The sequence below is a fragment of the Adiantum capillus-veneris genome, chromosome 21, assembly GCF_014529385.1.
Source record: "Adiantum capillus-veneris isolate H3 chromosome 21, ASM1452938v2, whole genome shotgun sequence".
NCBI classification, from domain to species: Eukaryota; Viridiplantae; Streptophyta; class Polypodiopsida; order Polypodiales; family Pteridaceae; genus Adiantum; species Adiantum capillus-veneris.
In genome coordinates this window covers 124,516,847-124,588,935 of record NC_140951.1, presented here as the reverse complement: position 1 = coordinate 124,588,935, position 72,089 = coordinate 124,516,847, and the positions used below count along the sequence as shown (strand labels likewise).

The window sequence follows — 72,089 nt, the reverse complement described above, 5'->3', positions numbered from 1 at the left end:
AGAGAGGTTGTTTCTCCACTGTGCTATGCTGGAAGTTACTGTCATCATCTTTCCATATGAGAACAACCATCACTGGAGTCTCATATGCCTTGATGTTGACCAACCAGCAGTGTGGGTGTTCAATTCAATAAAAGGAACCCACCCTGAAATTAGGCTGTAAGTGTTTTGTATCAGAAAGTGTTTCTTATAGATATCCATGTAAATTTGAAGCCTCATGCTAACATCTTGACGCTGCTTTGTGCAGTTGTATAAAGAGGTTGTTGCTTGCCTATGGCAAGCTATGTGGAAGGTATGAACTATACAAGGCCCCAATCAAAGATGTACATGTCCCAAATCAAACCGATGGAAATTCTTGCGACTGGAGATGTCTTCTCCATGCAGAATATGTCCTGCAAAGCTACTTTGCATTAAAACCTTTCATGACTAAGGTAACCATTTGGCAATGCATTCAGTCAGTTTTGGTTTAGTTTATAAAAGAATTCTCACCATGTGGTCTTTCAATTTTGCAGAGTGCTTTAAAAAACTACACATATGATTATTTGCAAAGATATCGTGTAAGTTTAATACAACACCTGCTTACTATGTCTAGCCACAGAGAGCTTGAAGATAGCGGCTTGGATGACCACACTATTGATATGACAATACATGACGTGCCACCACGACAAACCCCTGCATCCGATACAGTGGAATCACAACGGGCCGAGGGGGTCATATCAACAGAAGATGAAAGATCCGAGGATGAGGAAAGGTCAAATGAGCATATGGAAGGTGCTAGTGTACAACTAGAGGAGATGAAAGAGCCAAGTCAGTCAGTGGAGGAGCCAAAAGAGCCTATGGATGAAACCCAAGATGAGGAAAGCAGGCCTATAGATGAGCAAAAGGATATGGATGAGGAAAGCAGGCCTAGGGATGAGCAAACTGATATGGATCAGGCAAGGATGTATGAGGCAAGCCAGTCAACCGAGGGAGAGGAAAAGACCTTGGAGGAAACCTTGAATGAGGCAGAAAGAGCCATGGGGGAGACCCCTAATGAAGATGTGAATGATGACTATGAAGATGTGAATGATGAAGCTAAAGTAGAGGAGAGCAACAACGACATCAACACTACAGAGACCCAATATGGACCCTTGCTACCTGTAGATACGGTTGTTTCGGTAATGTCTATTCAAGTATGGAAAAATATGTTCAGCTTCTAACTACTTATATGTACTTGTCAACTTTTACAGAGGTTGATTATCTTGGACATCAATGGATTGCTACTAATGCGCGTGCCTCTCGGTGACACAGAACCCTTTGAGGATTTGCAAACGTTTCGGATGGGAACTTGTCGAGTCGTGGTTTGTCCAGGAACCAAGGAATTTATTCAATTTCTTTTTCCGCGCTTCAGAGTTTCCATATGGTCTTCAATGCAAAGCCAAAACTTGTCGCCACTAGTTACAATAGTTTGCAGTGTATGCGGCGCTCACACGTCAGATTTTGCCTTTTTGTATGATCAAAGAAAATGCGTTACCGTTGAGGGCCACTACCACCCTAAAAAACCACACTTACCTCTTTTGTACGAATCGTTTAGCCAAATCAGTGTACCCTTTGATGCAACTAATACACTACTGATTGATGATACTCCTGAAAAGGGAGAACTAAATCCATCGGGAACAACTATTTCACCACCTTCTTTCGAGGGGCATTCCTTCGATTTTTACCTTGAAGACATTCTGATTCCATACTTACAGAAATTGTATCTCAGTCCATTGTTCACGGACTAGTTTGTACTTTCTAATGAATTAAGATGACTCTTCTATCATGTATTTGTCTTGTCTAACATTGAGAGAGAGAGAGAGAGAGAGAGAGAGAGAGAGAGAGAGAGAGAGAGAGATTTGACATGGTAAAGAAATGTATTTCAAGCACACTTTTTCACAGGGCACAATTGACAAATGAGCTCAATAAACTTCATGTATTGAAAGTCATTTGTATACACTTGGGTTCACAAGAATATCTGTTACATTGACACTACTTCAACCCGACCATCCAACTCTTTGAACAAAATATCTTTTTCCCTTTGCCGCATCACCTTATGGCCAGCTAGGAAAAAGGAAAAATCTGATAGGTCCCTGTGCATTGACTCTTCAATTATGTCATGCCGCAAATGTTCAAGACTTCATAGCTCCCTTATTGTAACCACCAACAGTAGGCCATGCTCTTTATCAATCACTTCCACATCCACAGCAGGATTATCTTCCAAACCTGCAGAAACTTGGTCCATAGGAATGTACTTACCATTGAGCATTTGTGATCGCATATACCAAAACGAGAGTAACAGTGATTGGCTTGCAATCATGTACTTGAAAACTAGAGTATCAAGCGCGACCTCGCACCATAAACCAATCTCTTCCTTTACATACCATCCTTTGTCAAGAAGTTTGTCACAGGATGACTGCTGAAATGACTTGCACATGAACATAGTTTTCGTAACACGGATGTTGTAGCTATGAAACAACTCTATGAAGAGTGCAACAGGACAAAAGTTTGCAATTCTAACCAGTTTGGTGGGAATAGAGCTACGTAGAGCCCTCTGTATATCCTTGTAGAGCTTACTTCGCATTGCCTCCACCATTGTTTCCTCGGGAACTAGCCAGTCCACAGTGTTCCAATCGGTTGGTAGAGGCACTTTCACCAACATGTCATTCTTATTCCCTGAGCTGAGTTGGTAGAAGTGGTCATAAAAAAATATTCCCTCATCAGCTAGGCTTTTGCTGCTCCTCCCTGAATATTGTAGAGAACCAATGTGGGCATGAACAACATGGAAGAGGCCTATTATGCACTCCACAGGCTCCCATTGCTCATAAGAAGAGGGATAAACATCTGCAATATATATAAGAAGAGTTAAACTAAGAGTATCAATAAGTAAAAATGACAAATCTAATGTAATTGAGCTGTAAAGAATGGAGACATTGCTCATAAGAAGCAGGAGAAACATTGCAAAATATATAAGAAAAGTTATAATGAGAGTATCAGTAAGTTCACATGTCAAGAGTACTTACAATTACAACCTGGTTGATGTATATCTGATACATTTCCACCATTTGCTATCACCTCTGGATGGGTAAACACATGCTGAACAAGAACTTCCTTTACAAATCTTTTGCCGATTTCAACTTTGAGATCCAACACTCTGGCCTTCCATGCTGAGCGGTAAACGTTGATACCACTAGATCTCTTGGGTCTTCTTGGTTGCATGAGGACCCATGAACCTTTTTTTATCCTTTGTTCAACCCATTGGTTCTCTGCACTTATTGAAGTTGATATTGTAATTGAGGATATGCTACTACTTGGCCTTCTAGGCAAAGTGCAGCTGTTGGTTGTTGGTGTGAGAGACAGTAAACACCTGGAGCTTCTTGGGCAAGAAGACGTGGAAGCCATAGATCTCAGAGAAAAGCTTTAGTGGAGGGAGATTCACTTTGACAGAATTCTAATGGAGGGAAAGTGTTTTAGAATTCCAATATCTTGTGCGGGCTTAATGGTCACCCTCCAGTACGTTAATGACCATAAGAGAATATCAGAAGTGGGACCACATGCAAGCACCTAAAATCTCGGTAAAAGGAAGGAAATTACGATGCTACAATCCTAGATTCGTGACAGTTTTATGCTATTTTCCTATTTTTTGAGTCTTTCCATGTACTTTCCTACGTAACGTAGCCTTCGTGCTCATTGGACAAGGTGTCGAGCCCGGGAAGGGGTGTGAAACAGGGAAGCCGTTTGAAGCTGAAAACTTATCCGGGCAAGAGGATGGTGCTGAGGTTGGAGAGCGACAATCCGATTGGTCGATTGAGGCACACCATCCGCAACAGGTACATCCAATGGATTGAGGGCAACGGATGGGGCTTCTCTAGTTATCTCTCTTATCTTTCTACTTAGTTATCTCTCATCGCTCTTGCAGGTGAATGAGCCATACATTGAGGTGAAGCGCGATCGAGAAAGCAAGGTTATATGTTATTGTCGTGCTTCAGAGACATATCCAAACAGGAAGTGAGCCTTTGAAAATCGAATGGATATGGTGCCGCACCTTCAATTTGTACATGGTATCCATGTGGACATTCCAAAAGATTTAGGGGGGCGGCCTAAGGTTTTATGTAGGCCAAGCAATGCCCCTCAATGTGTCTTATGACAATGTGAGAAGCATTTCAACGATATTAAGGTTAGAGTGAAGAATGCTCGCAAAAAAAACAGAAAGGATCTTGAGGAAAGAGCTTCTCTTTGCTGGGACAAAGTGCAGGACAAAGAGGACCTCTCTTATGACATATGGTTCCAGGGCTACATGGAAGTTGAGATGAAGCGATGGGAAGATGGCATGCCACACTGCGTTTCTTTGATGAGAGACAAGATGAAGCAGGGCTACAAGGCTTTGGTATGTACGCTTGCATTGTCTTTACTGTAAATATTTCTATGGTTAGGCAATAGATAACTCCATTTGCGTGTCATAGATGAGAGCGCCGAGCGAAGGGCATGCCAATGAGATTGTCGAAAAAAACAAAGATATGCATGAGAATGAAACTCCTGTGAGTCTTTCGCTTTTTGCATTATTGCATGCGTGGTGTTATATTTTGTGACCATATGCGTAATATGGTCTTCCACCGTAGGACCCAGATCATGAGAGTGGAGAGGTTGGAGAACCAAGCGCTCCTCATAAGTTGAGAACTAGGAGGGGGTCTTCTACTCCTAAGGGTACCGATCAAATGCGTCAGGTTAGTTTATATTTTTTACTCTTGTTGAAGTTGACTTCTATTAGAGAGCTATGATTTAATGACTTTTTTTAATGAAGCCTAACTTAGGAGCGTCAAATGTGATACACTCTCCCATAAACATCACGTCTCTGGATAGTAGCACCTCAAGAGCAATCTTCATCGATGTGGATCCCCAAAAGATCAAGCGATGAACGTGTTGATGCGGTCGTTGACAGGTACATCTTTCATGCATAGATTTTGTGTTCTTACTCAAAAAGACAAGTCATGAATAAGCGTAATTTATTTTTGTGTAGCTTACAAGAGGGGTTAGTTTGTCACATTCATTCAAAAAGGTTTGATCTTAATGTGGACTACCCCATGGAGAATGTGGGTGATCTCTTGAAAAGTGAAGCTTCTAGCAATTTAATGAATCTGTATTTAATGTGAGTATAAATTCGTTGTGAAATTGTGTATTATGCAAGTGTTTGTAGTTCTATATTAAGGTTCGCAATCCGTGAATGTATGCAAGGTGGAAGGAGATTACTCTTGCACCTGAAATCTTGGAGCAGATTCACTTTGTTCATAGTTTGTGGTATGCCTTTGCATTGAAAAATTCAAAGGCCAATGCCAAGAGATTCACTAATTATTTTGGAAGGAAGGATCTTGGAACTACTATGCTCTCCTTCTTTCCCATTGTTCATGAGTATGTATTTTATTCAGCTACTAGGGAGTACCATTTTTATCTCATGAGTATGTTTTGGACTACAAGTGCTAATTGGAGCTTTTGTAGATCCCATTGGACTCTCTTTGTGTTTTACAATGCACATATCCGACGTCTGAGTGGGTTAAGTCCAAACCAATCATCGATTCTCTTTTTTGAATCCATGAGTATGGGCCTAATGACAAAGTTCTTCTAGGAGTTTTGGAGGTAGTGTGCTTTTGTAGTGAGACGTTTTATAACTTTTTTGATATACTTTAGTGAAGCTTGTTTATGTATTGATTGTTAGGGTTTTGCAAAATTTCTCTCGATTTTGTTCCCATCTTGACGGAGCTAGAAGATCCGGAACATCTTTGCTACTACGATTCCATCGAGGTATGCACCATGCTAGTTTGAGTTAAATTATCAAAGATTTTGACGATGATTTGGGTTTGGCTTAAATATTGAATTGTACTTTTGGTCTTAGATGCCAAAACAACCTAATGGTACAGATTGTGGGTATTACACAATGACTGTGATGTCAAAGTTTATCGAAGGCGCACTTATCCAAAAGAAACCACAAAAATGGGTATGTGTTTTTAAACCATTTACATATATTGCAAATTACAATGTTGGTGTGTTTCGATTCGTAACTTGTTTTTCTCTTTTTGCATGTTGCAATTGAATAGATATCCAAAGATTGGTTCTCTCATGGTGATGTGGAAATTCTAAAGGAACGTCTTGGTGAATGGATAAAGTGTCTCGTGCATGGAGTAGCAAGGGAGACTGACTTAGCCAAGATCCGGGATATCTATTTTTTGTGCAAGTTTGTCATGTGTACACCAAGAAAACTTCTTTTCCACTTATGATAGTGGTAGTTTTTCTCAGTTTTGATTCAGTATATGTAAGGACATATGGGTTTAATTTGAATCAATTCTTGGTATTTTCCCAAGCTTTGTTGTTAAGGTATGCCAATACGTGTCGATTGCTTAAGCATTGTTTGGCAAATTTTGCTTGCTTTGGTGTTAATGTTGCATTAGTGTCAAATGCAATTACTTTGGGGTTGATGCTTGATATGTCTCTTGGTGTTAATGTTGCTTTGTGAGAGAGAAAAAATTTAATAGATACGAAGGCTACTCTTGTTATCATGTGTACGTAGCAAAGTATGCTTGAGTGGTTCACACTCCAAGTGGCTCTAAATGTAGCAAAGTTCCCATCACAATTTACCTCACATAATTTACCTCGCGCTCTCACAAAGTATTGGAGCTTCTATACACCAAAATTGGAGTGACGAAACACTAACTAAAATCGCACGTAGAAAATACTAATCCATGAACACAATCTTTGACATCCAAATCTATTTGACACCGTAATCTACTTGACATATAATTTGTTATCTTGTTAGCGAAGTAATTTAGGCTACCTATTGGTACTAAAGGCACAAAATATGGATTTCTTTCTTGGTTTTTGAAGTGACCAAGGGTACCCTAATTTAGTTGTAGGTACCAAAACCACAGAAAAGGGTATGATTTCTGGTTTTTGAAGTAATCTAGGGTACCCTAGATTACCTGTCGAGACCAAAAACACAAAATAGAGGTTGATTGTTGTTTTGATAAGTAATCTAGGGTACCCTAGATTACTTATTGGAAGTAAACTAGGGTACCCTAGATTACTTTAAATAAGTAATCTAGGGTATTGGTGGGAGGTAATCTAAGGTGCCAATGATTTCTTTTGATAGGCAATCTAACATTATCTAAGGCGCCCAAAAGGGTTAGTGAAGTAATCTTGGGTATCCCCGATTACTAGTGGGAAGTAATCTAGGGTACTCCCCACACCAAAAGGACTTTCTCTCTGGTTAGTCAAGTAATATAGTGTACCCTATATTACTTATGGGAAGTAATCTAGGGAACCCTAGTATACCTGTGGGCACTTTCCACACATGAAAAGGTTACTATCTGGTTAGTGAAGTAATCTAGGGTACCCTAGTTTACCTGTGGTCACTTTTCACAAGTAAACTAGGGTACCCTAGATTACTTATTGGAAGTATCTAGGGTACCCTAGTTTACCTGTGGGCACTTTCCACACATGAAAAGGTTACTCTCTGGTTAGTGAAGTAATCTAGGGTACCCTAGTTTACCTGTGGGAACTATCCATAGGTAAACTAGGATACCCTAGTTTACTTATTGAAAATAAACTAGGGTACCCTAGATTACTTATTGGAAGTAAACTAGGGTACCCTAGTTTACCTGTGGGCACTTTCCACACATGAAAATGTTACTCTCTGGTTAGTGAAGTAATCTAGGGTATCCTAGATTACCTAAAGGAAGTAATCTAGGGTACCCTAGATTACCTGTGTGCACTTTCCACACAAAAAAAGGTTGCTCTCTAGTTAGTGAAGTAATCTAGGGTACCCTAGATTACCTGTGGAAAGCAATACAGGGCACCGAGTATTTCTTTTGACATGCAACCTAACACTATCTATGGCACCCAAAAGAGATAGTGATGTAATCAAGGGTATCCTAGATTACTATTGGGAAGTAATCTAGGTTACTCCCCACACCAAAGGGACTTGCTCTCTGGTTAGTCAAGTAATACAGTGTACCCTAGATTACTTATGGGAAGTAATCTAGGGTACCCTAGTTTACCTGTGGGCACTTTCTACACATGAAAAGATTTCTCTCTGGTTAGTGAAATTTAGGGTACCCTAGATTACCTAAAGGAAGTAATCTAGGGTACCCTAGATTACCTGTGTGCACTTTCCACACATCAAAAGATTGCTGTAGTAATCTAGGGTACCCTAGATTACCTGTGTGCACTTTCCACACTAAATAACTTAAAGAGTACTAAATATAAGAGACACATCAAAATTCAAGTTAAGTTTCAATGTAGCATCTGTATGGCTAAATGAATGACCTTTGTGAAGGTATATGATCCCTGAATACAAGCAAGATCCTTGTGCTAGAGGCACATACTCTGATTGTCTCCTCTGTTTCTCTCTTGCATAGAGCTAAGGTACGCTCATCATCTTCTTCATCTGGATAAATACATGAAACAATAGTACAAAAAAAACTAGAGGGTCCATCACAAACGTGGGCCTCTTTTCCCAAAATACATGATTCAGCGAGGTTGTGACAATGCCTTTTTGCCAATGGCAATAATGCATGGCATGTGTGACAAGTAATCACCGAGGGGCTAACCAACAGAATTTTTGAACAACAATGGGGACACCAAATTCTTGGGCTCCCATTGAAGTGCACGCGATGACGACCGTTGATGTTTTCTTCGTAAAATGCTTGTCTGGTGTCGAGGATTTGAGGGTGTTATGACATGATTGTGGTCATGAACAACTTTTGTGCCATGGCCAAGTCGAGTATGCATCACATGCACTTGAATTTGATGAACATCGCCTCGTTCTGGCATTTTGATTTTCTTTGGGCATGCCAATGATCCCAAAGTGTCCCTGATGGATTGAAGTTCGTGCAAAATAATATCCATCTCTTTGTTGCTTTTCTTCGGGAGGTCTTCTTGGATGGACACCATAAAAGTTCTTATTTCTTCCATCATGGTTAACACCTCTTCCAACGGTTGTGGAGTGTTGCATGCTTCATCTTCATTGAAATACCTTGTCATGTCATGGGCATTGTCTACTATTGGGATTATGTCAGTCAAATGGGGAAAGTGATTCTTAACTATCAAGCGGGTTCCATAGATGCTTACATTTCGAGCTCCAGTTTGGACAATCACAATAATTTCCTTGCAACTTAACATAATACCACTGGTTGGCACCATTTGAGCTCTTTATTCTAAATTGCAACGTCAATTCATCAATTACTTGTAGGCTTGTTGGGTCATCTTGAAACCTCTTCATAAGCAATTCTCCTTCTTTTAACTTTGTTGTGTGCTTCTTTGAGGATCCAATAACTCCATATCGCCCTGCATCAGCTGCATATAAAGTGTATAAAATCAATACACCGGCAAATGAGACATTGAGAGAATCATGTAAACGTAGCAATTTTAAAAACAACACATGAAATAGTACCGATTTATTGTTTTTGCTTTAAAAACCTTAGCAAAGTACCACCCATCCTATTTCCTGTCTTGGAATCTCCAACTTGAGCATGTACCAACTCCAAGACCGATCGGTTAATGCGTGCCTCCAAAAGTTTATATTTTATGTATAGCCACAATCGCTCCACCAAATTTGTGGTGTCTACATTACCATGCATAAACAATCTCCCAAACTTTGGCCATCGCTTCCTCCAAATGCAATCTGGAGCGCACCTACCATTTTGTAGATATCAAATTATGTTTGGGTGGTTGTCGTACTTGTGACATAACATCTCATACCGCCCATCAAATTCACCTTCAGTTACACTTTGCATAAGATTGCACAACCCTATGTATATATCCCCACATTGGTCCTTGGGAACCTGACGATAAGGACAATTTATAAGCACATTAACCACAAAAAGACCCACACACAAAATCAAAGAAGTGTGTTATACCTGAGGAAGAATATTTTCAACCCATGCCAACAATAGGACATGACAAGAAACTTGAGTATAATTCCCATGCTCATCTATCCTCCAACAATGTGGATCTTTGTCGATGGCATCAAGCAAGGCTTCTTATTCTTGTTGAGATTTATCAATCACCAATGCAGATGGTCAGATGTTTCCCATTCTTGAGAAAATCAAACGCATCAGGAGATTCAAGGCTATAACTTTGTGTTGAGCACCCAAGTCCGACGTGCATAGCATGAACCAAATGGGAATGCCAACTCCCAATTGATTTGGTAACACTGCTACAAATAAAGGCAAACCATATGCATTTTTCTTGAAGGTACTATCAATGGCCCAAGCATTGTTTTGTGAGAAACGGACACAAATGTCTAGCATCCAATCATCTTGTATAATCAAAATAGATGGTCTATCTTTGGCTTCCTTTTCTTGGGGATTATATGGTTGGACATGGACAACCTACATACACATTTTTTTATGATTCAATGAAGCCATAAAATAGTGAAGATGCTAATATGAAGGTGGATAACATATGCACATGTAACAAAAGGCACCTTATGTTGTTTTTGTAGGGATAGTGCTTCCATAGACATTGCCGTCCGATCATCATCACTAACTCGGTCTACACCCAAAAAATACACCAGTTGTGACATAAAATGCATTTGTTTACTAGAATCGCAATAATGGAGCAAAGCATACCTTTAATCCGCATTCGATATGATAGCATTCTGATCTCTTTGGGTATCATAAAGAACCTATAGATAGTGAGGTCCAACAATGAGGCCTTTTTCATTTGTAATTTCTTCTTTGACATTGACATTTGAGAAACATGACGCGAGCTTCCAACATCAAACAAGTTTCAATGCAGCACTCTATAACCGATGGATGCACTGGTAAAGGATACAAGTCGCTTCTTGATCCGGGTACATGATTTCCATGTTGAGGATAGACAGTTATTGTAACATCATCTAATCCTTCATGTATTTCCACTTGCAGTTTGAATGGACACCCACACCTTCTTGTTGTGCGCAACCTCTTCATCTTGCCTCTTCGCTTACTAAAGCCTCCACGATGACATATGTAGTCCACCTTGACTTTGGAAGATGTGCGCTTTTTTGAAGAGCGTGCCATTCTTAACCTAACCTTGTACTTTACCATGAGATCTGCTAGAACCTTGTCCACATCATTTTTGTTTGTGAAAATTTCAAGAAATTGTACTCTATTGAGATCCAAACCTTGGTGGGAAGAAGATTCAACCCTACTCTTGACACATTGACATTCACACGATGCAAGGAGTGCCTTGATATAAGAACGTGGTATTCCAAAATGTTGCAAATCAATACACCATTGTAATTTCAAGGTGTCCATGGTAGCATTAAGACCTTTATGATGCCCCCTTCCTTCATTGAAATGAGCGGCTAATACTAGGCCCTCCCAATCCTCAATACAAGCAATCTTTAACTTGGGTTCCTGTTTCAAGCAAAGTGCTAATTTCTCACCCTCTACCACCAAGCAAAGCCGGTCTCTGAATCGTCTCCACTTCTTGAGATCATGTACATTGCTTCTCTTGCAACCTTTCAAATCCTCAAGGGTTGTCAGCATCGCATCTTGTAGAGACAAAACCATTACATTGTAAGTTTACCTATCAAAGGAGAAGTACATGGAGGATGTAAAATCAAGAGGATTTGGTCGCCGAACATGTAACCCTTGAGCATCTACTTCATCCGCTTCATCGTTGTCGAAGCTCGATTCTGAATTGCTTGTAACACTGGCACTATCTTCACTTGTCATCATCCAATCCATTGTAGACTAATCAATGATCCTCAAGGAATGGAGCAAAGATAACTCATAGCTCCAATTTGTGGAGACATTAATCAGAGAAATGAGCAAACGGTTGAAAACCCCACTAGCTCCCTTTTTACACAACTGTAAACTAGGAAACCCTAGTTTACTTTTTACACAAAAGTAAACTAGGGTTCCCTAGTTTACAATTGGGTAGCCGCCATGCTTAATGACATTCGTCCATAGGATTTTAATAAGAGCATAAAAATATGTCAGTAATATGTTCCACTGAGTACTTTATGGGTCCCAAAAGCCCCCATATTTAATGCTTAATCGAAAATCTTTGGGTGTGCACTTTTTGCCAAAAAGTAAACCAGGGTTCCCTAGTTTACTTTTGTTCCCTAGTTTACTTTTATGGTGCCCGGAGAAATCAACGGCTATCCACCCTCCATCCCACCCCCAATCAAGCACCGCCCTTGATCCCACCCTGAGGTGCCCGTGCCACTTAGTCCTGAGGGCCGCCATGCAGACTTTATCTCTCTCGCCTACTGGTGAGCAGTACCTGTTGTCTCATAGCCTCTCAAACTAGCACAAGTTTGTTGCCATGAGTCCCTCAAGGGCTGTTAACAATTGCCCTATAAGTCCACCCAATTGCTGAGTCTCTCCCTCGCAATATGCATGCAGCCCACTACACACACAGTTTGACTTTTTGACTCTATCCCACCAACCCTCGCCGTCAAACCTCTTGGCCCTATTTCTCCTATTCATTTGCACCCACGCAAGGTCTTTGTCTCTCTCGTAGTTTCAACCACCTTCTTTTTCTGCTTCACACCGCACTTCTGCCTCTCTCTAATTTCTCTCTATCCTAGCAACATGCTGTCTCCCTCTTCATCTCTACTCTCTCTCTCTCTCTCTCTCTCTCTCTCTCACACACACACACACACACACACACACACACACACACACGCACTCCCATCGATTGGCACAGTCCTTCAGCAGTACAGATTTTTCCTTTCTCCCTCGTCTGCTTGTAGAGTGTCCAAAAGTAAATAAAAAATAAAAATAAAATTCTCCCTCTCTTGCCATACTCCTCTCGTCATTCGGAAACCAACAATTTGTAACTACCTACCCACTTGGCCACGCTTGCAACATGAGGTACCCCTGTAATTCAAAGTTCGTCCAAAGATGAATTGCAGACCTCATCGGAGACACAAGCCCTAGCTTGGGCCAAAGAAGAAGAGAAGGAGGAGGAATGTTGGAGGAGCAGCTTGCCCAGGCCTTGGGAGGCGCTATCCCATGTTGTCCGCATCATTGCAAACGTTTGCATTGGTTAGTTACTAATGTTGAGGCTAGGCGATCCCTATTGTACCCCATTGTCAAAAGAGGAAGAGCCTATAGGGTGTAACAAAGCACACGAGAAAACTTGGCCACAAGCGAGGTTCGGCTCATCTGGCATCTATGTGAAGAAAAAGCGATGCCTGGAAGCCGAACAAGCCCATGCTCAGGGATGATAGCATGGGACACGACTGGGGCATTGTGTTGCCTTGCCACCATAACGTCTCTCTCTCTCTCTTGGTGGCACTATACGCTGCTTGATGCAACCATACAAGCTATCGGGTGCATATTATAACCACTGCTTGCATGGAACTTTTAGGCCATCACTACATGCATGGTTGGCTACCCACTCATTAGCACGAAGACCCACTAAGCACACTTACCGACATCCACAATAGATTGATTTATTTACTTACCTTACTTAGCTTTTCTCAACCCCCATCGTCCCTTAGCATGAAGCCACACCTTATATCCCCCTTCCTTGCAATCACTTCAGGTTTGGCGCCATGCTTAAATCATTTTCCTAACCATACATAGAAAGAGGACAATTTGGACGAATGATTTGCATTTTTTCTTCTTTTTACACTATTTCTCTCAAATTTCAAGCAGAATGATTCCTTTTCCTCCTGCTCCTAAGGGGCATTCTTGACTTTTCAAGCCCCCTAGATTGGGGGCCCTACCCTCAGTCATTGGCCTGACATGTGGGAAAGTGTGTCTTAGCTTACAATCATGCTAGTCAAGGACTCATGCCAAGGGCCACACTGGAGGTAGGTGTGGACAGGGGATCCGTTTAGGGCAAAGGGCCATGGCTCTCCTATATTAGGCTGGCTCGTCCAACTTCTATGCGGAAAAGGTGAAACTAGACACGATTTTATTAAGCTCTTTCTATCATAATACGGTAACAGGACCGACTATGAGCCAACAGGAAGGGCTACGAGCCATCACTTACCATCTCTTTGTAAATGGACAAGCACGATGTTGGAGTGTGCAGTTCTCCAGGGTTGAGTGGGAAAGCACCGGGCCTCTGGCTGTAGACGGGAGCTTAGCAAGCATTCAAAGTAGGATAATAGAGTGCAGGTAGAAGTATCCAATAGGTTAATACACATAGTACTGAAGATTCAAGAGAGTAGAGAGAGAAGATTGCAATTAAGAACAATAAGTATTGATATGATAAAGAGATAAAGCTTCCAAATTCAAGAACTATGGTACAACAGATACACGGTTAGAATTCTAGCTGCGCTTTTACAATCCAGTTGCATACGATCGATTGGTATTCCTTTCGAATTGTAATCCTTGCCTCAGAATTCTTCCCTAGGCTATCTACCTTCCCGTTTCCTCGTGCTTTAGCTTCTCCAATTGCTCCCAGGCAGAAGGACTCCCCTCTGCTCCAGCAGGTTCTCCCTCCCAAAAGCTTGAAGATATTAGCCCTCCCAAAAATCCAACCAAACCTAAAAGATGCCAACCCCTGCTTAGTGCAAAATTACACCTTTTATAGAAGTCCAAAATCTCCCCCCAAAAAAGGAAAAAAATGAATCTTTGTTTGCTCGTGCCCTTATCTTTTAGTTCCTTTTGGAATTTCCCTTTCATTCCTTACACTTGGCTCACTTCACTTTTAGTATCTCCTTGCATGGTGCATCCATTTTCGTCTTTTGTCCGCCCAATTCAGTCGCCCATTTCCTCTTTGCACTTCCCCTTTTGGACGGCCTTGCTCCTTTGATTTGCCCTCTCTCTTGCTCCCCTGGCATCGCCACGAGAACCCTTGGATGGGCTCTTACAATTGCCTTTTAGGCCGCCTTGGTATGTCCTTCTCACTCATTCACCTATTGCGGGACCCCTCCCCTACCCGAGCAATAGTGACCTCGCTATTGGGGGGGGGGCGCCACTTTAAAAAGTCTTAGGCCCATGTGGCCGTGGGAACTGATCCTAACCAGCGGGCCGCCATGTCATCATTATAGCACGCCGCCCACAGGCCAATGAGAACAACCAGCCGCGCCACCGTGATCCTTCAAAATCGCCGCGCTACTGCCCTTGGAGGGCTGAGCCACCATAGTACAGCACTCGTCACGGGCCGCCATTGCTTCACGGAGCAAGAGCTCCCACTCCCACACATCTCCATGAAAGCTTGCAGCACATAATTATATACCACAGGGTTTCGACCCTTGCTATCGCATGTGGATTCGTTCAAGCTGCCATGTGGCGAGCGCTCATGAGCTGCCTCCAAAGACCCTCATTTCCTTGAGAAAAAAAACCCAAAATGAGCCAATTTTTTGTCTCTTTTGTTCTACTTACCAGATGTTTCTTAAGGACCTAGTCGCCGAGCCGTAAAGTTCCACCATGAGGTGCATTCCGGAACTTCGATGCCCACTATTGTTGCCGCTTTTGAGCCCCATCGAGCCCACCTAACCAAGCTAGGATAAGTGAAAAAAAACATATGGGACTACTTTATAGCCAACTGCTACCCCTCTCTAAACTGGTATATCTCAACCAGCCAGACTTTGATTGATGCACCGTAATTTTTAGCTAGTCCCAGTTAGTGTCCACTACCCTTCTAAATCTTGTCAAGCTCGACAAACATATGATGGCACGCTTTGTAAAGTGATCAAACCGGCTCAAAACTGGCCCTTGTCAAAACGTCATAGCTCTGCAACTTTGCCTCTGAGACTATGCATAATTAATTCCTGCTAGCTTCATATAATGCATACCCTGCTCTAGAACCTTGTTGAGGCTCAAAAGATCCAGATTGCACAATTCCCCATGTGGTCGGTGGGCATCAACCTAGCCCCCAGCAAAACTTCAACTAGCCATATTTTGCAATCCATGACTCCTATCTACAATCTGAAAAGACGGGTAGGCTCCATAAAGTGAGCACTACACACGTGTACCTTGACTTCCACTTGGACCACGTGTCCTCTGCTGCTTTGTCCGGCAAGAATCTGCAACACACCGAACCTTCAACCTTTAATATCTTGGTCTCCGTAGCTCTATTTGATAAGCCGTCTGGACCTGTTCCTTCAGCATTCAAGCTCTACATTTCTAAGTAGAAAACCAGCCCTTCTTTATTTCTTCACCTGTCAGCCCACTTAGTCTACTTTGGTCTACAAAAACCCACATAACACATACATTTTTGCTAATCTAATGCCATAAACACTTCTAACATAGTGCATCGAATTGTCAAAGTTCATAGATACAAACAAAACTCTGTTTTTCACCTTGTGCACGCAAAGCGGCACGACATACACCCCCTCTAAACCTGCACATCCTATCGTATGTGCCAATCTCTAGAGGTTGTCCATGCTAACATCTTCATCAAAAATCTCATCTTCATCATTCAAATCCTTATCTTCGTCCACATTGAAGTCTTTATCTGCAAGTTGAATCTCCTCATTCCTTCTTTTATATAGCTTGACACGCTTACCTGCAATTGGAAGCTTCAACTCTGTACCATCCATCTCACATAATTTATAAGTAGCATTAGGAAAAGCATTTTTAACCACATATGGCCAAACCACCGCTCAGCCATCTCTCGCATAGCTCTGTACTGGCTGTCCAAACTGCTATCATAAACAATAACCCAATCCCCTTTTTGAATAGAACAGGGCCTTAGCCTATGCCGCCTGTCAAAAGCCTCCTTATTTCTCCCTTGGAGCTTCTATATCTTCGCTTCTCCGTTCTAGCTGTCGAATCCTTGAAGCAAGAAAATCTTCTCTGCTCATTTCTAAATCCCAAGGCAATATGCTCCATGTAGTCACTACCTCTTCAAGAGGCATAATAGGCTTTTTTCCATACATAAGCTTTGCTGGCATAAAACCTGTAACTGTGTTGTGTGTAGTGCGGTCCGCCCATAAAGCATAAGGAAGTAGCCAAGGCCACTCACCAATCCGGTCTTTACATACCTTAGCCAATGCCTTGACAATGGGCGGATGCCCTCTCTCACTTTCACCATTCCCTTCAAGATTGTGTGCAGTAGTGAGTGTTAATTCTACACCCATACAAGAAAAAGAATCTTTGGCTTCGTCAGCATCCAGCTCTCCTCTATCTGTAGTAATTCTTCCAACACAACCATATCTACATATCACATCTTCTAGCAAAAATTTGCATACCATACTTGTAGCTTTGGTTCGCAAAGTCCTCCCTTCAACCTGGTTCGTCAAATCTTCCCTGGCAAGCACGATGTATCTCATTTTCCATAATCCTCTGGGCATTGTAATCAAGTCGACTACCCATTTAAAATGCATGCACAATGGATATGTTCGATGTAATCTATCTCGATGCTTTACGTTTGAGTACATTTGACATACAGAACAAGTTTCAACAAAGTGCTCCACATCTTTATACATACCCTTCCACCAAAATCATTCTTTGATTTTAGCAAAAGTGGCCCAAACTCCCCTCTGTCCTGCCCATACCGACTCATGAAATTCTTTAAGTACTTGAATTTTGTGTTACCTTATCACAAACAACTCGCTGAGGGGTTCCTCTACGCTTCTTTGGGTGCCGCCATAGAACCCCATCCTGCAAGAAATACCCATAAGCTTTCTTTCGGATATGTTTAAACTCTTGTTCAATCCAGTCCTCCTGCTTCTTTAGTGTACTCAAATATCTCCCAATAAGTAACCATTCACCTTTATACTTGTCCTCGGCAAAAGACTCTAATGCAAAAACCGTGTTTTTACATTCTATATGCAGTTTGGGAGAGGTAAAGAACCTCAATCCCACATCTTCAGTGTCATAAATCATAGTCTCTTCATCTTCAAATCTGGCCCTGGATAACATATCAACCACCGGATTATCTTTTCCTGCAATATGTTGAAACTCGGGATTTAATGACTTAATATGTGCTATCCAATATAGCATGGCTATATCTGGTGTAGAACAACTTGTGATCATCCCAAGCAATGGTAAGCAATATGTCTCTACTATTACAGAAGCACTAAAGTACTCTATGTCACACCTTAGGGCAGTTGCTACACCCCGAAGTTCCCTTTTAACCTGCAGAAGTGCTCTCTGTCGAGCACTTAACACTTTAGCACCAAATCTGATAGCATACCTTTGTCCTTGCTCGTCATACTGTCCAATAGCCCACCCAATACCTGTAGGACTCATGTGAATCGTCACAATAATTGGCTTTCCACTTTTATAGTCCGCCTTCCTTAATGTAGGAGACTCCTTGTAACATCTTCTTCAGTTTCCACACAACTCTCGAGTGTTCTTCTTTCCAAAAAAATTTATGTCCTTTCCTGAGTAACTGGTATAAAACCTGTGCAACATGTGAAAAATGGGGTAACCATATCAATTAGAAAACACATGCGCCTAAAAAACTTTGCACTTATGTAACTGAACTGCATGTATCCTTCATCCTTCGTATAGCCTCCACTTCGAGAGGGCTCGGTCTTCTACCAGATGGTCCACATAAGTGTCCCACAATCAAACTTCCTTGACCCCAAACATAGACTTTTGGCCTGAGAGTGTAAGGTTGACCTCTTCAAGCCTAGATAATATCCTGTCACACAATCAACAATATGGTTAGCCACAAAATGTTTGCACCCCCTTTGATCTTTGGCTTTATCTTTTTCAGCCTCGTCACACCCTTTTATCGGCACGTCGTCAATAAATGGCATGGTGATCTGGGGAATGAAATCCCGTAGCACTTTGTTCATTTTGTTCATCATGGGTGCAATTGAGTTAATTGCACCCTGTGGCAATGTACACATTCCTACTAATGCCAAAGGAGTACGCATGGTTGTCAGATCCTTGCTTTGTCTAGCCAGTTGAAATTGATCATAACTTGAATACAAGTCTCTCATAGAATAAATGGCTCTTGCTGCAAAAGCCTCAGCAAATTCATCAACCACTGGACCTGTACCTACATTTCTTGCTAGTTACCTTGTTTACTAGTTGCATATCCTGTATAAACCGCAATGTACCATTCTTCTTAGAAACTGGAAACCACCTATTAGTGTAAGGAGCACAAGACGGCTCCAAAATGCCCATCTTTATTTTCTCATTTAATAGATCAACCAACTTAGGAAGATGAGCTTTCCGAACAGGTATAGGTCGTAGATTCCAAGGGAGATGTTGCACAGTGAAGATCACCATGGGAGCCACAACACTAGGATCTACACATCCAATCTCTCTTGGTTGGAAAGCAAAAGCCTTCCCATGCTTCTTTAACATTTCTTGAAAACATGCTATTTCTTCTTGATTTAAAAAATATGCATCACCGATTTGTAATTCTTGTAAAGTTTCTTCAGTAAATGAGTGCCCAATCTTACCTGGATCTCGGAGAATAGGCTGTCAAGATGCTTTCTCCATAACGGTGTCACTCTCTTTTGGCTATGGAGTAGCCATGGGTCTGACCTTCTTTGTCACTGTTTTGTATTTTTTATTCACCTGTATTTCCTCCACATCCAACTCTGCTTTGAATTGGAAAAGGACATCATACATATCCAGAGAGTTTACCTTCACAATCTCACTCTTAGCTTGATCATTGGATTGCATGGCTGCATCCAATTCTCCCATTGTGTCCACAAATGCATATTCTTCAGAAATTCCTGAAATTGCTTCATTTGGATCCAATAACTCACATTCCTGAAACATACCTTGGGAATTGCAAACATGTTGCTTCTCCCATTTGCATAAGTCGTTAAATTTCTTGTATGATATTGATCCTTCTAAAGATAAACCCAGAAATCTTGAAGAAAAAGCCTCTCCGGAAGCACATGCCATTAGCGAGAACTTCTCCTTAAAAGCACCATCATAGTCTCGCTTTACAATGGCACTTGATAAAAATCCGGGAATCCCCTGTTCTCCTTAAATTCCTTTGTTAACTTCGAAAATGGATGATCCCTTAAGGTGTCCCTATTCCTAGCATGGTCTACACAAACCGTCAAAAATTGTACTGCATTCTTTCCATTACGACTTCTGACCCTGGCATATACAGATCCATCATCCAAAACCTTAGTTTCCATTCGCATCGCAGTAATATAAGGTTGTCCCAATATAATTGGATAAGTTGAGTACTCTTGCACGAAGAAATTCTGTTCATTAGTCACATCTAAGTTACTTTAATGTTAGGACATGCACCATACAAATCACTTGATTGTGCATTAGTAGCTCGAATACGCCACCCATGTTCGACATCAACGGGCCACTTCCCTTTCGAATATAAACTTTTTGACATAAGGTTAAATTCTGAACCATGGTCTACCAATGCAACAAATGGCTCCTCCAAATCACCTATCTTTACCAAAGTTTCAGTAGTAGCTCCGTCCCAATGATTTCGCGTAAAATGAATTTGAGGTACTTCTTCACAATACTCATCCTCTTGAAATCTGATATGCTGGACTTGCCTTGAAAACTCGTTGTTGTCAACTATGCTTCCCCATTCATCATCCCCAAATTCTTCTTCATTCACACTGCTCAATATGGCTTCCATTTGTTCATTAATGCTCTGCACCCCCTGTGTTCTGGTCGGATCATTCTCGGGCCCGTATAGTATTTGACGCTTCTTCTTCATAAGGTCAATGATGCTGTCATGAAATTCCCGCTTTGCAATACCTAGGATCTCTCCTAGGGTAAACTCCACTCGACTGTTTAGAATCCTCTCCTCTAGTAACCTCTTAACATCAATTGGTTGTTCAATATCAGAACTTACATTATATGACGGGCCTCGAGCTCTCCCTGATTTCTTCTCCTTTTCAGCTTCATCCAACAGAACATCAGGTGGAGTAGGAGCCACACCTGAGTTAGATTCCTTTTCCTTTTGTGCTGCTGATCTAGTCGTCTTCTTCGAAGTTCCTGCCAAATCTTCTTCCCTTTTCCGCTTTTCTTTGACAAAAGCTTCATTGTTTTGATACTTTGCTATATATGCGTATACCGACAGGGAGTTGACAGGATCCTACCACCAAGTAGTCTTCCTAATGAAATTCCGCACTTGACATAGTTGATGATATCCAACCTTTCCCTTTCTTACCATTGTCATAGCATATGGCCAGAAAATTCCTTTTATATGGGAACCTTCAATTGGTTTTTCCTGTAAGTTTCTTTCAATTTGCACTCCATAAGTCAATGCCTCAGCTACACTGACATGATGTTCATGCAACATTTCTTCCATACTCTTCTTCATCCCTCCTTTCCTATATTTGGTCTTTAAGGGAAAACCTGTCTCCCGAAGATGTATTAACCCATCCTTCCAGAAAACCACGTCTTTACGCTTGGCGTCTGCAAATTCATCACAATCACTCCTGATATGATCAAGACTATCGCACCACATGCAATTTTGATTACCACTTCCTCTCTGCTGCCCGCCTTGTTTTGATTGAGATGCTGAACCTTTTTCTTCCAGCTTCACTGCCTTCAAATTAAGATTAAACTCTTGGATTCCCTTCACAATCTCATCCATAAAAGAATCCTCTAGCTTCATGGTCTTCTCATTTAATGGCACAGGGACCTCTTCCACTTTATCTTCCACATTGGTAGTCATCCCGACTAACTTGTCCAGCCTTTTCTACCGCTTTACCACCATATTGACAGATTCAATTACTTATTTCCAATCTGATTTCAACCCTAATTCCATGCTGGATCCTCAAGGAGATCCACTAAGCTCTTTTGCAGTTTCAAGTTTGCAGCCTACACAAACAATTCTACCTTTTCAGAATAAAAAGCAGCACGTTCGGTAGCAGATAACTGACAAAATATTTTCTCAAATTCCCATAGCAGCTTAGGTGCAGAAAGCCCCTTATTGCGGTGTTGCACCCATTTCAGAAAGCTTTTCTTTGTAACACGCTCCTTATCTTCAAGAAAGTAGTCATCTTTGAGAGCTTGTTTGAACCCCACCCAGGTTTCCCCATGCGCAGTCCAAAGCTCTTCAACCCGTGTTCGTAGTTCAGGGATGACTACTAGCACAAAATTTTCCACTGCACCTTGTTCATTTGCTCCCTTGTCTTCCATAGCCTATTCATAAAATTGAAAGAATTTAGTAACATCACGGCCTTCAAACCGCCCCACTTTATATGTCACTGTTTGCCTAGCTTCATGAATCCGTGCTTACATTTCTCTTGCTGAGCTTTGAGTCATCATCTACTGATGGTGCAGATGTTGTTGATGCATAAGTGCAGCAAAATTGCTGCATCAATTGTTGCATCCCTTTATCTTGGCCTGCCAAGATGGCTAGCTCCGTCTACCCGGTCAATTTTGCGTCGGATTCACCAAATTTGTCGGAGTGCGTGGTTCTCTTGGGTTGACCGAGAAAGCACCCGGCCTCTGGCTGTAGACAGGAGCTTAGGAGGCGTTCAAATTAGGATAATAGAGTGTAGGTAGAAGTATTCAATTGTTAATACACATAGTACTGAAGATTCAAGAGAGTAGAGAGAAAAGATTGCAATTAAGAACAATAAGTATTGATATAATGAAGAAACTGTTAGGAAATAAGACGTAGCTAAATAGATAATTGAGTAGAGTACTTAATGGAGAGAGATAGATTTATATACACGAGATTATAGAGTAGAGAGAGAGAGAGAGAGAGAGAGAGAGAGTACACACGATATACGTGGTTTACCCAATGTGGGCTACGTCCACAGGAATGCAGCCACTCAATGGCTTTAGTACTTTAAAACAAGAAGTAGTTTACAAAGGGATTATACCCTTAATGGAGCTCCCGCATTGCTTCACTCTCACCACCTCACACTCACCTTGTTGCATCAACTTCACACTATGAAATGTGTGTAGAAATGGCCTCCTTTTATAGGCCAAAAGGGCTGCCCTCTCTTATCAGAGACAACCATGTGTAGCCGCCCTTGTGCGAATAAGTCCAAATCGGACCCTCCAATCCGCCCATGTGTGGCCGCCCTTGAGAAGACAAGTCCGCTTTTGAATTCGGCCACTGGCCATTGAATTCGGCCACCGGCCACCGGCCATTGACTTCCGACCACCGGCCACCGGCCATCGGCCATTGACTACCGACCACCGACCAACCGACCGGTTGTTTTCCGACCACTTTCCAGCCGCCGTCCGGCCATAATATTCAGGCGAAAAAGAATATTCCGGCGAAAAAAAAGTCTCGGGGGCCTTTAAATTTGCCCCTGATTCTTGTCCGTGAAAATTTTGGTTTCCGGTGAGTGATTTTCCTTCACGCACGATGGCTTCTCCTCATAATGGGGGCCTTACAAATGCGCACTTTTACCACAGAGAATTACAAGGGTTAATCAAGCTCCATACTTAACAGAAACAAAGCTTCCAAATTCAAGAGCTGTGGTACAACAGATACACTATAAGAATTCTAGCTGCACTTTTACAATCCAGATGCATACGCCTAATTGGTATGCCTTTTGAATTTCAATCCTAGCCTCATAATTCTTCCCCACACTGTCCACCGTCCTGTTTCCTCGTGCTTTGGCTTCTCCAATTGCTCCCAGGTAGAAGGACTCCCCTCTGCTCTAGCAGGTTCTCCCTCCCAAAAGCTTGAAGATATTACCCTTCCCAAAAATCCAACCAAACCTAGAGGATCCCAACCCCTGCTTAGTGCAAAAATACCCCTTTTATAGAGGTCCCAAATCTCCCCAAAAAAAGGCAAAAAATGAAGCTCTCTTTGCTCGTGCCCTTCTCTTTCAGCTCCTTTTGGAATTTCCCTTGCATTGCTTACACTTGGCTCACTTCGCTTTTAGTATCTCCTTGCAAGGTGCATCCATTTTTGTCTTTTGTCCCCCCAATTTGGTCGCCCATTTCCTCTTTGCACTTCCCCTTTTGGCCAGCCTTGCTCCTTTGCTTTGCCCTCTCTCTTGCTCCCCTGGCGTCGCCACGAGACCCCTTGGATGGGATCTTACAATTTCCTTTTAGGCCGCCTTGGTATGTCCTTCTCACTCATTCACCTGCTGCGGGACCCCTCCCCTACCCGAGCAATAGCGACCTCACTATTGGAGGGGGGGCACACTTTAAAAATTCTTGGGCCCATGTGGCCGTGGGAACTCACCCGAGCGAGCGGGCCACCATGTCAGCACTGTAGCACTCCGCCCTTAGGCCAGCGAAAACAACCAGTTGTGCCAGCGCACTCCTTCAAAACCGCCGCGCTGCGCCCCCCATAGTACAGCGCACGTCACGGGCCTCCATAGCTTCAGGGAGCAAGAGCTCCCTCTCCCACACATCTCCATGATGAAGGCTCGCAGTGCATATTATATACCACAGGGTTTCTACCCTTGCTATCACATGTGGCTTCATTCAAGTCTTCACCTGGCGAGCGCTCATGAGCTGCCTCTAAAGATCCCCCATTTCCTTGGGAAATAAACCCAAAATGAGCCAATTTTTGGTCTCTTCTGTTCTACTTACCAGATGTTGCTTAAGGACTTAGTCACCAAGCCGTAAAGTTCCACCATGAGGTGCCTTCCGGAACTTTGATGCCCACTATCCTTGCCACTTTTGAACCCCATCGAGCCCACCTAACCAAGCTAGGAAAAGTGAAAAAAAACATCTGGGATTGCTTTATAGCCAACTGCAACCGCTCTCTAAATTGGTATATCTCAACCACCGAGACTCTGATTGATGCACCGTAACTTTTAGCTAGTCCCAGTTGGTGTCCACTACCCTTGTAAATCTTGTCAAGCTCCACAAACATATGATGGCATGCTTTGCTAAGTGATCAAATCGGCCCCTGTCAAAACGTCATAGCTCTGTAACTTTGCCTCTGAGACTACGATCGTTGATTTAAGCCCTATGCATAGTCGATTCCTGCTAGCTTCATATGATGCATACCCTACTCTAGAACCTTGTTGAGGCTCAAAAGACACCAGATTGCACAATTCCCCATGTGGTCCAAGTGGGCATCAACCTAGCCCCCAACAAAACTTCAACTGGCCATAATTTGCAATACATGGCTCCTATCTGCAATCTGAAAAGACGGGTAGGCTCCATAAAGCGAGCACTACACACCTATACCCTGACTTTGACTTGAACCACCTATCCTCTATTGCTCTGTCCGGCAAGAATCTGCAACACACTGAACCTTCAACCTTCAATATGTTTGGCTTCGTAGCTTTGTTTGATAAGCCGTCTGGACCCGTTCCTTCGGCACTTCAAGCTCTACATTTCTAAGTAGAAAACCAACCCTTCTTCCTTTCTTCACCTGTCATCCCACTTAGTCTACTTTGGTCTACAAAAGTCCACATAATACATACATTTCTACTAATCTGATGCCATAAACAATTCTAACATAGTGCATAGATTTTCCAAAGTTCATAGATACAAACAAAACTCTGTTTTTCAGCTTGTGAACGCAAAGCGGCACGACAACGATTCTTGACATTAGTGATTTTTTGGACATTATTTTTGTACTCCACACTCTAAGTGTGACAATCAAGTTGCGTTTTTGAACGTCTTAAACTCGTAAGGGCTTATCTCTACCAAGGTGTATGAATGAAGCAAGTATTTCAAATTGCACGACTGGTCACAAAAACCTCAGATTATGGATTTTTGGGTGTGAAAAAGCTCTAGTTGTGCATACAACTCCAATTTTAGTGGAGCTCCTATTAGCACTAAGAGTTCTTATATGAGTACAGTTTTGGGGTAAGACCCAGCTTGTGATTACTAAATCACTCAGTAGTGTTGACGGTCAATTGTTGGACCCTTCACCCTTGCATTTTCAAGGAAACAAGTCCACAAACTGCCACAGGGTAGTGAAAAGGTTTTGACTTCCAATGGAATGTACTGCCACGAGCCAACCCAAGGGGGATCAGGGACATAGGCTAAGGGCTGAGTGCTAGTACAGAATTTTTCCTACAAAGTTTAACCACGGGTTTTGGATTGCAAAAGCAACCCCCAAGGTTATCTGTGCAATATTACTTGCATTTCACTTCGTGTTCCTAGGCCTTTGCAGGTGGGAAAATTGGGCAGTGCTCTTCACTTCGGATAAGTGAACACACTGTTTAACCTACAGGTACGCATCTGTTTTGGTTTTGTTTCTTTTGGTTTGATTTTTCATGTAGAATGCATGAAATATGTTTTCATCCATTTTTGCTCTTAAGAGAAATGACACGGTCATCACGGTCATCTAAAAGCCAAGTAGTTTGGGTTGTAGTGTCCATCATAAGTTCCTACATGATGCAGGTATAGACTCACTTGTAGGGTTTATTTGGCACACGTTTTCACATGGGATACAACATGGTCTAGGGACTCAAGGATTTTGGTTTAGCCAGTGGGGAGCAAGGCTATGAGGGTCCCTCTCACTCTCGTCGTAGAGTGTTTGTAGTTACCTCCACACACAAGTACATCTTGTACTTGTAGGATGTTCTTTTTTCAGACATCCTTAGTTGAGACATATTCCACATGTGGTGAATATGAGTCTCTAGGACTCACACTCATGCCCACTATTTCAAGTATGTGGCATGACAAAGCCCTAGGTGCTGGTCAAATCTGCTTTCTTGATCATTTTTAGCACGACGTATCACGAGAAATTTCGGTGGCCAACAATTGTCGGATACTTAGAATGACTTGTTAAGGTACAAGTAGTGCTAAACAACATTACAGATGGTTGTTTATGCATATAGAAAGGCTCTGTGTTGTTAATGACAAAGTTTCATAGTTTGTCCCCTAGAAGTGATTCATGTTTCATCTTCTATTATGGTTCAAACATTTCAGCAAGGCTTGAAAATGATTGCAAGTGCAAGTATTTAGTTTCTTTACAAAACTATTTACATTCCTCTTTAATGTGTGCTATGCACATCACATTCGCCATAAGTATTGGCACGAATGATCATGGATATCTAGGTTCGGATATGTTTTTTGCTAAAGGCATGCACACTAGGTGTTATGGGTCCTAGTGTTTACCAAAAGATGTTTTGGAATAGCACACATATTCATCAAGTTGCTGCTTACGTAGCATTTTGCACTCTATGGGTAGTATATTTATGCAATTACTTTTAGTTCTACCAATCACCAATAGAGGTCATAGGCCAGTTTGGGTGATTGTGGATCTTTCAAGTTAACCACGATGGTTATGCCGGACATTTTTGATTCCTCAACAATGTTGTACGATATTGTGATCCTCGTTTATCAGCCATCTGGGCAGGCTGTCTGTAAACTGTGGGGGAAACACACCTCAGTAATGTCAGTTATCCAAGGGGATAGGCAGATTATAAACTGTAATCTTTTGCTAAAGGAGTGCATACGTTAGCACAATGCATTCTGAATAGGCGATTCTCTTCCTATTCTAGAATTTGCTTAGGTTAGGTTTTCAACTTTGAACACCTATTGTGGTGGGGTTGGATACCGTTTCAATAGTTTCATAAGTCAAAGTCTTAGTAGGTGTGCTGACAAAGTATGTTGGCATGTAACCTACACTAGGGGTGAACATGTAGTTCTGTGTGTTCCAAAATGTTCAGGAGTCTGACATGAGGACACTCCCTATTCTATCCCTTAGTAGTTATGAGCTTTTCCAGATACTCACGCGAGTTGGAAATTTGGCTCACAACTTCATGGAAAGTTGCACCAAGGTTTTCTTACATTATTTCAATACCTTCAAAAAGTCTGACAACTGGTTATGCCTTTAGACACCTCTTAGTTGTGGTTACTCCTTTAAAGTACTCAAGTGAGTTATCAATTGAGTTACCATTTTGATAAAAGTGGTTGCAAAAGGACAATAATGTCGAAAATCAAGATGTTGCTCTTGGTTTCATTGAACCTCCTCACTACGCCAAGTATCAGTTGGCCCGCGCATGGGATACCAACAAGGAAAACATCAGTGTTCTTACGAAAATACTACAACTTGTGTTCTCGAGGAAGAAAACGCTTCTCCAAGGGGGAAGTAATGTCAGGCCAAGGGCTAGAGGGCAGGTCGCGCGACCTAGGGGAGTCAAGGACTCAAGCCAAGGGCCAGACTGAAGGTGTGGACAGGGGATCTTTTTAGGGAAAAGGGCCATGGGCACTCGTATATTAGGCTGGCTGGGAGGAGGATTCGGAGTTCAGTCTCCCTATGGTCTTTCACCACCGGTGGGAAGTGTTGCAGTTTTCAACCTTGCCAGTGTGTGCCTATATTTTCTTATAAAATTTTTGGCTTTGAGATTTGTGTGTTCATCTTTAAGGTAGAGATAAGTCCTCCTATATCTCTTGGTATTTCAGTGTTTGTTGTATCCATTCAAAGATGACCATCGAAAGTAGTTCATACGATATTTTTCACGAGATTCTCTTTGAGAGAGCAATGATGGAAATCAAACTTTGGATCAGAGTAATCATAGCAATGTTTGTTGATCGAGTTAGGGCTTGCAAAAAAAAATCCTACCTGAAGACAATAAGGGCACACATAAAGCTCTTTTGTTTTTAGGTCAAAATTCAATGATTTCTAGGTATTCACACTAATACTTGTAAAACTTTGCCGATTTACTTGAAGGAAAGCATGGAATCTAGCCGATGTTTTGCTATTTTAGCTAGTTTTAATAACACTAGTGAAATTTTACTAGCTTCTAATTTTCTTGCAACAACAATCAATGGTATAAAAACTTACTCACACATACAGTCCACCTCACCGATATATGACACCCATCTGTACGACTTGAACTTTATGGCATTTGCATTTTGGTTTGTTCTATTTTATGGTATCTGTACTTTGGTTTGTTCTATCTTGCATGACATTAATCAAATGATGAATTTTGCTACTGACCTTTATTTTCAACAACTTGTTTAGCATTTGACGATTTGGATACTATTCACTTCTTCAAACCACCTCTAGGTATGTAATTTATCGTTGTTTTCCATGGCAACCTATATTGCAATGACATCCCTTAACATACTATTACGATAATACTCACTTTCTCCACTTCCTTGGAAGTTTATTTTGTTGGTGCATATATTTAAGGACACAAAGTCAAGCAGTTTGCAATAGGGATAATATCATTGGACAATTTGAAAGGAAAAGAATCTTTTACTTCTTTGCATTTTCTTATGACATATGAAATTAAGCATCCCTAAATTTTTGGTTGTGCTTGCACTGCATGTAATTTCTATTGAGAGGATTTGGCATTAAACTATGTAGCTACTCATATGAGCTGCGGTTCTTTGAGTTAGTAAACAAAAAAAATTGTAATAAGTACTCTGCTACTAAACTATACTCCAATGTGGTGTCCCACATGTCATAAATGTTTTGTCTTTTTATGTCTTCTCTAGTCCATTGGTCACATGCACATAAATCTACCAATTTAGGTAGTGTGTAAATCCTCATCCTGGTGTAGATTCGTCGATTTAGGCAACCTGACAAATTGCAGATTCACAATGATAAATGGAGATCCACCGATATAAGCAGCATTAGTGCAGATTCGTTGATCTAGGTAGCACGTTTTACCGGTGTATACTTGTCCGGTTGAGGCAACACTGCTCACAAAATCATGCTACAGTTGCTGGCCACCATTGTAACTGGTATGATTTTGTTACCCAGATATAGAAAATGAAGGATATTTGAATTTGGATTTGAAATGGGCAGATGTTTTGATCAGGATTTGGATTTGGAATGGATATATGATGATTTTCTATCGTGATAGTGTTGAACTTGAGATTGATGAGAATTTATTATTGAATGATGAGTGTGACCAATGATATCCTGATCCATTAGGATATGGCATATACTGCTTATTCTAGTGGTATGGGACACTAGAATCGATAGTATGTGGATTACAGCAGGCATAAGCAATGTTGTTTAGTTTCATTATTTTTACTATATGTTTTTTTTTGACACAAATTTCTAATCACTATTTTTGACAAGTATCATTTGTAGATTTCTTATCTTTGCAACTAAGGACTGTTGCTTTTCTAACGGAGAGGTATGTTATGGAATTGATATTTTACTATTTATTACAGCTTACAAGTGGAAAAGGCTTGACCGATCTAGGCATATGCGAACAAACATATATATTGAACATTTTATTATTCAAATGCTCTTTTATGAGCTTTGGCCATTTATGACCGGCCGGCCAGTTTGTACTCAATTTGACCATTTAAGAAATATATAAATGAAATACTTGCAAGAGGAAAATGGTCACTCTTGCACGGGGGGAGATTGCACCCACTGTCTGCGTTGCTCTTTTCTCCTCACCTCTCTTCTCTCACGCCGTGCTGGTGTAGCACTCCGAGCTGGGAGGTGCGTCTACACATGCGTTTTCGTTGTCTATCTCTCTCTATACATGTATCACGCAATTATGTGCTTGTGGATGTGTCAACTGTGAAGATCTATCACTTTATTGTCTGTAGAATATTATTCTATGTATTTTGCAAGGCATTCCGTGCTCCTGTGTGTATGGGATAGTAATTGTGATTGTCACGGGAATCGAATAATAGAGATAGACAGCAAAAGATACAGAAACAGATCTTTGTATTGATGAATCTTTGTAGACTTTTGATACAATAGAGGAGCAATTGAATATGGGCACACTCCGTTGTACGGAGCTCGAACCTCCCGACCACCCCCGAGCTTTAGTTCGCTTGCATGCAGCGTCTCACTCACACTCACACTCGCACTCGCACTCTCACTCTCACTCTCACTCTCACTCGCACTCGCACTCGCACTCGCACTCGCAGAAGAAGAGATCGGTGAATGATCCCCAAACGCACCACCCGTCGTGCTTTTATCCTTCTTTTCCTTGAAAAGCCTGCACAATTTTCACACCAAGTATACCTGCGAGAATAATATAAGAGCGTGATCGCTAAGCGATCCGTAAAGGTTAGATTTCTATCATGACACTTTGCACAGATCCTGTTTCACACATTGATTTCTGCATCGCCTACAAAATAGCCAAAAGAACATACTCGTGCAACCAATTCAACATGATAATCAAAGTAAAAAAACATAATTATATACCTTCATAATCTCAATTGCTATACTCTACCATGAAGAAACAATCCACTTCTTAGTTGATAGCAGGGAGAACTGTATGATGTTGCATGTCTGTCTATCCCTCTGTATTCTACACTGCTGCTGCCTTCTGTTTATTTTTATCATAACTTTTACAAACAAACTCAGAACAGAGCAATCCAGGTACTCAAAACGACGAGAATAGGTCTAGTCTGCAAGGCTACATAGACAGAATTACAAAAAACATCTTTGTTTGGTTAAAAACGCAACTTTTAGATCGTGACTCATAAAACCTCTATTTTTGGGTATCCACTACTTTTACAACTTATTTTAAGCTTACCCATGCATTTTAAGCTAAAACACATAAATATAAAACATTGATATTAATAAAAATCTCAATTTTACTACTCATAGACAGACTATCTGTTATTCATTAATCTTTATTAAATCCTTCTTTAGTGTATTATTTAAAAAAAAGAATATATGTTCTCTCTTAATATCTCAACTCATTCGTATAAGCTCTATTTAATAGACTAGTATTCAACAATCTTTCAAATCGTGCTAACGAAAGATATGCCCTACTACATTCTTTTCGACTTTAAGAACTTCAAAGACTAGTCCTATTACATTCTTCCCTTATCAAAATTAACTCTATCCTCAGAGTTGGTCTAAAGAGAGAAAAATTCTCTTTGCAAAACACTAAGATCAACCCATGATGCATCCTCTACTGGATAGTTCTGCCACTTAACCAAAACTTCCACAATGTCTCTATTTCTCAGATGTTTAAAACGCTTGTCTAGTACTAAGTCTAGTTCTACAGTCAATGTTCCGTCATCTTTCAACTTAGAGTTGTCCTCTAAAATCTGATGCACATTACGAATATACTTTTTCAATAAACTCACATGAAATACAGGATGCACTTTGACATGAGAAGGCAATTCCAACTTGTAAGCTAATGAACCAATGCGCTTCAAAATTTTAAATGGCCCAGCAAATCGTGGAGACAATCTCTTATCCTTTTCAAGAATGAAATGAGACTTCTCGGGCATAACCTTTAAGAAAACCATATCACCAGTTTCATACTCAACAACCCGATGTCTCTTGTCATAATACCAATTAATGTCTCTTTTGAGCTTCTCTAATATTTCCCCTGATTTTGGCCATCTTGCTATCCATTTTCTCAAGCATCTCACGTGACAGTTTTATCTTATTCCTCGAGCTAAGAAAATTTATAGGTGTGGGACAGTTATAGCCATACATTGCCTCAAACGGAGTCATCCTAATAGATGAATGATATGAACTGTTGTATGCAAATTCAACCAAAGGCAAATATTCATTCCAATTAGATTGGTTTTCATTGACATACATTCGTAACATATCTTCTAAAATACGATTCACTCTCTCCGTTTCTGCATCGGTTTGAGGATGGAAAGCATTAGACATGCGTAACTGGGTACCTATAGAGTCAAAAGTCGCTCTCCAGAAATGAGAAGTAAACTTAGAATCTTTGTCAGACACTATGCTCTTGGGCATGCCATGCAAACGAAATATCTCTTTCATAAACAAGTATGCAATGGTCAATGCAGTATCAGTTATTTTTACAGGAAAGAAGTGAGCTTGTGTTGTGAGTCTATCTACCACCAGAAAGATCGAATCATACCCTCCATGAGTAGTAGGAAGTCTAATGATAAAGTCCATGGATATACACTCCCACTTTTGTAAAGGAATGTCTAAGGGTTGAAGGTCACCAGGCATCCTCTTATGCTCAATCTTAACTTGTTGACATTGAAATCACTCACACACATAATTCTTAACATCCAATTTCATACGCGGCCAAAAGAATAAGGTTTTAATATTTTCATATGTCTTATTTAATCCAGGATAACCAGAAAAAGGTGAATTATGACACTCATGCAGAATTTGACTCTTAAAAGAAGAATTTGCAAGAATACACAAGCGCGCGGTCATAACAATACAGATTTCCCTTATACAAGTGATATCTGTTTTCATACATCTCACCAATATTCTCACGCAAGAATTTCAAAATAGGCATATAAAAGGAATCATTTTCAACTTCAGCATGTATCTCATCAATCAAATTGGATCGCACAACAGTCAACAAATTACACATGGGCCTACGACTCAATGCATCTGCAACTTTATTTTCTTTTTCACACAAATACTTCAAATCAAATTCATACTCAGCCAGCAATTCAATCCATCTTCTTTGTCTGTTATTTAACAATGGCTGAGTGAAAATATACTTCAAGTTTTGATGATCAGTACGCAATTCAAATTTTACACCAAGGAAGAGATGACGCCAATGCTTCAATGCATGAACAACAGCAAGCAATTCTAGATCATGTGTTGCATAGTTCAATTCATGTTGTCTTAATTTTCTAAACTCATATGCGACCACTCTTCCTTCTTGTGTCAAAACACAACCTAATTGTTCACCACTAGCGTCACAGAACACAACAAATGGTTTGCCCATCTCAGAAACTTTTAAAACAAAATTTTCCGCTATTTTAGCCTTCAAGGTCTCAAAAGCAGTCTCACAGCTAGAAGTCCACACAAAATCCTTGTCTTTCTTGGTCAATTCGGTCAAAGGACTTGCTATCTTAGAGAAATCTTTAATGTGTGCTCTATCATATTGTGCTAGACCCTTAAAGCTTCTTACATCTCTTACTAACATAGTCTTAACTTTATCAAGATCAATGTGAATCCCCTCTTTAGAAATCACTCTTCCCAAATACACAATCTGATCCTTTGCAAAAGAGTTCTTACTTGCTTTGGCATACAATTTATGTTCACGCAAAACCTCAAATGTTTTCTTTAAGTACAATGCATGATCTTATTCATTCGTAGAATACACAAAAATATTATCCAAGAATACCAGAATGAAGTCATCAAGATACAGGTAAAAAATATTATTCATTAATCACATGAAAGTTGTTGGTGCATTAGTCAAACCAAAAGCAAGAACTGTAAATTCATAATGTCCATAACGTGTACGAAAAGCAATCTTTGGAATGTCCTCGGCCTTGATACGGATTTGATGGTAGCCAGAACGAAGGTCAACCTTTGAAAATATTGTGGCACCACTCAAATGACTAAGCAGTTCATCTATGTGAGGAAGAGGATATTTGTTCTTAATGGTCTGTTTGTTTAAACCCCTATAGGCGATGTATAACCTATATGTACCATCCTTTTTCTTTTTGAATAACACAAGACTACCCCAAGGAGATACACTAGGCTTAATGAAACCCTTTTTTCAAAAGATCATCAAGTTGTATCTTGAGCTCTTTAAGCTCATCAATATTGAACCGGTATGGAGCTCTTGAATAAGGTGTTGCTCCTGGATATAGATCTATGGCGTGGTCTACCACTCTAGGCGGAGGCATACCAGGAAGATCGTCCGGAAACACATCCTTAAATTCATGTAAGAGATCCTCTATAAATTCTGGATTTGTCTCTTTATGTTTATCCCCAGATTCTTCTTTAATCTCATTAGCAAACACAAGCAACGTCTCACACAAGAAAACACAAGCAACGTCTCACGCTCTTATCTAAGTCACCTTATCAATTCCATTGCCAAAACTAGATTTAGAATCTCTTTCTTTCCACAAAGAGTGTGACTTATCATCATCAAATGATTAAAGATATATTTTTCTTTCTTAGCAATCAATCAAAACATGATTTTCAATGATCTAATTGATACCAATGATAACATCATGCATATCAATGTTTATGATATAGAAATCATCTTTATGCTTCCGACTCTTCAAAGACAAAAAAAAAAATATACTAACTCTTTCGTGAAACTATTATTACCATTGGTTAAGTCCACAATTCTGTTGACTTCTCGATTTAATTTCAAGTTTAATTTCTCAATCAATTTAGACAATAAGAAGCAATGAATACTATCCAAATCAATTAAGAAATTTAAATTTAAATTTCAACTTTTACGCATAAATTCGATCACAGAAGCTTTCAAAGGACATATCAAAAACATAAAACATCACAAAGAAGGGGTAGATGACTTACCTTTATCGTACGCATCGCCAAAAGTCTCCAATTGAGCCATCTTGGTGCGTATTGTCTTATCGGTCACCTTGCTCGAGCATTCGAAAGTCTGGTGGTCGTGTTGTCGATATTGAAAGTATCATTCAAATCTTTGAGTTCTTCAATCCATGCTTCTAAATCTTTGCATATCTTTCTTATGCCATCAAACTCTTTAAGCTTAGCCTTCGTTAAGAATGATTTGATTGTCGCTTTTTCCATATGGTCATCGTTTCCTTTTCGCGTTGACAACCTCTACGTCCACCACCACCATTCCCGCCATCACCACTACCAGGTGCCCCATTGCCGCCACGATGATTATTGTTTCCTGGTGGAGTAGCATGGTTTTCGCCTTCATGTTTGCCATCCAGTCCACATAGATATCCGGCTCTCGTGCTGTTTTGCCTCGCAGAGCCTCAGCACGCTCCCGATTTTCTTATTCCAGATCTTCTTATAGTCGTCGAATAAGGTCTTCTTGCTCCTTCATCCTCCTCTTGTATCCTTCCATGTCCAGAATCAACCGCTTGCTCTGTAATAGGACTAGTCTTTGAAGTTCTTAAAGTCGAAAAGAATGTAGCAGGGCATATCTTTCGTTAGCACGATTTGAAAGATTGTTGAATAGTCTATTAAATAGAGCTTATACGAATGAGTTGAGATATTAAGAGAGAACATATATTCTTTTTTTAAAATAATATACTAAAGACGGATTTAATAAAGATTAATGAATAACAGATAGTCTGTCTATGAACAGTAAAATTGAGATTTTTATTAATATCAATGTTTTATATTTATGTGTTTTAGCTTAAAATGCATGGGTAGGCTTAAAATAAGTTGTAAAAATAGTGGATACCCAAAAATAGAGGTTTTATGAGTCGCGACCTAAAAGTTGCGTTTTTAGCCAAACAGAGACGTTTTTTGCAATTCTGTTCGCGCTGCCTTGTAAACCAGACCTATTCCTGTCGTTTTGAGTACCTGGATTGCTATGTTCTAAGTTTGTTTGTAAAAGTTATGATAAAAATAAACAGAAGGCAGCAACAGTGTAGAATACACAAGAATAGACAGACATGCAACATCATACAGTTCTCCCTGCTATCAACCAAGAAGTGGATTGTTTCTTCATGGTAGAGTATAGCAATTGAGATTATGAAGGTATATAATTATGTTTTTTTACTTTGATTATCATGTTGAATTGGTTGCACGAGTATGTTCTTTTGGCTATTTTGAAAGCGATGCAGAAATCAATGTGTGAAACAGGATCTGTGCAAAGTGTCATGATAGAAATCTAACCTTTACGGATCGCTTAGCGATCACGTTCTTATATTATTCTCGCAGGTATACTTGGTGCGAAAATTGTGCAGGCTTTTCAAGGAAAAGAAGGATAAAAGCACGACGGGTGGTGCGTTTGGGGATCATTCACCGATCGCTTCTTCTGCGAGTGCGAGTGCGAGTGCGAGTGCAAGTGCCAGTGCGAGTGAGAGTGAGAGTGTGAGTGCGAGTGCGAGTGTGAGTGAGACGCTGCATGCAAGCGAACTAAAGCTCGGGGGTGGTCGGGAGGTTCGAGCTTCGTACAACGGAGTACGCCCATATTCAATTGCTCCTTTGTTGTATCAAAAGTCTGCAAAGATTCATCAATACAAAGATCTCTTTCTGTATCTTTTGTTGTCTATCTATATTATTCGATTCTCGTGACAGTGATTGTAAGTGTATATGATGAGATTGGGATTGGGAGTGAGAGTCAGATGAAATTCAGAGTGAGATAGCTTGCGGGTGGTCAAGAGATTATGATACGAGTTGAGCTCCTTCTATATTCACCCTCTATCAAATTTTTTTGTCTTGTCAGTCTATTTTCTCTCCCACGTCACATCACATACATAGTAATGAATCATATAAAAGTCATGCTAAACTATCCTATCCTCATGTATGCCTTACCCATGAAAGAAGATGTGCTTCCTAGGTTTTATTGGGCTTTGCATCCAGTCTACAATGAACCTATTGATAAAATGATATACATTCAGATCATAGAGTAGATGAGATAATGCTATGAGCAAAGCAATGCTTTATGGATTTACTGGAAGTTCATACTCAATGACACTAAACAAGAAGATACAATCTCAGAACTAAAGGATACATGGTCAAATGTAGAGGTATGATAAGCCAATGGAAAGCATAGGTTAGTGTGTTGATAAAGCACACAAACAATGTACTACAACTCTTTGTCAAAGATTTTTAATTGAACAAACTAGCCAAAAAAGCTAATTTAGAACCTTAGCTTAAAGAGATGTCTAAAGTTTTGTGCAAGGATTCAATCAAGCCAATCAGCTAGACGGAGCCTAGTGGATACAAACAAGATCCATCTACCATAAGTTGGCAAAAGGCAAAAAGGGTCTATACAAACAAGATAAAAATACGTGGCACCAGTTGATGCCTTATAAAGTGTAGATGCTAATAGAAAGAAGGGAGCATCTTGAGCAAGAGGCTATTTATCGGATTATCAAGAAAACAAATGTGGCTTTCAGTACTCAACAAAATAACATGGTCGCCAAACCTACAAAATCCCCAGTGTATATACATGGTTCAGAGACCCGAGGAAAAGAACCCTTGATACAAATAAAATGGCAAGCGCAATAGATAAAGCCTTGAAACTTTGTACATGACAACAATCTCTAGGATATGCCCTCAATGATGGATTATCTATGAGTATTTACTTGGAAGTTGATCAAGTGACATGGCAGACTTACCACAGGTTACCCTACGTTGCACGAGTACTACGATCAGTCAAAGCCTTGTCCTAAGACCTAAAAATAGATCCCACAAATTCTATTCTGGGGTCTCTAGTGTTGTGTCCTTGATCTTTGTATCTTGTATAGATTAGTGAGATTAAGAACATTCATTACTCGGGTTTGTGCCAATTAAACTTCCATATTAATCTTTATAGAGCTCTGGTATATAAGCCTTCCATCTGAACGTTATGCGGATTGTGAATATATTTTCTAGTTGTCCTATTCCATGTCTATAATCTGAAGTCTTTTGTTTCACTTTTGTTCATTTTGTCATCTCATCATCTCAAGTTGGGATTCCTCTTCTGGATAGGTAAGAAACTGAACTCATTCAGTATTTTGTCTCTAAGTATGGAATATCTATTACATATATGCAGTGGTCCAGCTCATTCCAATGTCCAACTCAGTGCTCTTTGTGAATATTGTTTCATCGTTTAATCAGTGAGGAGGATGAGAACAAAATAATCAAGCCCCACATACAGAGACAGACATATGAAAGGGGGGTGGGAGGGGGGGGGGGGGGGGGGGAGAGAGAGAGAGAGAGAGAGAGAGAGAGAGAGAGAGAGAGAGAGAGAGAGAGAGAGAGAGAGAGAGAGAGAGAGAGAGAGATGGTGGAGAGCACAGAGGTAGAAAAATTTTTGTTCATTATTGTGCATGGAATCAGATCATCCATCGTTAAGTATAATCTTAAAGAGTATTTCACAAATCATATTATCCATCCTGATTGCTATTTATTAGCAACTAGTGATAGCTGAATGAGAGGAAAAATTGGGGGGGAAAATTATTGAAAATGAAGTGCATGTGTGTTGCTATAGGTAGGGATCACTAATAGAGGTCCAGATTGAAGGAAAGGGTCCATCTGGTAGGGGCATATGGTGGATGGTGCCTACTTGACATTGTTTTTGTAGAAATTGCCAACTTGCAGACTACTTATTGGAGAGTCTGGACTGGATGTGAATTTTTGTTGCCTCATATGAAGAGCACCACAAGGTGAAAAAATTCATGTGAGATGTGCCAAAATATACTTGGAGGGGATTGGGAACTATGAGCCATTGAAAATGGAAAAAGGTTTAGGAAGTATTGGATATTTTGTGCCATTTTGTGGTCGTGTGCAGGACGCCTCCTTTCGACACTATTTTTTGCTTTTCTTTACTAAAAGACTGGAGCCGACTATAAAAATAGCCACTTTTCAAATAGCTATTCTAGGAGACAACCTCTATCATCAGAGTAAGTTCTGAGATTGTAATTGCTTGTGATTTAGAGTGTGATTGTGATTGTGATTACTAGTGTGTGTGAGATTCGGATTGGGAGTGATACTGAGGCGCGATTAGGAGTGACACTGAGGCTCAATTGAGAGTGAGATAGCTCACGGGCGGTTAAGAGGGTATGATACGAGCTAAGCTCCTTCTATAATTTTGTCCAATCTATTCCATATAGTTTGTCAAATTTTTTGTCTGTCAAAAGTTTAGGACATATTTGATATTTCTAGTGCGGTTTTCTGGTCATGTGTAGGATGCCTCCTCTTGACCTTTTTTTTTGCCTTGCTTTACTAAAAGACTGGACTCAACTATGTAAATTGACACTTTTTGGCTAGCTATTCTAGGGGACAACCTCTATCATCAGAGGAGGTTGCACAATTTTGATTGTGATTGAAATGGGATCGTAATTGTGATTGTGAGTGTATTTGATGAGATTGGGATTTTGAGTGAGAGTCAGATGCAAGTGAGAGTGAGATAGTTCGCGGGTGGTCAAGAGGTTATGATACAAGATGAGCTCCTTCTATAATCGCCCTCTATCAATTTTTTTTGTTTGTTAGTCTATTTCGCTCTCCCGTATCACATCACATACATATTAACGAATCATATAAAAGTCGTGCTAAACTATTCTATTCTCATGTATGCCTTATCCATGAAAGAAGATGTGCTTCCTAGGTTTTATTGAGATTTGCATCCAGTCTACAATGAACCTACTGATAAAATGAGATACATTCAGATCATAGATTAGATGAGATAATGCTATGAGAAAAGCAATGATTTATGGATTTCCTGGAAGTTAATACTCAATGAAACTAAACAAAAAGATACAATCTCAAAACTAAAGGAGGACCTGGTCAACTGCAGAGGTGTGATGAGCCAATGGAAAGAATTGCATAGCTTAGGGTGTTGATAAATCACACAAACAATGTACTACAACTCTTTGTCAAAGATTCCTAATTGAACAAACTGGCCAACAAAGCTAATTTAGAACCTCAGTTTAAAGAGATGTCTAAAGTTCTATCCGAGGCTTAAATCAAAGCCAATTAGCTAGCCGGAGCCTAGTGGATACAAGCAACATCCATCTACCATAAGTCAGCGAAGGCAAGAAGGGTTTGTACAAACAAGATACAAATACGTGGCACCAGTTGATGCCTTATAAAGTGGATATGCTAACAGAAAGAAGGGAGTAGCCTGAGCAAGATGCTATTTATCGGATTATCAAGAAACAAAATGTGGCCTTCAGTACTCAACAAAATCACACGGTGGCCAAACCTACTAAATCCCCAGTGTATATAGATGGTTCAGAGACCCGAGGAAAAGAACCCTCGATACAAACAAAATGGCAAGCACAAGAGATAAAGCCTTGAAACTTTGTACATGACAACAATCCCTAGGAGATACCTTGGATGAAAGATTATCTATGAGTATTTACTTACAAGTTGATCAAGTCACCTAGCAGAGTAATCACCGGTTACCCTACACTATACACCTGCTACGATCAGTCAAAACCTTGTCCTCATACCTATGAATAGACCCCACAAATTCTATTTTGGGGGCGCAAGTCTTGTGTCCTTGATCTTTGAATCTTGTAGAGATTAAGAACATTCATTACTCGGGTTTGTGCTAGTTAAACTTCTAGATTAATCTTTATAGAGCTCCGATATACGAGCCTTCCATCTGAACCTTATTTGGATTGTGAATATATTTTTCAGTTGTCCTATTTTATGTCTGTAATTTGAGTCTTTCGTTTCAGTTTCGTTCATTTTCTCATCTGAAGCTATCTGAAAGTGTCATCTCATCATCTCAAGTTGGGAGTTGTTCTGGATAGCTAAGAAATTGAACTCATTCAGTATTCTGCGTCTAAGTATGGAATAGCTATTACATATATGCAGCTCATTCCGATGTCCAACTTAGTGCTCTTTTGTGAATACTCTTTCATAGTTTAATCAGTGAGGAGGATGAGAACAAAATAATCAAGCCCCACATACAGAGAAAGACATATGAAGGGGGGGTGGGGAGAGAGAGAGAGAGATGGTGGAGAGCCACAGAGGTAGAAAAACGTTTGTTTATTATTGTGCATAGAATGAGATCATCCATCCTTAAATATAATCTTGAAGAATATTCCACGAGTCGTATTATTCATTCTGAGAGCTATTTATTAGCAGCTAGTGATAGTTGAATGACAGGAAAAAATGGGGGGAAAAATGAAGTGCGTGTGTGATGTTATAGGTAGGGATCATCAATAATAGAGGTCGAGGTCGAAGGAAAGGGTCCATGTGGCAGGGGCCGCATGGTCTATGGTGACGAGGTGGTTAGAGGCCAAGCCTCGGGCGCCCAAGTAATCGCCCGTGCCACCCACCACCGTGAGGTAGCGCACGGGGTCGGCCTCGCGAATCTGGCCCAGGATGGAGATGGTGCCCTTGTAGTCACCCTCGGTGATGTTGGCCGTGAATATGTGGAAGAGCGTGTAGCCCACTTTGCTGTCGAGCTCCCACAGGCCCTGAGCCACCGTGATGGGGTCTTCAAAGGTGGAAGTGGTGCCGAAGGAGTAGGGATTGGGCCATGTCACGTTACGGGACAGGCCATAGACAGAGTCGAAGTCGTCGTTGTTGTCCACGGCGGGGTTGTAGACGGTGTTGTGAAGGTAGAAGGTGAAGGCGCTGGGCCCGCACAGAGTGGCGGCCCTTTGCCTGCAGGCATGATATGCATTGTTAACCCTCGTGGCTCATGGACACCCTATCGCCTACGACGGACACCGTAACCGTATTATTTATTTAAGTAGAGTCAGAAACCAAGCTTGTCGGTCCAATAGGGAAAGGTAGAGTGATCGCCGATGAGAGGCGCACTCTAACACGAAAATGCTAGGGTTAGTTGGGCACCCAAGTGTGAATGGGGTGAGCTCACATAAAAGCCAATTAAACCTAAAATTGAGTCATTCTCTCATTGTGCAATAGAAGCTGCTCTTGCTCCATCTCCACCTTCTCCTTCACCATCTCCTTGTGTGTGTGTGTGTGCGTGTGAGAGAGAGAGAGAGAGACACTGTGAGAGTGTGTGTGCAATCGAGCGTTGCGGCGGCATGACGGCGGCGAGGCGGTTGAGCGCGGCGTAGCGGCGTCTCCCTCTTCTTCGCGGCGCGGGAATTCTTCATTCGCAACTACGCAGGAAGGTGAGTGACACACCATTCTTCCTTGTGAGCTTGTCTGTTGTATGACTGTGTGCTAGGAGCCTTTGTGGCTCGCACACGGCGCGTAGCAAGTCCCTAGCCTTGACATTTTTGGCGCCGCTGCCGGGGAGCTGTTGCGCGTGAAGCTCCAATGGCGACCTGTAAATTGTATTGAAGCTATTTTTTATGTAGGAAAGGCGCAGCTTAAGTTTGATCATTGTTGTTATGCAAAAACAGTAGAGAAAGACACAATGTTGTTGACTGCATTCAAGTTTTCTGTGTTCTGTTAAGCTCTGTTTTGTTAGTTCTATTAAGCTCCGATTTCAGCTTACACAATTAGCATTTCTTGCGTTTCTGCGTTTTTTGCATTTTCTGGTTTGCACTGCACAGTTTTGTCAAGTTTCATTTTCTGTGTTTTCTAGTTTGTGCACAGTCAGGCGCACAGTTAGTTAATTAAGCAGGTTAGTAATTAGGTGAACCACTGATTAGCAGGTCAGTAGGTAGGTGGGACAGTAAATAGTTAGGTGAGGTCAACGCGCACCAAATAATATCCAAAATTTTAAAAAAATCTTTTTCGAAAAAAAGAAAAAAGAAAAATATAAACGTGAGTGAGGGGGAGGTTAGATTTTTGAAAATAAAAAACGTGAGTTATAAAAACGGACGGGTTGGTTTGTATAAAAGTTAGATCGGGATCGGGATCATTTCCCCAAGCCCAAGCCCAAGCTCAAGCCCAGGCCCAGGCCTCAGTCCTATGATATATACTAGACTCACTCTTATATATATACCCTACCCCCTCAAGAGGGAATGAGAGCATGTGGGACAAGTCCTCCACTCTCCTTCCTTCTCTTCCCACTTGCACGCTTAGACTTGCTATTTGGAGCCTAGTTCCCCAGCTAGGAAAAGACTATTTCGGGCTTTTCTGGAGCAAAATAGAACCAAACGGTGGGCTATAAAGCACAGTGCGTCCCTCCTAGCGATACGCTCGTTTCGAGCTATCACACGGCCCATTCCACGACACGCTCTAAAAAATCTAGCAAAAAAACAAACAAAAAAACACGCAAAAAACTAGTCACAAGGCCTCCTAGAGCAGCTTTTTGACACCTTAGGGTATCAAAAGCACATGCACTTACGCTCTGGACGGGTGCTAGAACACGAGCATATTGAGGGTGCCTCTGTTCATACGGACACCCATTACCCATCCACGATAGGCTCTAGACCCTCAGCGGGGACACAAGGTAGCACCACCCAAGACCCTAAAATAGCCGCTAGTGATTCCTCCTCCGACTCAGAAATCATGGAAGCATACCCTACCCAAAACACTGAGAGAGAAGGCCATGCACCTCTCGAAGCTCCACAGCCTAGTACTAGTATGTTTAGCCATTTCATGGAAACATTAGGTAGAGCTACTCGCTCCGAACCTGATGCAAATGAAGCACATGAAGGGGGTGGGGAAGTGGACTCTCCTTTCACATCGCACATGGACCCCACACCCCCAAAGAGTGTCCATGTGGTTATCCTGCCAACTTCTTACCAAGAAGGCCCTGTTGAGCTACCTCCTTCAGAAGTTCCCTCTAGAGTACCATTGCTGACAAGTAAAACCATGGGGAGCAACATTGCTTCTACCTCACAAGAAACCATTAACACGTCGACTCTAGAAGGATTGTTCATTAATGATCATTGGACATACGACCTCCACACTGAGGTGTTGACGGATCTACACTTTGGCCACGCCTACCATGTAGGATGGATAGAGATTGTACGATCCACCTCTAGTGCCACGAGCCTCGAAGATCAACAGAAAATGATCTGTAATGTTATCCATGGCATTATTCAATCAGAAAGGCAAAATCGAGGGGTAAATATACTCTCAGCTGGCCCCATGAGATTTCTGGATACGAGCAAGGCTCAACAGCCTACTCTATCACAAATGGAGACTCCTCTAATGAGCCCCATGGACCCATCTTACGTCATTTCACCTGGGATCTCTATGCAATCTGAGCATCTGAGCAACAACTTTAGCTTCCCTAACTTGGCTCAACCCTCTATTAAGGAAAACACAGTGCTCACTCTAGGGATAAGCCTGACAGAGAATGTACCGATGACATCTACGGTTAGTGCAGTGCCACTACCTAGTGTCGTAGTACCTAATATGGGGCCTCGACCGTATGTGCCTCTAGCCCCTTATGCACACATGGCCCCCACACCTCCAATTGTACCACTTGTTTATGCTCCTCGAGTGCCGCTCCCTAGCCCTTATCCGAGTGGACCTATGCCCGGTTATGTTCCATATCCTTCATCATCCACACATATGCCAAGACCGGTACCCGTCCCTCTCCCACATATGATTCCAAGAGTACCTCCACCGGCCCTGCCTCCTCACAAAGGTGACTTGGCAGCGTTTGCTCAAACCATAGGTCGATCTATCGCGGAAAATATGCGTCATGCATCTGATAGAGAGCCTAGAAGTAAGGCAGTACAAATTGCCAAACTCACGCAAAAATTCAATGGGGACGAAGATGCTAGAAAACACATTGAAGTGTTTGAACAAGTATGTGATTCCTTAGGGGAACGCAACGAACTACATAAGTGCAGTCCCTTAAGCTTGACATTAAGTGGGAAGGCTGGAGATTGGTATAGAACCGTAAGGGTGGATGAGAAAACAATCTACCCTACCCTTCGAAGGTTGTTTCTAAAGGAGTACATACGAGAAGGTGTGCTTTGGGGTGTAGCATCTCAGCTACAGAAGGCCGAACGTAAGGAAGGAGAGTCAGTAAGGGACTTCATTAGTCGTCTAAAGCACTTAAACTCTCGCTGCCCTGTAAATGAGCGCTTCAACAATAACCAACTGCTTGATCGATTCATTCGAGGGTTGAGGAATGAAGGAATCTATAATGGACTAGTGATTAGAGGTATCACAACCTGGGAAGATGTCACTGCCAATGCAATCCAATTAGAGGACAACTTGATGATAGCAGGCATGAGGGTGTCTACTGAAACGAGATCCACTAGCTCACAAGCCATTGAGTATGAACCCATGACTGCAAAGCCCATTGCCAATGAGCCAAAGGTATTTGAGACATTCTTGACAGACCTCACCAAGGCAATCCAAGATTCTCTTAAGGATAATCGACCCCCTCAAAATAGTCACATGTATCCAAGAAGGGAGCAACAATGGTGTTCCATTTGCTTAGGTCCACATAGCACTAGTGAGTGCCCTACATTTAGAGTAAAATTTAATGTAACTTGCAACACATGTGGTAGGTATGGTCACCAAGCTAAGGATTGTTTAATGATCAAACGTATGATGGCAAATAGACCACCTGTAGCCTGGACGGATGCGCCTCGAGCTCCTGTATTGATGCCTGCTCCACCTGTTGAGCAACTACCGCAACACATGGTCCCTAGATCTCAAAATGTTGTACAAGCTACACCGCTACCACCTCCTGTGCTAGGACCCCAGCCCCCGCATCCAAGAGTCGCCCCTATGAACCAAGTGGGTTGCGAGCCATCTAATGCTTACGCAGATGGCTGTGAGGAGGAAATAGACACTAGTATTGCCTACGGACTTGATACATTGGAAGAGTGTCCTATATACTACATGGAAGATTGTTGGGGGCAAGTCAAGCCGGTTTATCAAGCTGCTGCTCTCGCATCCAGAGGTCAAAATATCAACACCCAGGCTAGGAGGCCACCTCTTCAATGCTACGAGTGTGGTGGACCACATCGGGCAGCGGAGTGCCCTATTAGGCTGCAAAAGAATGCTGCACAGATGCAAATGAATCAAGGGAGCACGTCTGCAATGCCAATACTCACATGTAATCGTTGTGGCATAGATCACTTGATTGCCCAATGCCCCTATAACCCAAATGCGCCTAAAATCACACCCCTAAATTTGGTCGAAATTTCTAGTGTGACATCGCCAATACCACCCGTCGCACCCGCTTATGCGATTACACGGTCCATGCTTCAAGGGCCAGGCCATATCCTCGAAGAGAGAGATACCGCGCCAGTTATCCAGGCAAAGAAAAAGAAGACACGAAGGAAGAGGTCGCAGAATACGGGAAATTCAAAGCCAAGTTCCCAAACAAACATAGGAACAGGAGATGACCCCGTGTATATGAATGACCTCGAGGATGATTCAAATTCAATCGAGACAATGGAGACTAGAACCAATACCACAAAGAGAAAGACCGACAAAGAAAACCGTAACATGGAACCAAATGAAAACTGAATAAGAGAAAACCATAAAGAGCCTCTGAAAACACCACAAGTGTTTCCAAATCCAATCCAAGACCCCCAAGATAAACCACAGGGGCAAAAAGGGAAGAATCGTAAAAAGAAGATTGGGACGTACCCAAACCCAGTAGACGAGATTGAGCAGGTGAAACATCTAAGAGGTTTAGTGGAGGAGACTCAAGGGAAACTAGAACCAGAACCCATGCATGTCAAAATTCATGACACAGTGTTTCCCACGCAAGTTCATCCACCCCACATGAACCATAGACCGTTAGCCATATCTAGTATCATCCAAGAAGGGAGTGAGGACGGGACATCAGAAAGTGAGCATACACCCTTCTTGTTGGAAAGGATGTTTAACAAAGGAATACCTGATCCCATTGAGGAATATGATATTCCATCCTCACCAGTTCCTAGTCAAGGACCTACATCCTACAAAATGCCAATGAATGTTGCCAAACGGGTGGACTTCATGTCTTCTGAGGTCCGAACCACGATCATAGCAAAGTTGTATGGAGATCCTGAGTTATTCCTTGCACTTCGAGCATTCCTTAACGAAGAACTACGAACGGGATTACCGCAGTTTGCGCAACCAAATAGGCCTGACTCGATTATGATTGATGAGGAAAATCATGTGCAATCACTTGACTTAGATGGACACGAGTCTGTGATCGAGGTACCCATTAACGAATTAGTAAAGTATTTTGAAGGCGACGAGTCTAATGCGACCCTACCCATCACTACCAAGGGATTAACTATAAAGTGAATTCTTGATGGTGGTGCGGGAGTTAGCATCGTTACAAAAGATTGTTGGGAATCCATGGGAAAACCCCGCCTCAGTGTTACTAACATTGTGGTAAAGATGGCAAATGGTACCATAGCCAAACCTATGGGGATGCTCAAGGATCTTAAGATCAAAGTTCTAGGACACAAGGTACGACATACGTTCATTGTAATGGATTTCTCTAAACACCTTATGTCATATGAAATGATTTTAGGGCGACCATTCATGAGGGAAGCACAAATGGTTCATGATTGGTCTAAAAATCATGTCTATTTGCAATTCCAAGACTCTGTCCTTAGAGTGGATTTGGTGATTGCTAAGGTACACCCCTTAGGGAGTAAAACCATTATTGATCATCGCTCTGACACCACAGTTCACTCCGCCCCACTACAATATTGTTACACTTGTAAGAAGGATACAGACATTGGCCAAGATTCTCCTTACATGGATGTGTTACCGGGTATGACGGAATCAGACAACGTAGATTGGGTACACCTAGCTGCAACCATAGATACCTGGGGAAAGAGGAACCACTTGGGTCACACTAGAGGGGGAAGAGGTACCACAAATTGCACCTCTGAACATGATAAGTGCCATACATGCATCTTCTAAGGGCAAGGCAATTGTAGACCAATCTGACAGTGACACCGATAGCTCAATAGAAGACTTTGACCAACACGACTCAGACACGGACTCCTAGAGTGAAACGGATTCTGAATCTCATGAATTAGAGAGTGGAGCAAGTTCAGAGTCAAAACATTCGGAAGGACCGAGCACATCAACCGATGATAGCTCCTCCGAGAGTGAAGAGGACACCAACAAGGACTCCTTTAGTGACCCAGATCTAAATGCAAATCAAAAGCAGGTCTCAAATAAGAAAAAGAAAAACTTTAAGAGGCGTCGATATCGAGCCAATGTACGTGCTAGGATAAAAAAGAAGAGATCCTAAGCAGAATGGCTCATTTATATAGGAGCATGTGATGCTCATCGAAAATTGGTAGACGATTGGGGTGAATATCTCCAAAATGTTATGTGGTGTAGACCGCGACCCCATGACATAGCCCAATTAGAGATCATAGACAAGCCAAAGTTGAGCCGCACTGCAAGGAGGCGTCAAAACCAAGAGTTAGCTCGACAACACAAGAAAGAAGAAATGGAAGCACAGACCAAAGCACAACCAGAATCCACAGACTTGCATCCTGCACCATAACATTTCAAATCTTACACCACAGGGGAAGCAAAGGTTGTGTACACAAAAGCCCAAAGAATACCTATCGATGGGAATAATGGAATCTATGATGGTCCGGCAATAGTTAAAGAAATAGAATTAGCCGACCCCGGTGAAGAATCAAAACCTGTTTTTATTGCCCAAGACCTCACAGAAGTTGAAGAGGCGGTCCTCAAAGAGATTCTCAAGGAATTCAAGGACATATTCCCTTGGACATACCATGATATGAAAGGTGTTCCACCTTCTGTGGTCCAACATACAATCCCTATGATTAGCACTGCGAAGCCCGTACAACAAAGACCCTACCCGATGAATCCTAAGTACGCAAGGATCGTTCAAGAAGAACTAGAAAAGCTTATCAAATGTGGGTTCATATATCCTATTGAACACTCTGAATGGGTGTCTCCAATAGTTATCGTGCCAAAAAATAATGGAAAACTCAGGGTGTGCATGGACCTCAAAAAGGTTAATGCAGCTACTAGAAGAGACCATTACCCCCTACCATATTCCGAACATGTACTCGAAAGAGTTGCAAGCAAGGAAGCTTATAGCTTTCTAGATGGGTACTCAGGCTACAAACAAATCACGATAGCGCTCGAGGACCAAGCTAAAATTGCCTTCATCACAGAATTTGGCATGTTTGCATTTCGTGTGATGGCTTTTGGCTTAACAAATGCCCCTGCTACATTCCAACAATTAATAAACACTGCTTTTAAAGAATATTTGAGAGAGTTTTGTGAAGCTTTCTTAGACGACCTTTGTGTTTACTCTTCTTGGAAAGAACATCTATCATGTTTGCGGAAGGTGTTTGAAAAGTGTAGGTTATATCGTATCTCATTGAACCCGTTCAAATGCCAATTTTGGGTCAAGCATGGAGTTATTTTAGGGCATATAGTATCTAAGAATGGTATCTCAACCGATGAGAGCAAAATTAAAGTGATTCTAGAGTTACCACCACCAACCAATTACAAGGGAGTTCAAAGGTTCATGGGACACGTGGGTTATTATCGACGGTTTAATTTATTTTTCGCTGAGATAGCACGTCCTTTGTACAAGCTTCTCATTGAATTTAAATGGACTGAAGAGTGTGACCAGGCCTATGAACAATTGAAGAAAACACTAGCAAGTGCTCCGATTTTAAGGACACCTAACTGGGATGTCATTTTCCATGTGCATATTGATGCATCAAACTTTGCTATTGGGTGTGTTCTCACTCAACAAGGAGAACATAAATTGGACTATCCCATTAGTTTTGTAAGCCGTCAATTGAATGATTCTGAAAGGAACTACACCACTACAAAGCGAGAAGGTTTAGCAATGGTTTATGCAGTAAAGAAATTTCTCTACTACCTTCTGGCAAACAAGTTTGTATTTTATGTGGATCATCAAGCGTTGTTGTATCTGGTAAACAAGCCATGCTCCACAGGAAGAATCACACGATGGTTGTTAATTCTGTTGGAGTTTGATTTCACGATTGTAGTGAGACCCGGTAAAAGGCACGTCATGGCTGATCATTTGTCTCGCATACCCAATGGTGAAGCCCCTACAGGAGTTGATGATGAATTACCCGATACTTCCCTATTCATAGTTGAGACTATGCTTGAATGGAGTGAGAACATTGTTAACTTTTTAGTTAATGGTTTTCCACCCAGGGAACTTCGTAAGGATATCGCTCGAAGGCTAGTAAAAGAATGTGAACCCTATTGTTTGATTGCCGGAACTCTGTATAGACTAGGCAAGGACGATATTCTTAGGCGTTGTGCCCGCGAGGATGAATATTTGTATATCTTGCAAGAAGCACATATGGGCATAGCAGGAGGACATTTTTCAGGAGACCTGACTGCTAGAAAGGTGCTGCAATCAGGCTATTGGTGGCCAACTTTATTTAAGGATGCATCACTTTTTACAAAAGGGTGTGATGAGTGCCAACGTTACAAGACCACACAGCGCAAAGACCGAATGCCCTTACATCCTATTAAAGTAACCCAACCATTTGCAAAATGGGGCTTAGACTTTGTAGGTCCAATTAGTCCCGCAGCTCGCAACACTCAATCTCGATATATTCTAGTTGCTACGGACTATGTAACAAAGTGGGCTGAAGCTAAGGCTTCACAAAAAGCTGACGCGAGGACAACAACTAAGTTTCTTTTTGAGAACATTATCACAAGATTTGGTTGCCCTTTTGAAATTGTTAGTGATAATGGTACCCATTTTATAAATGAGGTAATAAGAGAGCTTACCACGACCTTTATGATATCCCACCATAAGTCTACACCTTATTACCCGCAAGCTAATGGACAAGCCGAGAGCACCAACAAGACTCTAATCTCTATTTTAACCAAGACGGTAGAAGCTCATCGCACTGATTGGGATTTGAAGTTGACATCTGCTCTATGGGCTTATCGTACTGCTTATAAAGTGGCTATTAATTGTACGCCATTCAAAATGGTATACGGCCAAGAAGCGGTTATGCCTTGGGAGTTTGTCATTCCTAGTCTTAGGGTAGCTTCATAGGAAGGATGGAATGGTAACACCTTAACCGAGCGTTTGTATATCTTAGAAAAACTAGACAAAGAGAGATAGTTGGCTGTTCAAAATGCTCTTGTGGAAAAGGATAGGAGAAAGAAGTGGTTTGATCGCCATGTGAAGGACAAGGACATCAAAGTTGGTGATAAAGTCCTTATGTATGGAGTACGTAAAGAGAAGAAAAAGTTGAAATATGCTGGTAAAGGACCATATAGAGTATGTGAAATTACCCCACAAGGTACCCTTCGTGTGGAAACTCTTGATGGAGTTGAAACCATTGGATTCCTCAATGGGAGTAAATTCAAAAGATATTATGATCCTTTAAGCCAAGAAGAACTACGGGCCATTCATTAAAAGAAGGCCGCCAAAGCACAAACCGAGTTAAACAAGATACAAGCTCAAGCTGAGGCTAAGGAGCGACAACAACGTATAAGACAAAAACGAGAGGCTAACCTTGGAGTCACAAATGCATTCCACGTGGAAATTGAAGAGGATGGGTTGGACTCTGACACACCTCTACGATACCCTATTGAGTTAAATAGTGCCTATGGAAAAGTGCTATATAACGCCTTATTGGACACGGGTGCTAAATATAATCTGCTATCCTATGGGGTGTGGTGTCAGTTAGGGAAGCCACCTCTATCTGAGAGTATTATCCAAGTCAAGGGTATCAACAAGAAAAAAACTACGGTTTTTGGAATCTGGCACACTTCTGTCAGTTATGACAATGGAATTGTAGCTCAAGACTTTTTGGTCATGCCTACTGGAACTATGGAGGGTAATATAAACCTAGGCCGCACGTGGATGATAGCCACCAAATGCACTATTGATTGGGGGACTGGGGGTGTTACAACGCAAAAACCAACTCTTAGCCCTACCACTCAAGCCATAGTCCCTGAGATATTGCCTAAGGAAATAAAACCCAAGACATTGCATGTCCAGGAGGTTGAACCATACGTCCCCATAGCCCAACTCTCTAGAGCTTCACATGATGTAGTTGAAAGAAAGCTTGAGACACACAAGAACCATCCTAATATAACAGAGAAAACATACAAGTGGGTCCCTAAAGCTTCTGTAGTGAGCATGGTTGATGCAAAAAAACGGAAACCTTGTATGAACCGTCCCACTCACTCCAAGAAATGTAAAGAAACGTTGCGTTGGATTCCTAAACGACTATTGGCAGCCCAAGGATACTATGAAGGAAATGATCAAATCTGGGTGCCCAAACGTAAAGTGTACTCTTACCTGTCACCTGGCCCATGTAAACCCAATCTTGTGGCTCCAAAACAAATTGAAAATCGCGAAAAGGAAAAAATCATGGAATGTTACACACCCGCTCTAGAGCTAGTTTGGGTACCAAAGAAAGAACGATTTGTTCCACCTAGCTCAGGAACAGGGAAATCAAATGAAGCTTCTTGCTCTTCATGTAGTTCCTATACGCAAATAGAAGCTTCGACACAACCTCCACCTACCACTGTACATATCCATACAAGCACGAAAGAGTTTGCACCTCCCAGGGTAAGTTCACCACCTACAACAATGTTGCAAATAAAATCATGGGAGAGTACCTTACCACCCTTGAAACTAGATGAAACGCATAGGACGGTCGAAAACTATTGGTTAAAACCTTCACCCATAACAACTTGGAACAATTGGTTTCAAAAGGTGACGACCTCATTCCAAAAGGTATGATCTACCCAAGGAAGGGGGGAGTGTTTGCTAACACCAATCATTCACTCGCTCCCCTCTCAACCTTCCTCCCTGACCTCTCAATTCCAATCTTAGGGAATGTATATATATAGCCTTATACTCACAAAAAACAAAAATAGTAAAGAGCAAGAGCGACTAGCAACGAGAGAGCACCCTATAAGATCTTACATATAAGTCCAAATTCACCGTGTCAATTCAAGCAACACACAAAAACAACTCTTATGTTTTAAAGGCCTAACCAAATCTATCTGTATTGTCAGAAATGTCTACTTCACCAGAGGCATGCACTTCTATTTTTGATGAAAGGTACCCTTTGTCTTTTCCTCAAGTGTTCTACGTATGCTACCCTATACTTTCTTGCGAATGGGATTTGATAGAGAGCCTTGCATGTGAGAGAAATTTTGAGGAGTTAGAATGGCTGATACGCCTATGGCTAACTAGTGATCCCTACCCAGTAGCGAATGTGTCTCCAGTGGCACATGCTTATTCTTTTGCACAAGATGAGTATCCACGCATCGTGAGGTTCTTGATTAGCATGCTTTCACAAGAGGATGATGAAAAGGAACTAATAGAGACCGAGGAAGACTATGGCCTCACGGACAACGATTTTATTTATCTAGATGATGAGGATAGAGGCCTAGCCTTAGGGTGGCCACCCGGTTTATATAATATCCTCTTTCCTTGATTCTAAAAGGGGTGACAGATAGGTAGGTTAGGGGTCTAGTTTGTGTTTTGAGTTTGTTTTTTAGGAGTTTTAATTTTTCACACCGACATGCCTCCTAGAGGTACAGTGCATGTTTTTGGATGTGGATACGGGTGAAAAATATTATTCATTAAGCACATGAAAGTTGTTGGAGCATTAGTCAAACCAAAAGCAAGAACTCTAAATTCATAATGTCCATAACGTGTACGAAAAGAAATCTTTGGAATGTCCTCGGCCTTGATACGGATTTGATTGTAGCCAGAATGAAGGTCAACCTTTGAAAATATTGTGACACCACTCAAATGACTAAGCAGTTCATCTATGTGAGGAAGAGGATATTTGTTCTTAATGGTCTTTTTGTTTAATCCCCTATAGTCGATGCATAACCTATATGTACCATCCTTTTTCTTTTGGAATAACACAGGACTACCCCAAGGAGATACACTAGGTTTAATGAAACCTTTTTTCAAAAGATCATCAAGTTGTATCTTGAGCTCTTTAAGCTCATCAATATTGAACTTGTATGGAGATCTGGAATAAGGTGTTGCTCCTAGATATAGATCTATGGCATGGTCTACCGCTCTAGGCGGAGGTATACCAGGAAGATCGTCCGGAACACATCCTTAACTTCATGTAAGAGATCCTCTATAAATTCTGGATTTGTCTCTTTATGGTTATCCCCAGATTCTCTTTAATCTCATTAGCAAACACAAGCAACGTCTCACACAAGCAAACACAAGCAACATCTCACACTCTTATCTAAGTCACCTTATCAATTCCATTGCCAAAACTAGATTTAGAATCTCTTTCTTTCCACAAAGAGTGTGACTTATCATCATCAAATGATTAAAGATATATTTTTCTTTCTTAACAATCAATCAAAACATGATTTTCAATGATCTAATTGATACCAATGATAACATCATGCATATCAATGTTTATGTTATAGAAATCATCTTTATGATTTCGACTCTTCAAAGAAAAAAAAACAAATTTTCTACTAACTCTTTCGTGAAACTATTATTACCACTAGTTAAGTCCACAAGTCTTTTAACTTCTCGATTTAATTTCAAGTTTAATTTCTCAATCAATTTAGACGATAGGAAGCAATGAATACTATCCAAATCAATTAAGAAATTCAAATTTTAATCTCAACTTCTACGCATAAATTCGATCTCACAGAAGCTTTCAAAGGACGTATCAAAAACATAAAACATCACAAAGAAGGGGTAGATGACTTACCTTTATCGTACGCATCGCCAAAAGTCTCCAATTGAGCCATCTTGGTACGTATTGTCTTATCGGTCACATTGCTCGAGCATTCGAAAGTCTCATGGTCGTGTTCTCGATATTGAAAGTATAATCGAAATCTTTGAGTTCTTCAATCCACGCTTCTAAATCTTCGCATATCTTTCTTATACCATCAAACTCTTTGAGCTTAGCCTTCGTTAAGAATGATTTGGTTGTCGCTTCTCCCATATCGTCATCGTTTCTTTAGGCGGTACCCCAGCGCCGCCACAATGATTATTGTTTCCAGGTGGATTAGCGTGGTTTTCACCTTCATGTTGGCCATCAAGGTCTACATAGATATCAAGCTCTCGTGCTGCTTTGCCCCGCAGAGCCTCAGCATGCTCCGGATTTGCAATTTTCAGATCTTCTCATAGTCGCCGACTCAGGTCTTCTTGCTCCTTCATCCTCCTCTCATATCCTTCCATGTCCAGAATCAACCGCTTGCTCTGATACCAATTGTCCGGGAACCGAATAATAGAGATCGACAGCAAAAGATAGAGAAAGAGATCTTTGTATTGATGAATCTTTGTAGAGTTTTGATACAACAGAGGAGCAATTGAATATGGGCGCACTCCGTTGTACGGAGCTCGAACCTCCCACCACCCCCGAGCTTCAGTTCGCTTGCATGCAGCGTCTCACTCGCACTCGCACTCACACTTGCACTCACACTCGCAGAAGAGGAGATCTTTGAATGATCCCCAAACGCACCATCCGTCGTTCTTTAATCCTTCTTTTCATAAAAAAGCATGCGGCTTCTCAAAATAGTCGCTTTTTAGGCGTTCAATCAACTCAATTTTCGCACCAAGTATACCTACGAGAATAAAATAAGAACGTGATCGCTAAGCGATCCGTAAAGGTTAGATTTTTATCATGACACTTTGCACAGATCCGGTTTCACAAACTGATTTCTGCATCGCCTACAAAATAGTCAAAAGAACATACTCGTGCAACCAATTCAACATGATAATCAAAGTAAAAAAACATAATTACATACCTTCATAATCTCAATTGCAATACTCTACCATGAAGAAACAATCCACTTCTTGGTTGATAGCAGGGAGAGTTGTATGATGTTGTATGTCTATCTGTCCCTGTGTATACTACACTACTGCTGCCTTCTGCTTGTTTTCATCATAACTTCTACAAACGAACTCAGAACAGAGTAATCCAGGTACTCAAAACGACGGGAATAGGTCTGGTCTACAAGGCAGCGTTGATAAAATTGCGAAAAACGTCTCAGTTTGGCTAAAAACGCAACTTTTAGGTGGCGACTCATAAAACCTCTATTTTTTTGGGTCTCCACTACTTTTACAACTTAGTTTAAGCCTACACATGCATTTTAAGCTAAAACACATAAATATAAAACATTGATATTAATAAAAATCTCAATTTTATTGTTCATAGACAGACTATCTGTTATTCATTAATCTTTATCAACTTCGTCTTTAGTGTATTATTTAAAAAAAAGAATATATGTTCTCTCTTAATATCTCAACTCATTCGTATAAGCTCTATTTAATAGACTATTCAACAATCTTTCAAATCGTGCTAACGAAAGATATGCCCTGCTACATTCTTTTCGACTTTAAGAACTTCAAAGACTAGTCCTATTACAGTCCACAAAGGGGAGTAAGCCAAAAGCTTTGCGGAAAGCTTCAAGATTCTCACGAGATAATGCCTTTGTGAAAAGATCTGCAAGGTTGTCCTGTGTTGGCACATAAGCCAAGCTGATCTCTCCTGCTAAGAGTCTCTCCCTGACATAGTGGTAATGCACCTCAATGTGCTTTGTGTGAGCATGAAAAACTGGGTTCCTCACAATTGCCAATGCGCTCTGACTGTCAGTGTAGATAGTGTTGGCAGTGTCCTGTCCAACACCCAAATCAGCCAGAAGGCGTCTGAGCCATACACACTCAACCATAGTTGTGAAGACTACCCTGTACTCAGGCTCACAACTCGAAGTGGCCACAGTAGGTTGCTTCTTGCTCAACCATGATATACATGAACTACCAAGAATGAAACAAAAACCACTTGTGGACACTCTCGTGTCAAAACAACCAGCCCAATCTGAGTCCGAAAAAGCATGTAAGTCTGGCGGCAATGATCCCCCCTTGGGATAAAACAAGCCAAGATGTAAAGTGCCACTAAGGTAGTGGAAAATCCTCTTGACAGCCTGCCAATGCTTAGACCCTGGGCTATGCATGAACCTGCTGACCTGTGAGATTGCAAACTGAATATCTGGCCTCCTGTTGCATACATAAATGAGGCAGCCAACAACAGTTTGGTAAAGAAGGACATCAATAGGATTGCCAACATCATGTAGACTCAACTTCAAACCTCTTTCCATGGGAGTGGCAATAGGTTTGCAATCCTCAAGTCCAAACTGACATAGCAATGTCTCTATGTAACTTTTCTGACACAAGGCAATACCACCATCACACTGCTTAAACTGTATACCCAAGTAATGATGAAACAGACCCAAATCTTTCATCTTGAAAGTAGCATTCAAATCAGCCTTAAATTCAGCAATATGTCTCTTATTTGGTCCAGTGATCAGTAAATCATCAATATAAAGAACCACAATGAGAAGTACATCACCCTCACGCTTTACATACAATGTGCTTTCTGTTGGACTGTTACGAAATCCTTCTTTGACCAAATGAATGTCAGATTTCTCATACCAAGCACGAGGAGATTGCTTCAACCCATACAAAGCCTTGTTACATTTGCACACTTTGTCCTCTTGTCCTTTTATGACAAAACCGCGAGGCTGCGTTACATACACTTCCTCAAATATGTCACCATTCAAGAAAGCAGTAACAATGTCTGATTGATATACATCCCAACCAAAATGAGCGGCCAATGCACATAGAAAACGTACAGTAGTCATACGACAAGTGGGAGAAAAAGTCTCTTCATAATCTATGCCTTTTTGCTGTGCATAACCTTTTGCAACAAGTCGAGCCTTATGGCGATAGATCTCACCATCCGGCTTGCGTTTCAGCTTGTAAACCCACTTCGTCCCAATGGTCTATTTGCCAGGAGGCAAATCACATAAAGTCCATGTGTCATTTTCTATAAGTGCATCATATTTTGATTGCATGGCAGCCATCCAATTTTCTGAATTATGTGCTTCATCAAAAGACAGAGGCTCCTCAACATCATGTAAACTAGACACAGCCAAAGAATAACAATCTGATGCATAAGATGCATGGCGAGAGCCTAAACGAGTACGACTAGACAAAGGTGCATCCAATTTACTGTCACGCAAAGTGTGCACCAGCCATTTTGGCATACCTTTAGCCTGCTCATTTTCAGCCCTTTCCTCATCAAGTACATCATCTACATCTGCATCAGTAATAGGCTGATCTAGAACATTTTCAAAAACCCCCATAGGCTGTACATTTGCCTCATTGGAACTTACATTCATATTTCCACCATTGAAAAGAGGCAACAAAGTGTCATAAATGTCCTGTGAGCTTACATTATTGTCTCTAGTACATGATAGTAAGGGCTAAATAGAATCTTCCACAAACACTACATCCCGAGAAACCAGAATACGTTTTGTTTGCGGATGATACAACCTGTAACCTTTGCTTTCAACACTATAACCAACAAAAATACATTTGACAGCCTTATCATCCAATTTTCTGCGATGCACTTGTGGCACCAAAGCATATGCCAAACAGCCAAAAACACGCATGTGCTCAATAGAAGGCTTTCTATCATGCCATGCTTCATATGGAGTAATAGATTTCAAAGCTTTCGTAGGACACCTGGTGAGTACATAAGTGGCACACATGATGGCCTCAAGCCAAAAAGAATGCGGCAAAGCTTGACTTTTGACCATACATCGTGCCATTTCCGTCAGTGATCTGTTTTTCCTCTCAGAAACACCATTTTGCTGAGGTGTATAAGGCACTGTACATTGGTGTTTTATCCCATGACTAGCCAGAAGTGCATTAAATTCATGAGACATATACTCCCCCCCTCGATCCGAACAGAGGGTGCCCATAGTACATTTCGAGACGTTTTCAGCCATAGCCAGAAACTGTTTGAAGCACATAAAAACTTCGGACTTCGCTTTAAGCGGAAATACCCATGCATGCCTGGAGTAATCATCAATGAAAGTCACGAAGTACAGGTAATTTCCCAAGGACGGAGTTTGCATGGGCCCTCAAACATCACTATGCACAAGCTGCAACCTGCATGTGGCCCGAACTGAACCATCCTTTGGAAACTTAGAATGCTGCATCTTACCCAAAATACAGCCTTCACAAACATGTTTGATAGGTGCTTCAAGAGGCGGCAAAGAAGCAACCATATCAGATTTCTGCAAACGCAGCAAACTGGCAAAATTCAGATGACCAAAACGTGCATGCCAAAGTTTTGCATCTAAAATAGCCCTTGAATCTGCAACATCATTTGCAAAGTTTTGTCCACACTTGTCATACAAAGTGAGCTTATATAGCCCACGACAAAAAAGGCCAGATGCAACAATTTTATCACCAAAACTGAGATCATGAACTGTACATGTGTCATCCACAAATTTGACTACAAGTCCAAGTCTAGCAAGTGCGGATAGAGACAAGAGATTCTTCTTGATCCCAGGTACATAAAATGCATCAACAAGTGTGAAAGAACTGCCATGAGCAACAGTGAGCACAATCTTTCCAACTCCCTGAACTGGATAAGAGGCGTTGTTGGCACAAGTGACTGAATTCCCATGAGGGACAGACTCGAGAGAGGTAAACAATTCACGATGTGAGGTAATGTGATTTGTAGCACCACTGTCAAAATACCACACATGTGAATCTGCAGCAACTGACAAGCATGCATCATGGACAACAGGATTGTAAGTGCACTCTGCACTAAAAGCCCATTCTGCATCAACATCAGCATTACAGTCTCCTTTCACAAAAGACTCAACAATGGCTGCATTTGTAGTGGAACCAGCATTCGTAGTGGAACCACCCTATTTCTTCTTAGCTTCTTTGGACTTCAACGTAGGACACGACTTGATCAAGTGATCATTGGCTTTACAATAATGGCAACGCATCTTCTTTTTGCCCTTGTCACCAGAATTTCCAAACGAATTGCTGCCAGAAAAAGCATTAGCAACAGAAGTTTTGCCACTCACAGCAGAACCATAAGAAGTGGCTGCATTAGTGTTACCATCCTTTCTTTGAGAAGCAATAAAATCCTGTTCAACTGCACGCTGCCTAGTCGTGTTTTTTCTGGAAAGTGACTCTTGCAACAGCAATGTGCATAATGCATCAAACTTGACAACTTCATGATTTCCTTGGGTCATCAGTCTCCAAGTACTAGCAAAAGTCTGATAGGAATCTGGTAAGGCATCAAGAATAGTCTGCACAAGGGAACTGTCTGAAATGACTTCACCTGCAAAAATAAGCTGCTCATTGATATCCTTGACACTAGCAAGGAAAGTTCCATATCATCTTCCTCATGCATAATCTTTGACTCCAGCTCTTTACGCAGGAAAGAAGTTTTAACCTCATTGCGGCTTGCATAAAGACCTGCTGGAATATCCCAAGCCTGTTTTGCAGATTTTGATGAACGGATGTGAGGAACAATGGTGCGCTTCACAGACAACGCAATCAATGCATGAGCTTGCGCATCCTTAACATCCCAAAGAGCTTGTTCTGCCGTAGGCAAAACAACTCTAACAACAACAATCCTTGCATCAAGACCTGTAACATCCTCAACATCACCTACATCTTCAGAACTAGGACATACATCAATGCCCTGCACAATGTTCCAGACACCCTTTGACACAAGAACATGTTGCATCATATAAGCCCACATAGGGTAGTTGTCCCCATCCAATTGGTCCTCAGCAGAAAACATCTTGAACACATCTGTGTTGTTGATGTTAGCCATGGTAAATGTTGCACTTGATGTGAAAATTGCCCGAAAATAGGAGAAACGGAGCGAGAACAACCTGTTCTATATAGCACAAACCGTAGAAGACTATAAGGCACCTGTTATGCAAAAAACGACACTGACAGAAATTTTGCACAAAATGACGAAATAGCGTGTGCACTACTGCCTGTAGTAGAAACAGAGGCTGAAATGAGCCCAAATAAAAATTCTGAGCAGACCACGCTCTACGAGCGTGCCCAAAATATTTATCGACCTGCGAACACTTGCCAAAGCTCTTTGAAATCAGAGAAAGTGAGCAGGCGTGTGCTGGAGAAGCTGGAAACTAAGCCCGGGAGGACGTGACCTGCTCTGATACCAATTGTTGGAATTAGGGTTGCAGAGAAATACACACAGCTTGGAGAAGACGAAGGAAGCTCAAGGCACACAATAGAGAGTGTATAACTTAGTGTGCAATGGAAAGATAGATAGCCCTAGAGTGATGGGCATATATACAATGCTCAGGGGAAAAAACCTCCTAAAGAGGGAAAAAGTGCCCTGGCGGTCCTAGTGTATTCACACACATCACTACCACATGTATATGGTAACAAATCGCTCATCGGTAAACAAATCACATTCACCGTTACAACATCAAATGACATCCAAACGTAATGAAACTTCTGGGATAGTTTTATAAGACCTAAGCACACATGCTTATAGTCTCAAACCCCACTTTAGGTCAAGTTTCAAAATCGCGATTATTAACAATAGTGGATTCTTGACCTAGTCGTTTTCAACCCAGAATGAACCTAAATGCTTAGCAATGATGCCCCAATACCCTGCCTATGCTTAGTTTTTTATTTTAAAAAGTAAATTCCTACTTATGATGAAATTAGGCTGCAGGTCGACGACGCCAAAAGCTACGAATTACTATGATGTGTTTACGTCAATGCGTAGAGCTCTTACCTGTGGTTGCAATGCAACAAACATGATTGCAATGTGACAACCGGGGAGGGAGTAGGAAGCGCCAGAAGGAGAGAAGTGAGTGCCGTTAGCTCACGCTATGTATTTCATTATCCAAAACTTACAAATAACTTATAGAAATTGGATTTTATACCTTAGCCATGGTTTTGGGTGGTCAAAACTAATAATTTGGGAGCTGTAACTAAAGATAGGTAATGACAGGTTGATACAATTTGGAATCTTGTAGCCTTGGCTCATCAATTACAAGGTTTATCCAAAAAATAAGAGTTACAATATTCCCAATTTATAAAAAATAATAAGTGTTATACAATAAGAGCTCCAAAAAATGGCATTCGTGGTATCTGTGTTTGCTTGCTGCTAACAGGGTTCATATTTTTCCTAATGAGGATAGACACGAACAAAATGCAATGTAGAGCTCACCTTTCTGAGCATATTTTTTAGGTGACAGTATGCATTTGGAGAGGGAAGTTTCGAAGTTTTGACGGTCGTGTTTGTTGCTAGGTCTGCAGCGTCATGTTGGTTACAGGGGACTGCTATGTCATGGTTGTTGAAGGTGTCTGCTTTGTCACATGAGTTGCAAGGATCTACTATGTGGTGGCTGTTGTGGGGGTCTGTTGTATTGTAGTGCTTGTTACAAGGGCCGCCTACTTTAATTTTTCACCTTCGTGCTCTGATTCGAGTTTTTGCGCTTCCTAGAGGGAGTGTTCTTTGTGGGAGTGCTCTCTGTAGAGGGTCATGCTCCAACCTTTATGATTCTATGCTGGGGGCAATGGGGGCAAAGCTCCACCATGGCTATAGCAGAGCACGACGGGTGCAATGGGGGGTAGAGCGTGATGGCTACAGCATGCAATGGAGGGAGCACGAGCAATGGGTGGAGCACGAGCTATCGGAGCAGAGCAAGCACATAGGTACAAGTGGGTGTCTGAGTGACAAGCTAATTGCGTGAGTGGAAAGGAGAAAGAGGACAAGGAGTGTCTAGGCCATGATGACTGTAAGTTCAAAAAACGAAGACCCACTCCACCTTATACTAGCTCGCATGCATCTAGATTATAGGTACATTTTGGTGAAACTTGGATCACAAAAGTGAGACTTAAACCAGATTCTTGAAATCAGAGTCTTTGGACACGAAACAATTGATAAACTTGAACACATTTTGTCCAAACTTGTTGAAACTTGTCCAAGGATCTAAAAAGGTTATACACTTGGAAAATCAAGCCAAAAAGCACAAAAATTTGACAAAAGTCAATAATCACTATTATTTACTATTGCAACACAGAGCCACCCAATTTGCCTTTTGAGCTTGTACAATGTTAGCCCAACATAATACAAGGCCACCGGAAAAGTTTGGGTTCAATTGGATCCAAATTGGTACATGTTCACTTAGTTTTTGAGTTGCAGATCAGTAGTCCTTTGATTTTTGGTAAAGTCGAGTTTGAAAATTGCAACTGTTGACTCAATTAGCTCGATCTGAAGTGATAAACATAGACCAATCACAACAGCTAGCAAAAACTATACTGTCTTTATAGAAGAATAGCTAACTTGATCAAATTTGTACAGGAATCAGGTTGCAAACGAGGAATCGGTAGCTTGAGAGCAAGTGCAATCTGGTCAAGTGGAAAAAATTGACAACTAGTCAATCCAAAGGTAAGTACTCTATCCACGGCTTCATAAGTCTATATGAACTTTAGATCTGGCCGTGTACTACAAAATCAGGGCATACTTGGAGAAACCTCCAGTAGAGTATCCACTGAAGGAAGCGTGAATCAAGGCAATTCCTTGCACACTATCCTTGAAGAAGTCTCAAACACTTTTTTTGATTTGACGTCCGAAATGTCTTTCTATTCAACTCATTCAAAAATCGGAACGACAACGCGCTTATACTCTCTTTTTATAAGACTAATCGCCATGGACCTCAGGTTTACCTGGATCCTAACGAAGAGTATGTGTAGACAACTAAGACAGTTTCACTAGGTGGGAACGCTCTCCTGTGAGACGGGCAGTGAATCAGTCAGTAATTACTACGACAATTACCATGGTAAACCAAAGGCATATAAATAGGGCCTAGTACATTGTAATCGGGTTAGCGTTTTGGTGGCATTTTTTGGAAATTATACTCGGGTTGTCAATCATTGGCAGTTGTTGTCGGTTATACTCTGTTCATCCTTTTGTTCATAAGCCACATCATCTCCATTGTAATCCTTTATCTATAATTCCAATTACAGCAGTATATTCCAGTATACCTACTCTGTACTCGGTTAATGTGAATCTGAAAATCATTCTCAGTACTTAGTCTCGTTCTTATTCTAGTAGATGTATTCTAGTTCAGTTTCTATTCCTTTGTCCAGTCTACTGTCTGAACTAATACATCACCAGTAGCTGTAAGCTTCTAACACTAGAATTAGCTATCTCAAGAGATCGGCTCCAATTCCATTTTGGAAATTTTTATATTGGGCAACTGCTCCAGAAGCTCATGACCAGGTAAGAATGGCTTGGAAAGAGAAGCCAGTTCCAGAATCAAAACATATTGATTTGTCTTCGGATGAAGAAGCCACGGAGAGTCAAACCACTCCGACTGGTCTGAAAAGGAAGGCTACCCAAGATGAATCTGGCAGCCCAAAGAAACCGAGGACGACATTGATGAAGAGCAGTGCTTTTTTGAAGCAGATAGAGAGTCAAGTCAGGATAGTGACTACTGAAAAGACTCTAGTCAGCCAAGCTGACAAACAACCTGCTCAGACCACTGAAGTCAACCAGTAAGTAGGACAGATTACAATCAATACTAGTACTTGCAAAGACCAGGCAAAAGCAACTACCTCTGAAAAGACAGTAGAATAGTTGGATAAGGGCAAAGGTCCAGCATCTCCAACTCTATTGGGTGGCGTCTCCATCCCAAATAGTGAAGAATATCTGCACCTGATGAAGAGGGACAAGTTGCAGCAGCTGCAGACCCATCCACTTAAAGGGCATCTCTTCTTACAAAAATCTGATTATGCTGCCTTACCCTATATGGTTCTTGTTACAGTGTATGAGCCCACTGATTCTGACCCAGCAACCGTCAATGACGGATGTTCAGTCCTCATCCAGTCCTCATGGAACACTATTGTCAACTATATGGGACAGATGTTGGAAGTTGCAGGGTCAGAAGAAGAACTGAATAAGGTTAAAGCTGAATTGAAGGGAGCTGAAGACCAGATTGAGAAGCTGAAGGAAGCACGAGACAACCAGAATCTGCGCCACAAGCTACTTGAAGCTCATTCAGAGAGGTCTATTAAGCTACTGGAAAGAAAGCTAGCTAGGGTGGAGTTTGCTATGCAGATTGTGAAGGAAGAAAGGGATGAAGCACAGAGAGCTGCAGATCGGGCTGAAACGATACTGAAAATGAAGAGAGTTGACTTCAACTCCTTGATGCTTTGTCATACATCTCTGAAGACTTCCCTTACTGACAGATATATTTATAATAACTTGGCTGAAATTTTAAATCCATCCGGAAATGCTGTCTTTGATCTGGAAAACTTGAAGTCTCTTATTGAGACCATGCAGAGTGACTTGCAGGACAAAGTTGCCGAATATAATAACGCTCTGGCAAATCAAGCAATCCTGGATTATATTGAGCAGCAGAATTCCCTTGAAGAAGCAGAAGAAGATAAGGAATAAGAAGAGGATATAAAGGAAGAAGAAGAGGATATAAAGGAAGAAGAAGCTAATAAGGAGGAGGATGACCAAGATGAAGGGCATACCAATGATGATGATGATGCCTCTCCTCCATCTCCACATTTAGGACCTGGTATTGGTGGCACAAGGCCAACTGATGGAAGTCAGTCGCCAGAACATCTAGACTAGAATGAAGGGCAGAAGTCAAGCACTCAGCAGCACCCAGAAGAACAACGACCCAGTCACACTGGGAATCAACCAGCAAACGAGTCCCAACACAGTAGGGAGGACAAAGGGAAAAGTAAAGTTATGGCTGAGGGACCAGCACTTGATGAGCAGAATTCATTACAGCTCATCACACTAAACAGGAGGTTGAGACATCATCAGGCTCCCATAACCAGGCAATATCAGGAGGATGATGATCTCCTATCTGATCTGGAACGCTTTCAGCGACTCTATGTTGGAGCCAGGGAAATGGTGGAGCACTGGAAATCAGTTTCTTTTCATGATCAAGAGACCTACCATTTACCTGCGCATCCCAGTACAATCCAGCTACTAGAACAGGTACCTGAATGGATAATAACTGCTAAAGAGAGAGTGACCAATCCACATTTGCAAAGACAGTCTACTGCAGATTGTCGCTCTCTAGCTCTCAAATTAGAACTTCTGCTGGAAAACAAGCCAACATACAAATGTATGAAGGATGGCAGGGATCAGTTGAAAGAGGTTTTGGTACAGATGCAAATTGCTAGAGGAGTCTTGGATCAAAGGGTGCGGGCCATTCTTGAAGATCAAACAGCCACAGTAAAGGACCTCAGACTAGAATGTCAGTCGGAGAACAGGCGACTTCTCTCCACAAACTGTTTCAGCTGGTGAGTGTAACCAAAAAAATGATGCAGCAAGAGAACCGGGCTGTTCTCAATTTCTTAGAATTTTTCCCTGATTCCCTAGTTCTCTTGTATGCCTTACCAGGAAGAGAGACAGAATTGCCAAGATTTTTTCTAGCACTTTACCCTCAACATCCAGAACCAGTCGATCACCTTACATATTTCAAGATTATTGATGAGCTCCAGGATTGGAAAACTTGGCAAACACTGTTCAATGATGCTCTTCAACTCACTGATATTCAGGAGTTGAAATAGGAGGTGCAAAGGATCAGGCTGTGTATAGGACAGTGGAAGATTCAGAGCAGAGGCCTCACCAAGATCACCAATCAATTGTTGCATCTTACTGTTGAGTCCTCTAAACTGGTTGAAAAGGATATTGCAGCTATGTCAAGCCTAGCACCACAGCATAGAGAGATGGCTGAGATTCTTTTTGAAGCTCGGGTCAAAACCAATCAGCCTCTCTCAGAAGGATGGATCCATACAGCTTCGCATTGTCACAAGCTGACCAGAACTAGGATCACCAAAGGTAGACGCACACTTTATGATCCTGACACCAAAACCTATCATTCTCTTATGCCTTATGAAGTGGAGATGACTACAGAAAGGTGGGATCAGCTTGAGCAAGAGACCATTTACAGACTCATTCAAAAGGAGAATGCTGGCACTGGGACCTCTCAAACGCCATCCAGGCCCAAGGGTAAACGGAAGCTGGTTCAATGGAAGGATACTGGATAGTTCCGTCTCAGAATTCAGTTGGAGGCTTTTTCCTTCTCAGCTGGAAGGTTGATATCAGTCTGTGTAGATGACGAGATCTCTAACTGACCTTTCCATCTGGCTCTCTATCATTGGTCAAGTCCGGTCTCCAGAATTATAATCAGACGGTGGATTTTTTCTCTTCAAACCAGAATCAGACGAGGAAATTTTCTTTTCAGAAATTTTGAAATATTGACAAAATTCAAGAAAGGAGGAAAGGATGTAGACGGCTGAGACAGTTTCACTAGGTGGAAACGCTCTCCTGTGAGATGGGTAGTGAATCAATCAGTAATTACTAAGGTAACTACCAAGGTAAACCAAAGGCATATAAATAGGGCCCATTACATTGTAATCGGGTTAGCATTTTGGTGGCATTTGTTGGCAATTGTACTCAGGTTGTGAATCATTGGCAGTTGTTGTCAGCTGTACTCTGTTCATCCTTTTGTTTATAAGCCACATCATCTCCATTGTAATCCTTTGTTTGTAATTCCAATTACAGTAGTATACTCCAGTATACCTACTCTGTACTCAGTTAATCTGAATCTGAATATCATTCTCAGTACTTAGTCTGGTTCTTATTACAGTAGATGTATTCCAGTTCAATTTCTGTTCCTTTGTCCAGTCTACTATCTGAACTAATACATCACCAGTAGTAGCTGTAAGCTTCTAACACTGGAATTAGCTATCTCAAGAGATTAGCTCCAATTCCAGTATGCCATTCGCATTGATGACCATGGTATTGAGTTCAAAGAGGAGATTAGGGCAAACAAACAAGGAAAAATATACATGGATTGAAACGGAACTCAATATTTACAAGTCAAAGACCCTGGCGTGATAGACAAATGGGGGGTTAGAAGTAAATACCATAATTCCAAGTATGGCCGCAAAAGAAGGATCACCAACATTAGAATTTGAGGGATACGATCAAGTTGATTTGAAGCCTTTGAAATGGCTTACTACTGATAATCCTAGTATTGGAGTCCATTGTTGGGAGGATAGAAACATAAAAGATCTCTTGTGGACTTCGCATGCCAAATCAGGACCACTGACGGCCATGAAGATCATCTATATCTTCAAGATCAAAGAAAAGGGGCCAGTAGATCTACCAACCTACCTGTTTAGGGATTTTTATAATGGAAACTTTGTTATGATGACTCCTAAGGAGGTGTAACAACCCAAATATCAATGATATTCCATAAGTGATTGGATCTTGGGCCAAGGACCAGAAACTAGTCCAATAGATGAACATCGTGAAAGATCTTCTGAGAGTAATGTTAAGAAATCAAAAACCACCTCATCACGCAGAAACCGGGTGACACTAAGGCCAGTCGAGAACTACATGAGTCACTATTTCCAACAGACTGTTTTGAAGGACTCGAAATAGGACCAACTGCCAGAAGATCGGGAGTTGAACCAAATAGCAGGTCAGACCAGCTGATTTTCAGAAATGGGTCAGAAAATACAGTGGATCTACAGATCCATATGACCACTTAGCAAGCTTTAAGCAAGTGCTAAGAGCAGAACGCATATTCGATTTCCATACTCAATGCAAGGGGTTTGGAATGACATTAGAAGGAAAAGCATTGACATGGTTCCAAAACATTCCACCAAGATCAATCATGGACTTAAACACATTGGCTCAAGGATTGTCAGGTGCATTGGGTTTACTACACAGTCTCCTTGGATCACGATATTCCCATACTACAATGGGGGTACCGTGGGCGCCATGATGTGCTGCTTATCGTTCACTCACGGATTGTTCAGACGACACATGCACAGGCTACAACACGGCTGGAGGTCATTGCTTGTAGCAAACAACCCTGTAAAGCGAGATAGACACGGTGAGGAGCAAAGCAGTGGTCGAGGAGATTCCGGCAATTTGTCATGCCTTAATCGACGGCATTGCGGCTGCCCACCAAGCCGGTATAGTGCACAATGACCTTCACCCGTTCAACGTAATGTTGGACTTTACTCGTGCCAATAAACCCTGCGTCAGTATCATTGATTGGGGTATGATGTTGAGAACACCTTCTAAGCGCGTGGCAAACAATTATTTGTCTCCAACCGCACAATCGGACGAAGCAGTTTTGAATGCACAGAGAGCAGGCAACACCGAGATGGCTAAGCAACCGTGGATTGCTCCCGAACTATATGATCCACGGTGTGCAGATGCATACTCAAAAGCCAGCGACATTTATGCATTGGGCTACCTGTTCGACATGCTGGTAAATTTTTGGAGTGCAGCCAGAAAATTTTATTTTCCAGACGATGTTTTTCACCACCCGACGAACAAGTCATGAGGGCTATTTGGATTAAAGTACATTGTTGGATGAAGTTAAAAGATCAGGAGATCGGGACCCAAGAAGGAATGCTTCTAACGTATTGATGTTTTTCAAAGAACATTTAAAGACAGAACCTAATTCTGTGCAACATCCACTTGTTGAACTTGCACCATCATTTTATCCGATTTAAACATTTTTATGATATACATGTCTTGTCAAGTGTATTCAAATTTTTATTGAAGTGTATTATCTGGTTTAAAGTGGTTCACCTAATTGAGTCAATTATCTTGCCTTGTGTCATTTAACTAATTGAAGTGGTTCACCTAATTGAGTCAATTATCTTGCCTTGTTTCAAATTTGTCATTTAAGTTTTAATTGTCAATATTTCAAATTTGCCTTGTGGTTCAATTAGTCGCATTTGAAGTTGTGGTTTTTAGTGGATTCCGCGTAGTGTCCCAATGAGTGAGAATATATATTTGCCAATGATATGAATATTTGCCACTCTGTTGACTGCAGCCTGAAGAGAAAATGGCCAACCAAGAACAAGATATTGGCACCCAATCTCACTGCTTGATGATCAACAACAAGCGGCTGTTAATGCATTTCAGCGCATGAAGTCTTAGGCGCACGGCATCTCGTCACAAAAAGCGACGCATACTGCTCGCCGACTCTCAAAGTGGGCAAATCTAAACCATATGCAGTGGAAAGAGATCAATCAAGAAGTGACAAAGTGTTGAGATGTAGAGAGAAAGAGAGATAGATGAGACAAGAGACACACCATATACGCTCCCAAAGACTTATTCATATTGAGGACAAGATACAAATATAGAGGCGAGACCAAGTTGCGTAGAGTGAGCCATATATAGCTCCAACACCCCCACTCAAACAAAGGTCTCTAGCTTTGGATGAAAAAACCCTTGGGGAGTTCAAGGGAAAAACCCAAGCCCCTATACCATGTGAAAATATGAACCAGAGATGATGATGTGAAAGTGAATTGTGCATCTATGTACAAATATTCAAGTGACTCAGAGATCACAATGTGCAAATGTGGAGTGTGCATAGTGCATGGTACCTAAAAGATTACAATGTCATATGTACAAACCTATTACAATAGCAAAGCAGCTAATCTAGAAAGAGTGAGGCCGAAGAAACTCCAAGCTCCGAGCGCAAGAGGATGAAATGTGACTCGTTGAGGCCTTTGGTCAAAATGTCTGCAATCATTTGGTCACTTGGACATGGTTCAACCATAATGGTTCCTTTGTGTACTTCATACCTGACATAATGATAATGGACAACAATGTGCTTTGACTTATTATGTTGAACATAGTCTTTTGCAAGACTAATAGCACTTTGGTTGTCACACCGCAAGGGTGTGCTAGAAAGAGGAGAGCGACCAATATCAACCAGCATTTGTCGAAGCCAAATCAACTCACGAGTTGCAAGTGATGTCGCAACATATTCTGACTCAGTGGTAGAAACTGCAACACAACGTTGTTTCTTGCTGGTCCAAGAAACAAGACAACCATTTATAAAGAAGTAATTTCCACTAGTAGATCGCATAGATAAATGTGAGCTTGCCCAGTCTGCATCTGTGTAACCCAAAAGAGAAAGAGATTGCATAGAGTCCGATGTGAGTTGTCGTCGATAGACTAAACCAAAATTTGTAGTGCCTTTCAAGTATTTCAATACATGCTTTGCAGCAGACCAATGCTTAAGAGAAGGACATGCAAGATGTTGTCCAAGATAATTAGCAACAAACAGAATATCAGGAGAAGTGTTCATGCCAACAAACCGAAGACATCCAATCAAGTTAGCATAAGTTTGATTTGTGACAAGTTTACCGCCATTGTCAAAAGTGTTCTTCGTAGAGCTCGCAAGACAAGGTGTATTGGCTCAATGTGCAGATTTCATACCAAATTTTTGAATACTATTTGCAATAAACTTTGACTGTCAAAGGAATAAAATACCTTTTGTACGGTTCCGTTGGACTTGAATGCCAAGACACTAGTGAATCTCTCCAAGATCCACCATATCAAATGCAGAAGACAATAACTTTTTCACTTGCTGAAGAAATCCCAAATCATTGGAAACAAGGATGGTATCATCCACATAAAGAGCAAGAATCACAAAACTGCTACGTTGGCGTTTTATGTATAAGTTGGGGTCTGAAGAGCAAGAGATGAATCCTTTAGAGGTGAGAAAAAGAACAAATTTTGTATACCAGGCTCGTGAAGCTTGTTTGAGACCATATAGTGCCTTATGGAGTTGAGCAACAAGGTCTTATTTACCTGGAATAACAAACCCTTCTAGTTGTTCCATATAAATTTCCTCTTCCAAGTCACCATTAAGAAAAGAAGTTCGCACATCCATTTGATGAGCTTCTAAATCAGATTGAACAGCAAAGGCCAATAAAACTCGAACACTTGTAATGCGAATAACTGGTGAAAAAGTCTCTTGATAATCAACACTGGCTACTTGGGAGTAACCTTTTTCAACTAAACGCGCATTGAATTTGTCAAACGATCCATCTGCTTTTACTTTTGTCTCATACACCCACTTACATTTAATAGCTGTACGACCAGGAGGTAATTCAGTTAGTATCCATGTACCTTTAGAGATAAGAGAATCATACTCTGCTTTCATAGCCTCTTGCCATTGATCCTTTTGTGGTGAAGAGATAGCTTCATCATAAGTGACCGGATCTTCTGAAGTAGAAAAAGCATTATAAGCAATATTGTCATCATAAACATGACATGAGCCATGTTCAAACTTAGGCAGATCAACAAAAATATCAATATCATCATTGGCAACATTCGGAATGGATGGTTGTGAAGAGGAAAGTTGCTCTATAGGAAGAGTTTCATCATCTGAAAGAATTGGAAAAGTCTGAAGCAATGATTTAGTATCATCAGAATCATCCATGGACCATGAGCCTCCCATAAGCTGTTCGTTAAAAGTAGCATCACGATTCACAATTACTTTCTCGGAGGAAGGGTCATAGAATTTGTAGCCTTTGGAAGTGTTAGAATATCCAATAAAAATAACTT

The 72,089-nt window shown here is 41.3% G+C and overlaps 1 protein-coding gene across 1 annotated transcript; it reads right to left on the bottom strand.

The window, feature by feature from the left end:
• Positions 1–41,207: 41,207 nt before the first annotated feature.
• Positions 41,208–64,357, bottom strand: LOC147431673 (dirigent protein 6-like). Its single transcript, XM_086493698.1, has 3 exons — positions 64,266–64,357; positions 63,392–63,454; positions 41,208–41,685 (listed from the first exon to the last, which is right to left on the bottom strand). The coding sequence occupies exons 1-3, from the start codon at positions 64,355–64,357 to the stop codon at positions 41,208–41,210; spliced, it is 633 nt and encodes a 210-aa protein (XP_086349824.1).
• Between the last annotated feature and the right edge of the window lie 7,732 nt (positions 64,358–72,089).

Bases quoted from the DNA above. Each gene is read 5' to 3' on its own strand.
- LOC147431673 (XM_086493698.1), bottom strand. From the start codon at position 64,357: ATGGAGACGCCACCCAATAGAGTTGGAGATGCTGGACCTTTGCCCTTA. The intron at 63,455-64,265 runs GTCTTTGCAAGT...CCCGTCTCACAG, and splicing joins GAGGTAGTTGCTTTTGCCTG to GAGAGCGTTCCCACCTAGTG. The intron at 41,686-63,391 runs GTAAACCTGAGG...ATGAGCCACGAG, and splicing joins TACTCTTCGTTAGGATCCAG to GGTTAACAATGCATATCATG.